General features: G+C 36.9%; 1 pseudogene; it reads left to right on the forward strand.

The window, feature by feature from the left end:
- The first annotated feature begins 41510 nt into the window (after positions 1 to 41510).
- On the forward strand, positions 41511 to 42698 carry LOC110201842 (olfactory receptor 10J1-like; annotated as a pseudogene).
- The last annotated feature ends 27497 nt before the right edge of the window (positions 42699 to 70195 follow it).

Genomic DNA, 70195 nt, shown 5'->3' on the forward strand with positions numbered 1-70195 from the left:
CAACTTTTAATAAGTCTCTTATGATTTCTCTTTCTTCTTTACCTCTTCATGTTCCACTTGAGTCTTGCATTTTGAATTCAAATTTTCTATTCAGCTCTGGTCTTTTCATCAAGAATGCTTGAAAGTCCTCTACTTCACTGAATATCCATTTTTTTTCCTCTGAAGGATTATGCTGAGTTTTGCTGGGTGGGTGATTCTTGGTTTAAGTCCTATCTCCTTTGCCCTCCAGAATACCATGTTCTAAGCCCTCTGATCCCTTAATGTAGAAGTTGCTAAATCTTGTGTTATCCTGATTGTGTTTCCACAATACTTGAATTGTTTCTTTTTAGCTGCTTGTAATATTTTCTCCTTGCTGGGAACTCTGGAATTTGGCTACAATATTCCTAGGAATTTTCCTTTTGGGATCTCTTTTAAGAGGTGATTGGTAGATTCTTTCAATGTCTATTCTAGAATATCAGGGCAATTTTCCTTGATAATTTCTTGAGAGATGATGTATCTGCTCTTTTTTTGATCATGGCTTTCAGGTAGTCCAATAATTCTTAAATTATCTCTCCTGGATCTATTTTCCAGGTCAGTTGTTTTTCCAGTTAGATATTTCACATTGTCTTCTATTTTTTTCATTCTTTTTGGTTTTGTTTTATAATTTCTTGATTTCTCATAGAGTCATTAGGTTCCATTTGCTCCATTCTAATTTTTAAGGAATTATTTTCTTCAATGATCTTTTGGACCACCTTTTCCATTTTGCCAATATTGCTTTTTGAGGCATTCTTGTCCTCATTGGCTTTTTGGACCTCTTTTGCCATTTGGGTTAGGCTACTTTTTTTTTTTTAGGCAATTGGGGTTAAGTGATTTGCCCAGGGTCACATAGCTAGTAAGTGTCAAGTGCTTGTTCTGAGGCCGGATTTGAACTCAGGTCCTCCTGACTTCAGGGCCAGTGCACTATCCACTGCATCACTTAGCTGCCCCTCAGCTACTTTTTAAGGTGTTATTTTCTTCAGTATTTTTGGGGGGGTCTACTTTAGCAAGCTGCTGACTCATTTTTCATGATTTTCTTGCATCACTCTCATTTCTCTTCCCAGTTTTTACTCTACTTCTCTTACTTGCTTTTCAAAATCCTTTTTGAGTTCTTCCATGGCATGAGACCAATTCATATTTTTCTTGGAGGCTTTGGATGTAGGAGTTTTGACTTTGTTGTCTTCTTCTGGTTGTATGTTTTGATCTTCTTTGTCACCAAAGTAAGATTCTATCATCTGAGTTTTTTTCCTCTGTTTGCTCATATTCCCAGCCAATTACTTGAGTTATAAACTCTTTGTTAAGGTAGAGCTCTGCTTCCAGTGTGGAGGGTGTACTATCCCAAGCTTCAGGAGTTTTGTGCAGCTTTTTTCAGAGATATTTCTAGGGACCTGTAAATTTTCCGTTCTTCCCAGGTGGTATGATCAAAGGAGAGGTGTTTGCTTCTTTCCTGGCTCGTGCTCTATGAGTCTATGAGTGACCACAAGCACTCTTTTCTGCCTCAGAACTGTGAGGAGAATTCTCTCTCCAGTGCTGCCACAAGCTCCACCTTGCCGGTTCTCTTCCTCACCCCGGTACCACCACCCAGGACTATGACTCAAATCCACAAGCAAAGCAAGAGAATCCTGCCTTAGCACCAGCAAAGAGATCCCTGCAGTCTCCCTCTGATTGGCTACTCGATCCCCACCACCATCAGTGGGCTAAGAGTTCTGGAAGCAGCCACTGCTACTGTGGCTGCCACCCCAGGAGTGTTCTAGGGCCAGGACTGGATTGCATTCCCCTCTCACCCAGCTCTGACAGACCTTTCCCACTGACCTTCTAAGGTGTCTTTGACATTTGTGAGTTGAGAAATCTGGAAACTACCACAGCCACCCATGATTCAGTCCCCTGAGGCCCTCTCTAGGTTCTCTGTGCCTTTGCCTGTGCAGCCCATGCTGGACTGTGCTCCTCTCCCAGCCCAGTGCAACAGATCTTTCCTATCAACCATTCAGGTTGTCTTGGACTGGAAATTTGTTTTACGTTGTCTTTTTGTGGCTTCTGCTGCTCTAGAATTTGTTTTGAGTCATTTTTTACAGGTATTTGGAGGGATTTGGGGGAGAGCTCAAGCAAGTCACTGCTTTTACTCCACCATCTTGGCTCTGCCCCCAGTGCTAGTCCTTCTTGAAACACTCTGTATACCTCAAAACAAAACACTGGGCTAAACCAGGTTAAGGGTAACTGATTGGCCTCAAACACATTGGTAAATTAAGTAGGTGTCTACCTCAAGCATGTGAAGACTTCCTCAGGTAGAACATGTGGATCAGAACAATTTGTTCCAATGACCATGAAGGAGGCTGAAGCAGGCACCGTGGAATACTTAGAGCTTGGTCAGACACTGAAATGGCCAAGGTCATCCATTGCGTCTTGGGCCATTATCACCAGTCATCTTGACTTTTGTCTTGCCACTGGACTGCAAGGACTGGAAAAGAGAGTGAGGATGACAACTTTGCACAACTCCACCTCACTTAAATCCATTCACATGTGAGTCAAGGTATCACTTTTTGATGGCCTTGGTCCTCTTAAAAAATGAAGGACAAACAACAACAACAACAATGAAGTTTTCTGATTGAATTGGAAGAGCAGCTAGGTATTGACTGGGAAAAGATTATACACGTCTCAGGATATGTATTTAAAAAAGGTAAGTCTGAAAAAAAAAAAAGGTAAGCCTGGCAGGTCCTGGAGAACTTAAAACAATTTGAGAGTCCAAACTAGCTCAAGAAAGGATCAGCTGTTTGGAATATACCCCTAGCATTTCTGTTAGGGACAGCTGGGGTTGTCTCCTTCCACATCTTGTAGTAGAGTTACTTGTCCAATAGGAAACATTATAAACAATAGAGTGCAGTTCAGAGTTCAGCAGTTTGAGGCCAGGATCAGAGATATACACTCTCTAGGCAGATAGAGAAACAGAGAAATAACATTCCCAGGAAGAAAGTAGATTTAAGAAAAGAGAACTTTGGCAGTAGAAAAGAGACCTAACCATGAATTCAAGAAAGAACTAGTCCTGGCTGTCAAGACTAGAGCTGTGGAGAGAAATAGACCTAAGGAGTTCAGCTGAGCACCCCAACCAGCAGAGACACTATTTGTAAGAGAAGAAGTATGATGACTCCATGAGAAAAGAAAGAAAGGATATCAAATTTCTGCAATACTGGAGGCCTGATTTGCCTTGACCACATGTATTCTCTTATATGTGTGCCTCTCTACCATTATACTATCAATTTGTGCCCACTTTTTTCCATAGGTGATGTACCTGTGGGAGACTGTGCCCCAGGTTTATGGTGCAAATGTTTTATGGCTGCTCTTATTACTACATCATCTTAGTAAATGTCTTTGCATTGGACTAATTGTGTGCATTGGACAACTAGTAACAATAAAATCACCAGAGGGGGCTTATAAGCAAAAGTTTTATAAGTATGGATCCACAGGATACCTTTAACATGTGAACACAACAGCTACTTTCTTACAATATGGAGAGGCTTTAGGGCATTGTTGTTATTTGTGCTTTTTTGAAGAGGACCAATGACATTACAGGGTGATGTCTTGACTTGAGCATAAATTAGATTTAAATAAAGCTAAGTTACAGAAAGTCATCGCTCTCCCTCTCTTCAACCGTCATCGAAGTCCAATGGCAAAACAAAAGTCAGGACGACTAGAGATGGTCTGGGGTGCAGTGGATGACCTTGGCATCTTCTACGTGTGATAAAGCTCTAAGTGATCCACAGCACCTGCTTCAGGCACCTTCATGACCATTGGAAAAACTGTTCTCATGCATTCTGCCCAGGGGGGAAGTCTTCAGGTGCTTGGGGTGAACATCTTCCTAACTCATTGATGGGTCTGAGGTTTGTTGATTACCCTCAATCTGGTTTAGCACATCTGCCAAGACAGTTTTACTGGGCTTTGGCTTCTGTGCATGCTACCGCTTCTTGGAGACACAGGTGAGGGTTGGGTGGCAAGTGAATATCATACCCAAACTAACTACAAAGGATATATGAAGGAAGGTACTATTTATATCCATAAAAAAATTGATAAATAGAAGGATGCATAGAATTATTTTGCATATATATGCATATTTGTGTCTAAGTGTAGCCATCTCTAGGGTGAGGAGAGGGAAGAAAAAAAGGAAAAAAATAAATTTACATGATAACAATTATACATTTAAAAAGAATAGCAAGTTGTACATTGTAGATTTGCAGTTTTATGTGTAATCTTTTTATTGTTATACTATGCTTGTTTTATTCCATATATTGAAAAATAAAATAAAAATTTTTAAAAAGCTGGACGAGCTCGAATTTAATAGAGGGATAAGAGAAGAGGGCCCAGAATAAAGGACACTCACAATTAGCAGGTACAGTAGCAAGCCCTCTGGACTCAGAGCCAGAAAGCCTGGGATTGGGTCCTGGCACTGCTACTCATCAATCATGTGATTATGTGAAGGTGGAGTCACTTTAACTTTCTCTTCCTTAGTTTCTTCATCTGTAGAATAGGAGATAATAAGAAACCATAATGTATTACATAGGATGGCATAGAAAGTGCTTTGTAAATTGTAGCTGTATGAACATATCTATGCATTAAAGTGAGCTACACAAATCAGTTTTGTGGTAATCTCTAGTCCACATTCCTAGATCTACTTTTTTGGCTTTTCCTGCAAAGCCAGTCCTCAAATTCTCTCAGATTTATTCATTACTGAGCTAGTAGAGTTGTTTCCATTCTTCACCATTACCACTCACCACCCCTGGGTTCTTGGGACTTAGGCTTAATCCTCAGTCTTGAACCAATGCTGCCCTTTCTATAGTTTCTGAATTCTGAGTTGATGAGTTCCTTGGTTCTGCCAACAGATTCTGCCTTTTTCCTGGAAACAAATCCAAGAAAAATGGACTCTTGTGTTCAATACACTCACTCTCTTCACTCTCCACCCCCCCCATACACACTGTCCTACCTTTAGGCTTCTTGGCCTCACTTTAAAAGTCCCAGGAGATTGCAACACATAGTAGATAGTACCTTGTATTTGGAGATAAAGCCCTGGCTCTGAATTGTATATTTCTATTTATTTCATGTATAGTGAATGATATTGGGCAGTTAGGTGGTGCAGTGATTGGAGCACTAGGCCTGGAGTTAGAAAGACTCATCTTCCTGAGTTCAAATCTAGTCTCAGACACTTACTAGCAATATTGCATGATGATCAATATGTTCAGAGAGTAGCCATTTGGATACATTTCTGAAGGGACCAAGCATTAAGATACCATGGACTACAGAGTTTGTTTCTGGCCACACTGATTTCCTAGGGCAGAACTGATGATTATAGTCAAGTCATTAGGTTGGATTCACTGGCATGTCCATCACAGGCCATGAATTCCATGAGCTTCTTCTCTAGTAGGGAACTTTTCTCCATCTCTAGATTCTTCTGTTGTTAATATAGTTTGGGCAACAGCACATAGATCCAAGAACATCTTCTCTGGTGTCCAAATTGAGTAGTATCCCAAGTAATCAATGATTAATCCAAAGCCTTTTCATTGCTACTATAAATGAAATGGACAGTTCTTGGGGGTCCCATTATAGAGGCAAATGCTTTCTATCAGCACCCCTGAAACAATTAAGGCAAAAGTAGGAAGAGGAATACTCATGGACTAATTGTCCTAACTGAATTTCCTCACCTCAACTTCTCCCCATATTACAGGAAACAGAGCTTATTAATTTATTATCCAAGGAAGTTCTAGCCCTACCTATAGTAGCTTTCCTTTCTTATATCACTTCTGAAGTAACCTGAAAAAAATTGAAAACTCTTGAGATTATTGGACTCATGGTGTTCTGGATTTCTCTATTTAATTCAATTCAATAAGAATTTGTTGAGTGTCAACTGTGTACCCATCAGAAATACTCTTGCAGGCTCCAAAATATTTATAACACTGAAGGTCTATCATCACTTTCAGTAAATGTGGTCTGCTTTTACTACCCTTACTTCCTTTCTACCCATTCAGTCCTTAACCCCTAGCAGACTCCTGTCTCCCACCATTGTACTGAAAGTGCTCTCTTGAAGCTCAATAATAGCTCCCTCACTCTCAAATTAAATGAGACTTTCTTACAATTCATCACGAAGTTAGGCAACCAAAAGCAGTTACATGTTCCGGTTTCCCCAAAGCACTTCTAATCCATCCATTCTATATAATAATATATACATACACATATACATACATACATATATACATATACATATATAATATAAGCTGTTTGAGAACAGAGACTTTTTAATTTTTTTTCCTCTATATTCTCAGTGCCTGGCACAGTGTCAAAAGTCTGTTTTAATTTGCCTTTCTCTAATCAATACTGATTTAGAGCATTTAAAAAATATGACTATAGATAGCTTTGATTTCTCCTCTGAAAACTGCTTCTTCACATTCCTTGACATATTATCAATTGAAGAATGGCTCTCATTTTTATAAATTTGCTTCAGTTCCCTATGTATTATAGAAAGAATGCCTTTATTAGAGAAACCTTCTATATTTTTAAAATATTTCTTCATTGTCTATCGTTCCTTTTAATCAAAGTATAGTTTCCCTGATTCTCTTTTAATTAGGTCTGTTTCTGCTTTTGCTTTGCCTGAGATTATGATTGCTGCCCCTGACTTTTTTACTTCAACTGAAGCACAATAGATTCTACTTCATCTCATTTTAACTCTGTGTGTGTGTGTCTTTCTGTTTTAAGTGTGTCTCTTGTAAACAATATATTGTTGGATTCTGGTTTCTAATCCATTCTGCTATCCTTTTCCATTTTATAGGTGAACTCATTTCATTTATATTCACAATGATGATTACTAATTATGCATTTGCCTCCATTGCATTTTCCTCTGTTTTTCCTTCTCTCTTATTTTATCTTGTAACTTGTCAAAAGTCTGTTTTCTTCTTACTACTGCATCCCTTAATTCTCCCTCCTTTTTATCAACACCCCTTTCTCTTATTCCCTTTAGCTCCTATTTCCCTGTTGGCTAAGATAAATTATTATACTCAATTGAGTATATGTATATGTATATATGTACATGTGTATGTGTGTGTATATACATATGTATGTATGCATTCTTCCCTTTTAGAAATAATTCTGATAAGAGTGAGGTTTAAGCATCACCTGCAAATGCATTTTTTCTCCCTCCACAGTTAAAGCTCTTTCTTGTGTGCCTCTTTTATGTTAAATAATTTCCCCATTCTCTCTCTCCCTTCCCTCTTCTCCCAGCACATCCCTCTTTCTCATACATTCATTATTTTTAGATCATCCCAACAAAAATGGCTCATACCTGGTATGCCCTTTCTCTATGTAGACTGTTTCTAACTATCTTAATGATAAAGTTCTTAGGAGTTACATGTATCATTTTCCCATATAGAAATGTAAACAATTTAACCTTATTGAGTATCTTATGTTTTTTCTTTCATGTTTACTTTTTTATGCTTCTATAGAGTCTAGTGTGGGAATGTCAGATTATCTATTCACCTCTGGTTTCTTCATCAGGAATGCTTAAAGTCCTCTATTTCATTAAATAGTCATTTTCTCCCTGAAGGATTGTACTTAGATTTTTTTGGGTAGAATATTCATGGTTGTAATCCTAGCTCCTTTGCCTTCCACAGTATCAAATTCCAAGCCCTCCAATCCTTTGTAGAAACTGCTAAATCTTGTGTTGTCTTGACTGTGGCTCCACAATATTTGAATTATTTCTTTTTGGCTGCTTGTAATATTTTCTCCTTGACCTGGAAGCTCTGGGATTTGGCTATAATATTACTAAGAGTTCTCATTTTGGGATCTCTTTCAGAGGTGATGAATGGATTCTTTCAATTTTTGTAGCTCCTTTTCCATTTTAGTCTATTCCACTTTTTAAGGAGTATTTTCCTTCAATGAATTTTTAAGCCCCTTTTACCATTAGATCAATTCTTGTTTTTAAGCTATTGCTTTCATTAGTATTTTTGTGCCTCTTTTATCAAGCTCAATTGTCTTTTGATATGGTTTTTGCCTCACTCTCATTTCTTTTCCCAATTTTTTCTCATTTTCCCAGCCTATTTCTTGACTTCGAACTTTATGTTAAAGTTTGGTTCTCTTCACCTAGACAATGTCCCAAGCTTCAGGATTTTTTGTTCTGCTGTTTTCAGAGCTAGTTCTGGGGACACACAATCTCTTGGTACTTCTAAGGTGAGATGGAGAGAGGTGTGATCACTGCTCTCCTAGTCTGCTCTCTAGTACTTATTCAGGAATGTGTCCTGCTCCCCTGCAGCCTCAAGCCCTAATGCTTCTCTTGGTCCTGGAACTGTGACTAGGTTTGCTACTCCCCTTTAGTTAAATGTGTTAGTGTTACTTTCTGCCTTAGAACTGAAATCAGGGCCCCTGCTCCCTTGTGACCAAAAACATGTGCTCTGCTCCCCCCTGAAACTGCAACCCAGAACTGAGTATATATAATAGATTTGCCAATTAGTACCAGCTGTACCCAATGCCAGACAAGGGTCCCATGTAATATATCTCTGACAAGTTGTCTGAACTCCTTACTGTCTCTGGGATGAAAGCTCCCAAAACTGTATCTGACACTATCACAGGTAATGCCAAGGCTTGGCACTGCTGCTGCCACTGTGTATGCTCTGGGCCACTCCCCGCCTAAGTGTCACAGATCTTTCCTGCTGACCTCCTGTCTTAGGTTGGAAACATATTTCCCCATTATCTTTTATGAGCTCTGTTGCTCCAAAATTCTATTTGAATCATTGTTTTAAAGTTGTTTGGAAGGGAATATGGGAAGAATTTGTTTGGGTTGCTGCTTCTAATCCACCATCTTATCTCCGCCTTCCACCCACCTCCAAGTGATTTTAAATGAATAAAATAAAATGCATATTTATTTTAAAATGTAAATTAAAATTATGATTATACATAGAAGTACAAAAAAACCCCAATTATGTTTGTGAATTGAAAGGTTTAGAGGGTGCCTCAGTATCCTAACATCACAGAATCTGTGTTTTTATTCAGCAAAGGATCCGTGCCCAAGAGCAATATTTTGAAATGATTTTGCTGGCTCAGGTCAGAAGAAGCTGAGAGAATTCCTCCAGTAGTCAGGCTGCATCTGGACATGAAGATGGTGGACCAATGCTATGCAAGAATATAACTTAATTTTGAGTCTACTCTCCTCCAGTGACTAAGGTGGTATAGGGGAGAGTACAAGCTCAGGAGGTTGGGAGGAGATGGCTTATTACTTAGCTCAGTTTCTGCATAGAATTGGTTCTATGAAGTTCATGTCCAGATGTAGCATGACCGCCAGAGGAATTGTCTTCTCAGCTTCCAGTAGCTTGGATCCACAAAGTCACTCTCCAAAGTCTCTTCTTACTCCTTGGGATATTAATAATTCACTAGCTGTAAATCTGGACTCTAGAAGGTCAAGATTCCAAATTGCCTTCTGGATCTTTTAAGCTCACAAGGCCACTTCTACTTAAAACAGAAAATAATAAACACAGAGGCCAAAAACCATGTCTTGTTCCTTAGTGCCACAAGATCTCAATGGGGAGAGGACCCCCAAGGTCTCTCCCTTTATAGTATTGTCTTCCTCATTGTCACAAGCATGAACAAAACAGTCAAAAGAACTGATACCAATGAAAATTGATAAGATATCTAAGACCTTTTAAATGCCTCTGCAGTCAATCAAAGAGCCTCCCATTTGCCATAAGATTAGACAACCAGAGCCATTTACACATGCTGCACATTCTCTCCAAAGCACTTCTATTCCACATAACTATGGCTCTTCCACAAACAGACTCCCTAGACTCCTCCACATGATGTCATGATGCTCATGTGCCAATCTTCCATTATACATTGAAATAAAGTTATTAAGATATGTATTTTTAAAAAATCACATTCAGGAACATGAGTTAAGAATCCCTGTTCTAAAAAAACAAAAACAAAACAAAATTTAAAAAAAAAGAATCTCTGTTTTATAGATACTTTCTGATTTCTTTGATTTGGATGCTCATTCTCACAATGAATGTGGTAACCCATCTCTACCTTCTCATCCTGTAAAACTCTTGTCCTAATCTTTTCATATGTTGTCTACAGAGCATCCACTCATCATTTCAGAAGACTTCCTTGTTTTCTCCTGACTGTAAGATGATACAAGAGATATTGTAAAACTGACTGCCTCTTATTCCTTGCCCTCATCAAGTGAAGAGCCCATCTTCTTTTTCTAGCAGGCATTTCTTCAATGACATGTATAACTCTCATTCCTCTTTGAAGTTCATAATTGATTATATATTTTAGCCTGCTCAAACCCATTTAGCTACTCTTGACTTCCATGTCACACAGCAATAAAAAAATAGAGTGTTACTTTCTAGCACCAGTAGAACATTAGTCTGTCTTCTGAGCTCCAGTCCAATATTACCAACTGATTATTGAACATTGCCCGCTGGATGTCTGGTAGGCCTATAAAACTCAGTATAACTAATACAGAATTCATTATCTTTCCTCCAAAACCCAGCCTTCTTCAGTACTTCTCTATTGCTGTGGATGACATTATTATTCTTTAATTATCTCAGGTTCACTGCTTCTCAATCATTCTCAATTCCTTATCCTCCCTCAACCCACTTATTCAATCAGTTGCAAAGTTTTATCAGTCCTGTGTTTGCATCTCTTACATCCTCCTTTCTCCTCACTTACATGGACATTACCCTAGTTCAGACCCTACTTTCTCACCTGGATGATTACAGTAGTGTTTTGATTAGTCTTCCTGCCTCAGATCTCTGCTTTCTCCAATATATCCTCCACACAGCTGCCAAAAATGCCTTTCATAATCACAGGTCTGAACATGTCTCCAGCTCAATGAACTCTAGTGCAGGGATGGGGAACCTAAGGCCTCATGTGGCCTGAAGTTGCAGACTCCCTACCCCTGCTCTAATGATTCCCTAAAATCTCTAGGACCAAATGTAAACCCTTTGGTAGGCATTGAAAGTCCTTTACCACCTTTCTCTTACCTACTTTTCTTACCTTATTTGCATTAATCCCGTTTACATACACTTCTAATTTTCATTGACTTGGTTCCAACTGCATATATACATTTACAGGGCATCCCAAAACCTTAATGCAGTTTTATACTATTAAAGATCAAAATTACATTAAGACTTTTGGGTTGTCCTGTATATTATCTTGATTCATTTTTGTAACAATAAAAGCCATCCTTCCAAGAAATAAATAACCAAAGGATATGAACAGGCCATTTTTCAAAGAAGAAATCTAAACTATCAACAACCATATGACAAAAATGTTACAAATAACTTTTAATGATAGAAATGCATATGTAAATGCTTCTGAGGTCCACCTCTCATAAATCATATTGACAAAGATATCTAAAAAAGGGAATTGATAATTGATGGAAGAGCTTTTGGAAGATAATCATACTAATGTACTGTTGGTAGAGCTATGAAATTAACCAATGATCATGGAAAGGAATTTGGAACTATACTCTCAAAGTCACAATATCGTGCATACCCTTTATCCTAGAAATGTCGCTTACTCACCTTTCCTCCCCCCACCCTTTTCCCTAAAAAAATCAAAGAAAGAATCTCCATACATAAAGATATGTAACAGTATTTTTTTCTTGCAGAAAAAACTGGAAATAAAGTAGATGTTTATGAAATATGGAATGGCTGAACAAAGTAAACCATATGAATGTGATGAAATATTATTATAGCTTAAGAAATGATATAAGGGACAGATTCATAGAAACTTGGATTTATTGAACTTTAATAGCTTAAAACTGCTCTCAGACCTTTGGAATACCCTGTAGAAGCTAAAGTAAAGTGAAGTGAGAAGACAATTTATACAATGATTATAACATTGTAAAGGAAAATATCTTTCAACTAAGAACACAGTGACCAATTACAACTTCAGAAAGTGATGCTGAGTCATGCTTCTCACCTCTTAGCCCAGAGTTGAACTAAAGGTTCAGAGACAGACATACATTTTCAGACCTGGTCAATGTATGATTGTTATGAGTGAAAGCTTTTTTGGAGGGAGGGGAAAATTGAGGGGGGATTATTGGAGTAGTGATAGTAATACCAAAACAAAAAGGAAAAAAAGGAAAGAGCATCAATAGATCATTTGAAATATACAGATAAGCCAGGCAGAATTGGAACTCCCATGTTAAATTTGAAATTCACTTTTAAAAATTGTATAGAACAGGAGATTTTCATTTTCTTTTGGTTTCTTTTGGATAGAAAAATGTTCAGGTTTTTTGATGTTCATAGAGTTCTTAATCATTAAAAACTAAAGTGTTTTACAGTCTTTTTGTTTTCCATATACATTTCTCTCACTTTCAAAAGTTCTTTTTTGTTACTTATTTTGTTCTGATTTGTTGCTTTTCTAGTTTTTAAACTAGAATATTTTCTAAAATTTTCAGTTAATCAATTTTCACTTTTTCTTAATAGATATTTTCAAACATATAATTTTTCCTTTGAGGAGTGTTTTAGCTTTATCTCAAAATTCTGGTGTACTATATCATTGTTGTCATTAATTAGTCCATTATTCAGCATTTATTAATCCTATACTAGGTGTAAAGTACTGTGATAGATTCTGGGGATTTGTTATTTTGTTGCTTTTCAGTTGTTTCAATTGTGTACAACTCTTTGTGATCCATTTTGGAGTTTTCTGGGAAAAGGTACTGGGTTGGCCATTCCTTTGTCCAGCTCATTTTGCAGATAAGGAAACTGAGGTAAACAGGGTTAAGTGACTTCCCAGGGTCACACAACTGGTAAGTGTCAAAGGCTTAATTTGAACTTGGGTCTTCCTGACTCTAGGTCCATTTTTCTATCTATAGTGCCATCTAGCTGCCCCTGATTCTGTGGATACAAAGACAAAAATGAAACATACCCTACCATTGAGGTTAAAGATAACAACATGCATGTATATAAGAAGGTATATGCAAATTACATACATGAGCACAAGATAATGGAATAGGGTAGACTAGCAGATGGGAATATGAATAAAGGACTCATGGAGAAGGTGGTACTTGAGCTAAACTTTGAAGTAAATTAGAGATTCTAAGAAGTGGAGCTAAGAAACACATTTTAGCTCATTCAGAGGCATGGAGAAAGGATAGAAGGAGGGTCTATGTGAGAAATAGGGAAGACATTTTGAGGCCAGACTCTAGAGTGTGTCAAGGGGAATAATGAAGAATAAGGCTATGATTCTACGGTTATGCGATTCTTAATTGTTTTTACGATTAATCTCCATTTCCTATCAGCAGCTCTGCTTGGTTTCAACTTTATTATTGAACACCATGCCTCTCCCAGGATAAGCTGACTACTATCAGAAATCTCATCTTTATGCAGATTGACTCAGTTTTGATATCCAACACTTTCTCAACACCCTCATTTGCTGTTCCCCTATAACTGGAGGGCTGGAGGATGGAGAAATAACTGCCTTTCCAAACTTTCATTTATACTGGGCTCAGATCAGAATTTTCCAGGTGACTCTCCATTTTCCATTACTACTTTTTTATTTTGATTCCATAGAAAATCATACCTTCTGGACCCTCCTTCTCTCCCCTCCCCCTGCTTTTAGCTTAATTTGTGTTTTGTCCCCCCCCATTAGATTGTAAACTCCTTGAAGGCAGAGCCTGTTTTTCTTTCTTTCTTTTTCTTCCTTCCTTTCTTCCTTCCTTCCTTCCTTCCTTCCTTCCTTCCTTCCTTCCTTCCTTCCTTTTTTTCTTTCTCTTTCTTTCTCTTTCTTTCTTTCTTTCTTTCTTTCTTTCTTTCTTTCTTTCTTTCTTTCTTTCTTTCTTTCTTTCTTTCATGTCTCTAGCACTTAGCAAAGTGCCTGCCACATAGTAGGTGTTTAATGCATGTTTATTGAATTGAATCAAATTTGGTTTTGATCCATTCATTGCTTACTTCATAATTACTTATTCTCCATTTAGCTTTAGACACTTTTCTTCTATTAATTACTATTTTATTGCGTTATGGTTTGAAAAAGATACTTAACATTTCTGTCTTTGTTATATCTATTTATAGTTTCTCTGCGTCTTGATGTAGGTCTAGCTTCAAAATGTAGATTGTAAGGCTGAGAAACTTGTATTCTTTGCCCAATAGTCTGTTAACATTTTCCTTTTTTTTAATCTTTCTCAGGTCAATTCAACAAGCATTTATTATTAAGTGCCTACTATATTCCAGGCATTAAGATAAATGCTGGGGATACAAAGAATTAAAAAAAAAAGTCCCTGCTTTCAAAGACCACACAGTTTAGTGGGGGAGACAGCATACAAATGATTATATATCTTTGTAAACAAGATAAATACAGGGAAATTTAAAGAAAATCTCAAATTGAAAACATTAAGGTTAAAGAGGACTGGGTAAAACCACTTGTAGAAAGTGGGCTTTTATTGTCATTTTTTAAAATTTTAAACAAAAACAAAATAAGAAAAGGAAAAAGAAACAAACTTGAACACTAAAACTAAAATAATACAAAATAAGGGGAAAAAGCATTGTCATGTGTGCAGCAGAATGTGAGAGAGGATTCAAAACATACAGCAATAAATTTCCAGTTTAAGAAAGCCTATATAATAAACACTACAATTGTGTTTTTTCTTTGCTTCCTTGTAAGTTTTCTTTTGTTTTGGCTGTGCACTTTTTAATTTGTTGTTTTTCCCCCTTTTTCCCTCTCCTCAGAATGCTACAATTAATGGTGGATATATGTATATGTATATATATATATATATATGTGTGTATATGTTATATGAATGCACACATACACACACAAACATGTACATATCTATATACATTCATATATACACACAAAGATTTAGATATATACATATTCATACATATACCCATACATACATACACTTACTTATTCATCTGCTTAGATATCTATAATCATTCCCATATATAGACATATACATTCATATGCATCTATGTAAGATTGTACTATACTTATTTGTCCTCTGTTTCTCTGAGGCTGGATAACCTCTTCCTTCATAAGTCCAAGTCTTTCCATATTTTTCCAAGCCCATGAACTCATCATTTCTTGCACCATAGCAATATTCCAATCTTATAACGTCTACTTGTTTAAATATTCCAAAACAACATGGATGAATATGGCTGACATACAGTGTAGTTTTCCTATTTTTATCTTTTGATTAAATCTATTTTACCCTTAACTTTGTCTGAGATTATGATTACCACCCCTGCCCCTTTTTCCCTAACAAATTCTACTCCTGATCTTTATTTTGTTTGCATATATTTCTAACTTCCTATCTCTCCTGACTCCTCTACTTCATATCTACCTGTTACCTTGCCCTCCTATTATTTAACCACCAAGGCTCCCTCCCTTATCCTGTCCTTCCCAGTAATCTCACACACTTCTATACCTTGCCTTTAAAATATTCACTCACCCTCCCCTACAAAGATCTCTCACTTATTCTCTCCCCCCTCCCTATCCCCTTGGTGTTTTATTTCTTCTGGATTTAGAAGACTTTCATACTCTTCTAGATATATATGTATTGTTCCCTCTTCAACCTAATTTTGATGAAAGTAGGTTTCCAGAACTACCAGTCCTCCTTCCCCATCTAATTCCTCTGTGTCAGTTCTTCCTCTTGCACCTTATTTGTATAAGATAATTACTCTTTTTAGCTGCTTCTAAATGGTTTAGGTTTTTGAAATCATATCATATTCAGGTCTGCCCCAAACTTTCTTATGAATTACCCAATTTCTAATAACAATCTTAGACATGTGTTTTACATTTCCTCATAAAAAAGGCAAGCAGTTTGTCTTTACTAAGTCCCTTGTAATTAGTCTTTGGTATGTATCTTATATTTCTCTTGGCTGTTGTATGTCAAATCTTCTATTAAGTTCAGGTTTTTCTGTTTTTTAAACAAAATCCTGAAAGTCTGACTATTCATTAAATGTCCATTTCTTTTTCATTCAGGATTTTGCTTAGTTTTGCTGGGTATGATATTTTTGGCCAGAACTCCAGTTCTTTTGCTCTCCAATGTGTAGTGTTCCAAGACCTGTGGTCTTTTAGAGTCATCACTGGTAGGTCTTATGTGATTCTAATTAGGGCACCACTATATTTATTTATTTTTTTCTTGTTGATTGTCAAGGATTTTCTCCTTGAGCTGGGGTTTCAGAACTTGAGTATAATATTCCTGTGGGTTTTCCTTGTAGGATCTCTTTAAGGTGGTATTCACTGGAATTTTTCTATTTCTACTTTCCCCTTTTGTTGTAATGCTTCAGGACAATTTTCTTTATTTCTTGTATTATTGTATCAAGATTTTTTTTTATTGTAGCTTTCAGGTAGTCTAATTATTCTTATGTTTCCTTTTCTTCATCTGTCCTCCAGATCAGTTGTTTTTCTTAAGAAATGTTTCAGATTCTCCTCTATTTTTTTCATTCTTTATATTTTGTTTTATTATTTCTTGGTCTTTTATGAATTTGCTGGCTTCCCCTTGCCTAACTGTGATTTTCAAAGAGTCATTTTCCTCCTTAAGATTTTGGATCTCTTTTTCTAGTTTGGATGACTTTCTTTTTATAATCTTCTTGGGTTGATTTTGGATTGTTCTTTTTTTTTTAAAGTTCTTCCTCAACCTCTCTCTCATTTGATTTTTAAAGACTTTTTAATTCTTCTATGAACTCTTGTTGGGCAGGTCACCATTTGATGTTATTCTTTGGAGTAGAAGAGGGTTTCTTTGCTTCAGTGGCCTCCTCTGAAGATGAACCCTGGACTTCTCTATTTTCATAGTAACTTTCAATGGTTGAATTCTTTGTCCTTTGCCTGCTCATTTTTAAATTTAAATTTTAAATTTGTAGCAACTTATTTTTTTGTAATCACTTCTAGCCCTGAGGCATGGGGAATGATGATTCTGACCTCAGACCCTCCTTCAGTTCTCACCTCTGGCCTGGAACTGAAAGGAAGACCTCCATTAAGTGCCCACAGCAAGCGGTGCCCCTGCCCCACTGCTGCACTCACTGGGTATGTGCTGGTTCTTTCTCACCCAGAGTCACATCTCTGCAGCACAGCTGGGTCTGGCATTCCTTGTCAACAGAGGTTTCCTCAATCTTCCCCAGCTCAGATACCCAATTTCCCTCACTGTTTCACAGATAAAAGTTCCTGTGGCTGGGACTGAGGAAGCCTCATAACCCGACTAACCCTAGGATTGGCAGCTTTTTAAGTGGAACCAGCCTGGAGGTTGGTTTATTCTTCACAGGACCAAATCTTATTCTGGGATTTTTCTTCAGATCTCTGATTGTTTCAGAAAGACCATTGTTCTACCCCTAATCTTACTTATTTTTACCACTTTGTGTTAACCTTGAGGTATTATTTTATCTCATTTGTGGGAGAAATATGGGAATCTTGGAATTTTCTGACCGACCCTGACATCTTCTCAGAAGCTTCTTCAGAAGGTGGATTTTTAATGAGATTTGAATGAATCTAGGGAAGCCAGCAGGCAGAAAATTAGAAAGGAGAGAGAGCTCCAGGCATGGAGGACAACCAGTGAAAATCCCAAAGTTGGAAAAAGTATATCATGGGAGGAACAGCAAGGAGTCCACTGTCACTGGATCAAAGAGTACATAGGAAGGAGTAAGATGTAAGAAGAATGGAAAGATAAGAAGGCACAAGGTTGTGAATAGTTTTAAATTTATCTAGTTCTCAGGAAGAAGTACTGAAATCTCCCATAATTGTGGTTATATTTAGCCTTTTTTGCAGTTTATTTTCTATTAGTAATTTAGATGCTATATCTATTATACATAAATTTAACCATGATAATGTTCCTGTGCCTATAGTATTTTTAAGCATAAAATAGTTACATTGGTTATTTCTCTTGACCAGATTTTTCTTTTTTTCCTATTTTATACTTATTTTTATTTTCTGATGATACCATTGCATCCTTTTTAAAAACAGTCCAATGCATAATAAATTTTATTTTTCTGTTTAACTTAATTTTCTTTATCTTAATTTTTAAAATGAGTATTTTGTAAACACCAAATTTTGGGGTTTTACTGTCTTACCCACTCTGTTTTCTTTATCTTATTGGAGAGTTTTCTTTTTATTATTTCTTGGTGTCTTATAACATTATAACCCTGTGCCCAATTCTGGTTTTCAAGGAAATCTTTTCATTCTTAAGTTTTTGATTCTTTACTTTCAGTCGGTTGACTTTCTTTTCATAATTTTCTTGGATTGCTTATTTTCCCCTTATTTTATTCAATCTTTCTTATTTGATTTTTAAAGTCCTTTTTAAGTTCTTCCGAGAACTCTTTTTGAGCTTGTAACCATTTGACTTTTTTAAAGCACTGCCTTCCTTTTCAAAGGACACTGGTAATGTGACTGATCTGTCAGCCAATGGAAAGATGCTTTCAGTTCCACCAAGCAGAAATTTTTCCTACTTTATAAAGTGGTAACAACATTAAAATGCTTCTTTGTACTTAGAATACCATTGTCTTGTCTCTGCTATCTTCCCCTTAGTTTGTGTGATCACATCAACTGGGCTTGGGAGAAATCTATTAATGAAGGGTCTCCCTCCCTATCCAACAACTATGTGTATTTCTTTTATTTTTTGTATAATGCAATAAATGCCATTCTGTACCAACTATATACATTGGTACCATGAGTCCTAGTAAGGGAGCTGGGAATTATTTTACCCACATCATGGAAACCTAGGTATCAGCTATATTTAAACTATATTCTGAAATTTCACAGAGGGAACATTGGGTGGGAGTAACACAAGTGAAAGAAAGAATGTCCTTGGAAGACAGTCCTCAAGATTAAACCCTGTTCACATAAATTGTATCCTTGGGGTTCTGAACTACAGACTACAAAGAAATAACTCACACTAATTTTAGTCAGGACATTCACAGTGATCATTGACAATCTCCCAGGCCCCCAGTGTAGGTGATAGGATCATCAGTTTAGAGCTGGAAGGGATTTTGGAGGCCATTGAGTCAAACCTTCTCATTTAACAGAGCAAGAAAATGAAAGAGATTAGGTGACTTCTCTATAGTCAAATAGCTACTAAGTGTATGAGGCAATATTCAAACTCAGATGAAGACTAAATCACCTCAGAAATGTCTGAACCGAAAGCATATGGGAAGGATTATGAAATAGTGTGTTTTTCCACCTCAGTTGTAGTAAAGAGGACCAGAATTTGGCTTTGACCTCCTTAATCCAAGATCCAGATGTTAAAGTATATTTCTGCAGGCCATGCTTAGCTCAGTCTGGGAGATGTATACATTCAGTCTGTAAAGAGAAGAAGGTATTCCACAAGTTTTTATTCGACTCAAGGTACCTGATCGTCCATTGGGGAACTCAGCAAAGCAATAGAAACACCAAAAGCCAGGATCATGCGTCAACACTTTTAATCTCATATGGTATAATGATTCAAGAGAATTCATTTTATTTTGTCTCGTTCACATTCTCTGGGGAAAGTGGGAATCAAACCCAAAGATGGGGATTAATAGACATGGAGCCATACTTCTCATATTTCAGCTTCTTCCAGCTTAAGACATTGTCACTATGACAATTGTCCTTCATCTCCTTGGGTGGAAGCACATAATCCCACATATACACATTCCCAATCTCCCCAACAAAGGACTGATTTATATCAAACCCATCCCCATAGGAATCCTGGTCTTGCCCCAAAATGATTGTGGCATTCCCATTCAAGGTGTATCCTACTTTCAAAACCTTCCTCACCAGGGGTTTCCCATTTATCCATATCTCAACAACCTGTGTGGCTGATTCCTAAGTGGCACAGATATCCACTGGGGTCAGAGGAGACTCAGTCACTTGGAAAGTAATCTCTTCTTGCCCAACTGTCAAACTGTACTGTCCAACTCTATCCCTGAAAAGGAGGATCTCATTGTCCAAAACTTGGGTGGCATAAGAGAACACAGAGTAGCCACGGGGCAGTTCTGAGTAGGTCCACAGGCACACAGTGAAGTTCTACAGCTGTTTGTTCAGCAGTGGAGTCAGAGTCACATAGGAATCAGCTGTTGGTATTGGGAAGAGAAATGTCTTACCCCAGAGGTCTGTGGATGAAGAATCATGGGAAGAATTAACCTATATTTTCCTCTATGTTGCTCTGCACATGAATAGTAGTGTTGGATTCAGAAAAATAGAACATAAACTCCTTGAGGGCAGGGACTTTTTCTAGAAATCTTTGTAGCTGTATTATCTAGGACATGGACTTATGGATAGTACTCAGTAAATGTTTAATCAACTTGGCTGAATGGAAAGTAGGCTGGGATACACACACACATATGTATTTCAGATGAAGAAACTGACTTAAAGAGAGGTCAAACGACTTGTCCAGGTTTTCTTAACTAGAAACTGTCTGAGGCAGGATTTGAACTCAGGTGATGACAGATTGATCTTCTCAAGAGTAATTGAATCAAAGGATTAGGGCAGGCTTCTGGGGCAAGTCTGAATTTTCAGCTCAGTTGCAGCAAATAGGATGAGAATTTTGGGTTTGAATACATATACATATATGTGAATATATATGTGTGTGTATATATATATATTCATACTCATTGACACATTCATATATACACACACATATATACACACACATACACATTCGTACATAATATATATTATGTATATATGTGTGTGTGTATATATATATATACATAGTATGTATGTATGTGTGTGTTTGTGTATGTATACCTATCTATTTATCTATATCTATATCTATCTATCTATCTATCTATATGTATATATTTTATGTTGGGTCAATGTCTATTACACAAGGAATAAATAATAATCTAACTCTCTAGCAGATTAATGAACAAAAGGTCCCAGGTTACTGTGAATGTGACACTGGGGTTTACTTTACCCGTGAATATATCCTTTACTAATTTCACAACTTAGGTGTGCAACCTGCCCCCTTCCACTTCCAATATAATTACACCCAAGATGGGAAATAACAGAACACTGTAGGTTCCCAAAATCACAGTAATAGAAGAAAGAATTCGGTAGTTATTGGAACAGTGCTATAGCAAGGAGAGATAGGGTAATGTGGAGGCCTAAAAAGGTTCTACTGCCAAGCTGTGAATGATGAACCAGATAAAGCCAACTACTTCCTTGTTGGTCAAGGTTGCCCACCAGTAAAACCAATAGAAACACCAATAAATAAAATAGAGAGGCAATGCTGATGATCTGCATAGCCAGAGAGAGATGGTTTGGAGGCAAGCACATTTGGAATTGGGTCAGTCAGTCAACAAGCATTCATTAAGTGCCTACTGTGTTCTAGGTACTCTGCTAAGTGCTGGGGATACAAAGAAAGGCAAAATAAATAAATCTCTGCCCTCAAGAAGACTAAGGGGGGAAGGCAACTTGCAAACAATTAAGCACAAGCAAGATATGTACAGGATAAGATGAAGATAAGCAACAGATGATACTGGGTGACAGGGCTAAATTGGATGACTATATAGAATTATTATGTAGAAATGAGTGGTCTCTCAGTAAATAAGGCTACTCTCCAAATCTGGATTCTAAGTCTCTTTTTGACCTGTCTTTCTAACATATAGCATGTAGTCCACATTCACACTTATAGTTATACTCAGCATCTGGCCAGAGAATCTGGTTTCTGTGAATAATTTAAGTCTTAGAGAAGAGGAGGAAAAAGAGAAGATTGTGCTCTAGAGCTTGTAGCTAGCCTAATGAAAGCCCCAGATTCTCAGCAACTGACAGCAGATGAACCAATGAAAACAGAGAGGGAGTCCCTTGTGAGATCACAGAGGAAAGATGTGATTGGGAGAGGATACTATAAAGACAGTCAGGATCCAATCACTTGCCCTCTGGAGAAGTACAGAACTCTATAGAATTATGGTGTACCTTCATGCATCAGGTAGGGATTGAATTAGATAAAGCCCTCCTAAAGCTAGGTGGCATAGGGATTACAATGCTGGGCCCAGAGTAAAGAACACTCATCTTCCTGAGGTCAAATCTGGCATCAAACACTTACTAGCTGTGTGACCCTGGATAAGTCACTTAACCCTGTTTGCCTCAGGTTCTTCATCTGTAAAATAGGCTGGAGAAGGAAATGGCAAACCACTCCAATACATTTCCCAAGAAAACCCAAAATTAACTCCCAAAGAGTCAGAAACAACTGAAAACAAGTGAAGAACAAATTGAGATTAAATGATTTTATGATAATTCCTTCTGGTAAAGGCCCTAAATTACTTTTCTTTCTGCCAAGATTGCCAACATCAAGCCTTCCAGCATTTGGGCCAGCTTTCTGTTTTTTCTAGCCTGGTGTTTTTCTGTTGTCATGCCCATCAGCCTCCCCTATCTTGTGCCTGTCTTAGCCCCTTTTCCCTGACCCGCTAAGGAGCTCTAAACCGAGCAAGCTCATTTCTACCTCTCTTGGCCATAGATCCTGAAAAGGTGGTGAGAAGTAGGGTCCCCAGTAGCTGGGTCTCCATCTCTTCCTCATGAGGTTTCCAAGGACAGTAACTGGTCTAAAATCAGAGGTGGAAGACAAGTCAATTGAAACATCTTTGGACTTTGATTTCCTCATGTGAAAATTGAATTGAATGAACTACTGCCATTGTCTTATTTGATCTTCAGAATACCCTACAGGTATAGCAGGACTTGAACTCAGGACTTTCCTGACAAAAGGTTTTTTCTTTTTGTTTTTGTCTTTTTTCCTTTCAAATTAACTGTGCTACCACTGTAAATTGGAACGACTGAAAAGATAAAATTACCAGACCTGGCACCAGTAGAGAACAGGTAAGTGTTGATCTTTAATTCAGAAACAGGAGAGAAAACTTGAATTGTAAGAGGCCACATGAAGGAGGTAGCATTTGGGATGGGTATTTGAGAATGAGTCAGATTTTAATAGGTGAAGACTAGGGAAAGGAGTTTCTAGGTCTGAGGGAACGTTATGAGCAAAGATGGAAGCAGGAAAGAGATTGCACAGGGGACACTGATGGGGTTGATTTAATTAGAACAAATAGAGGCTGGAGAGCAAATAAGGTTGTATGCATAGGGCAGGGCCAGATTGAAGAGGCCTTGGAGAGCCAAGCTGAGGGGTTTGAAATTCTGTAGAAGGAAATCATGAGCTATTGTGTGTTCTTAATTAGGAGAAACTTACGGTAAAATTATTTTAAGAATATTTGTTTGGGAGCTGATACAGGATGGTTTGGAGTGGGGAAGTGATGGAGGCAGTAAAACCACTAATCACCTTGTGAAGTGATGAAGGTTTTAGGGAGTATCACTGAGAATAGAGAGGAGTAGGAAATCTGAGAGATGTTTCCAAGAAGAAATGATTGCTTTATGAAAGATTAGATATAAGGGGGTGGGTATGGTAAATGATTGATTAGACCGTTATTTTATTCCAATCAGTATTAATCACTTTGATATCTTTCCATAGGGATAGTGATTATAAACTCTGTATATTAGGTCCAAGAGCTGTGACCTGCACATTGTAAGTCCACCTGCTTAATCATAGGAAGCTAACTAGAGGACTCCACCATTGTGTTCCCTTGGTATGGTGACCAAGCCCAGCATGATAGAGTGACTAATAACATGGAAAGTCCCCCAGTTATTTTTGTTCTCCCTATGTCCCTTATCATTCCACTATTTCCCAACATCTGGAGATGACCATGAGCATTTGGCCAATAAGCGACTTTGTTTGCTAGCCTGTGGCCTTCCTTTCCATCAGCCCATCAGCCCATATAAATGTTTTGACATCTAGTTTTCAGCCCAACCATGGGTCTGCTCCTCAGCTCAGTAGGACCTCCTGAAAGGTCAAGACAAGTCTGTTAAGGTCTGCTCATCAACTCATTTGTCAGCCAATTGGAATCTGTATTTTCTGTAGATCCCCCTGGAGGGTCAAGGGCAAGGTCTACCAAAAAATAAGATTCTGTATTTTTAGTTTACTTCATTTGTATTATCTGGGTGTCAAGCACATAAAACTAAGGCTCTGCAGGAAGGAGGCTTCTCAGATTGTGAGGAAGATCTGAAATCCACTTCATTAAAGGAAGCCATGGACCCTTTAATAAAGTGCTGTTGGCTCAGGGCTCTGCCTCAATTTCTTTTATTGTAGGTTAGACAGTTTTGAACCCCACATCATGGTGACCCAGTAGGACAGTGATGTGTCTCTGTCCACTCCACACACACACATATCTCTTTAGGCCAGCCCCTGCAAGGGACCCAAAAAGGAAATACACACCCAGAAGAATTTTTGCCAATGGCTCTCCCATGGAAACTGGCCCTGGCAGGTTGGACTGCCCTCGTTGTCCACACCTAAATTCTCTGAGCCTGAAGTAAGTCTTTTGAAGATGCATGAGCCTGCCTTAGTTTACCCTCTAAAATTATTTCCCTTAAAATAGGTCCCCAATTGAGCTAAGAGGAACTCATAGATAAATCTCCTGTTATAGGGACTTAGAGGTTTAATAAGTTCTGGAAGACTTGAATTACTTATAAAAATACATGGCCACAATTTTAACTTTTAAAGTATAAACTAATGTGTTTTTTCCTCTGTTTTCTTACTTACATTTTGTTAAAAAGGCAAGACTAGGGAGATTCAATCAGCAGTGAAACAGCCAGTTCCTCGTTATTAGCCAGCTAGCTAGCAAGTAGTAGAACTTCTTTTGTCAAAGACAAAAACAGGGTGTTGTTTTTTCCCCTTTAAGTCCTTTTAACAAGGAGCAATTAAATCATTTTTATCATTCTTAGAGCAATCTCTCAAACTGATTGAGCAGGTACTTCAGCAGTGGCTTAGAGTGGGGTGAGGAACCCATCTTACAGACCCCAACACCCATCCTTGGAAGGGTGGGGCTTGGCAGAGTGATTGCTCATTGGAGTCCTCTGACATCACCCTGAGGGAATAATAATTCAGGTCAGACTCAATAGCCTTAGGGTAGAGATTCCCCCCCCCAATGGCAAAATGTGATCACCCTGGAAATAATCCCTCTCTTCTGACCTGAAAAGAAGGTTCATTTTAGCTTTACAGATTATCAGAAAAGGAGAAGGCTCCCTTTCAGTTAATAAATAAGGTTTCTGAGAATAGAAAGCCATCATCTGATCTTTAGCCTTGTGACCCTGCTTTAGTTTATAGGAAAAGCTGATGTAATTTTGCTTAATATTCACTCATAAAGGATCTTATGGTTTTAGTTGGTCAGTCTTAGGATCCTAGAGGTTAAGGCCCCCAATTAAAATGGGAAGAATTGGAGAACTTGCCAAAACAGATCCCTGAATAGTGCCTGCATAGGAAAGAACTCCCATGAGAATAATCTCAGATAGTTTATAAATGGTTTTATACATGTCTTAAGTGAGGAACTTCTCAGAAAGTAGTAAAGAACCCATACCTTGGAAATCTAGTCCAATTCTATAAGGAGAAGTTCCTGAGAGAATTCCTACTACTGGGTGAGGATGCCCACATGTGAGATGAGGTCAGGAATAAGCATTCAGACAGGATTCCCACTGAGCAAGTTTTTGATACCCTAGGACAAGGATGATCTCCCTCCAGTATGGGGTGACCAAGGACAGAGGTGTCAAATTGTGTAAGATCTGGTTCAAGAATACAAAACATTCTGGGAATTGTTTTGGCCAAATGTGGAACTTCTGATTAATCCACTTTTAGAGAGTTATGGAATTTTATTGAACAGTCTCACAAAACCAATTTGGAACAAATGAACTATTGATATTGCTAAATTCTTCATCTTTACAATATTTGATACTTTTCAGTTTTACTCAGTGCCCATTTTTCTTCCTGTGAATATAATTTGGAAAAATATCTAAAGAAATGGGGCTTTTCTTTAGGTGGAAACTTGAGAGGAAAGTTTTGCTAAAGTGCACAAATTTCTGTATGGATTTTAAAACAGATTTTTTTGACTAAAAATTTCAAAGAAAAAATAAATTCCATAAAGGACAGATTAAGGACTGGAGAAAAATTTGTAACATTAGAAAGCAGGCCAGCTTGGAAGCTGTAATGTCTCTTTTTTCACTTTAGAGAAACTAAGGTGAATTAGGGGACATATCCACTGCTCCTTAAATGACCCATTTGTGTAAGTGTTTTGTCTGTGCTATGCTATCTGTGCTTTGTGCTAACTCATAGCCAATAGGTGTTGTACCTATGTCTTTTCTTTTGGTGTGATCAATCAAAAGAGACAGGCTACAGAAGTAAACTTTCAAAATATCACAAAAAGAAGACAAATTTCTCTTTTTTTCTCTGTTCCCAACTCTAAACACACTGGAGATGGCTGAGATGAAGGACAGATACAAAATTAAATTTGAAGCACAGAAACAAAAACTGATTGGAAACTTAATTTTTGAAAAAAGGAAGAATTCATTTCTTTCATTTTTAAAATTATAATTTGAATGTTTTATGAAGTATTTTGATGAGCCTTTGGGGCACCAGCCATGTAAAATCTGGTGAAACAAAAAATTCACAGATTAATTACTACATAAAAGGAGAATTTTAAAATGACTTCCCAGGTCATTAGAGACTTATATTAACAGTGACAAATTTTCCTCTGTCCTGTAGGAAATGAAGCAGATGCAAATCACTAGAGGAGACTCTGCCATCGAGTTACTAGTAGTCTTACCTTTGACATGGGTGACTATTTGGACCAACTGTAGTGGGAATGTAGAGAATCTCATAGTTCCATGATGATAATGATGGTAGTTTAACTTCTCATTTTAAAGAGAAACTTATTAACATAATTTTAACCATGAAAATACTCAAATATACAAAATAAGGAATAAATGTCATCTGAAATCTATAGCATTTTACAAAGGAAAACAACAGGGATTAACAGACAACTAAAAACAAATGTCTAATTACTATTTTATCTCAAATTAGAGACAGTGTATATCCTTGACTTAAAGCTATAGTTTAAATTTTAAGAACTGTTTAATTAATCATGAAATTTGTTCATGATTTCAGTGAAATAGAAATTCAATTATTATTATTTTTATTTTTAGGCAATTGGGGTTAAGTGACTTGCCCAGGGTCACACAGCTAGTTAGTGCCAAGTGTTTGGTCTGAGGCCGGATTTGGACTCAGGTCCTCCTGACTTCAGGGCCGTTGTTCTATCCACTTTGCCACCTACCTGTCCCTGAAATAGAAATTCAGAGAAGCATTTAGGAAAACAGTACAGGAGAAATCAAAATCCTGTGAGTTTAAATAATTCCATAACTCCAAATTTGTGTGTGTGTGTGTGTGTGTGTGTGGTGTGTGTATATATATGAACCCCTAAGCAGTTTTAGTTTGTTAGTCAATTTTAAGTCTGAAGTTTCAGAGTATCAACCTGTGAAATTAGTTTTAATTTTAGAGTAGAATAAAGGTATAGTTATAAATTGTACTTAAAATTGGGCTGTTTGTTACAGGGATGAATTTTTATTATTAGAAAGTAGATAAAGGGAATTTTAGGCCATCTTAATAAAAGAATAAAAGTGGTTAGAAGGGAGTTCATTTACCCTTCTGCTGTTTACTGCTTTTAAACAACCAACCTGAGGACACCACCTAAGTCCTGATTGGGACTCCCAGACTGAAGGTGAACCCCAAAGTGCTCCCAGAAAAGGAAAAGCTTGTTTTGAGATCAGGAAGCAACTGAAGGTAAGTGAAATTTTATAATACTGCTGTAGTTCAAATCGATTGTTCAGATAAATTAAAAAACAGTAAAACTTGTAGTGAACTCAATAGACATGAAAATAAAGTCCAATAAGTATTTTGGTAGAGCTATAATTTGTAAGGTATAATAAATTAGGGTAAGAAAGCAGAAGATATGCACTTAGCCTTTCTGTGTAATAAAAGCAGATACTCTAAATCAAGAAGTTGTTATGATACAAATCAAAGATACTTCTAATTGTTGACCATTTGATAGTGAGATAAATTTAATTATAAATCATAAAAATAATAATCTGCTTTACTATCAGTTAATGAAATTGATATAATAGTTTGTTTAAACATCAAGAATTTGCATAAATATACTAGTGTATGTCAGTCAAAAGTATTGTTGTTTAATTTATCAATTAAAACCATACGACACTCACAATTATACTTTAACAGTTTGTAGCATCACCATCACTTTTCACCATGGGCTGATTTTGAAGAATTAAAGCAGAAGCTAAATGATAACAGTGGACTCTAAAATTTTAAATCTTGGCAGTTACTAACCCTTGTGAAAGTTGAGATTTAATTACTACAATTTGCCATTATTAACATTTTCATGTAAGTGAGCTCAAAATTAAATTAGTGAAGTAAGGATTTTTGTTAATTTGAACCATGAGGAAATTAAAGTATATAGTAATAATAACTTTTTTGTTGTAAAACAGCTAGTAAAGACCCTTTAAGCTACTAATATGTGTGACACTCATAAGCCAATAGCTGGTCATTGCCAAGTGAACTCCTTTGTGAAATAGCTTGATGAATGTTTTTTCCAATGTTTCTTTGAAGAGATAGATGACTTCTTCACTGATGTCATCAATGAGGAACTAAGTGAGACCTTGTAAACTTTGCAGTTGTTCTCAGTAAATTGAACTTGGGTGTATTCAACTATTAGACTTTGAAGATATTGGAAATAACTATGCATTTATAAGTCTTTAAGAACCCAAAAAGATGGCAATATTGCAATTAATTGGGTTTGTGTAATAAAAACTTGGATTGAAGCATAAAGCAAAATTCATAGAGTAAATATTAAGTCTGCACAATTGGGAAATAAATATTTAAGCAAGTAAAAGAAGCTAAGAGAAATGTTGGCTAAGTAAATGAGAAAGGTTCAGTTTTGAAGGGTTTCATAAAATGACAGAAAATATTACAGTTCAGCAAATAACACTATAACCAAGTATGGGTGAGAGAAGAATGGATAGAACTTTTCAGGAAAGTTGGAATATGTTTTCACTGACCCAGTGTGAATGCAGGATTTGAAAGTACAGGGTTTGGTTTTGAAAAAGGAGATTTGATTCCACTGGAATGATTTAAAAAAAACAAACAAAAAAACCAAAAACAAAAAAAACCCCAGATTTGATGAATTTTTAAAGCAATGCATCTTCTGACAGTGGTCAAGTAGAAAATTTGACAAATGCATATTAAGTGACTGATTAATATGGAAAGGACTGTTTCTTCATTTTGGTTTAAACAGTTGTCATAAAGGATAATTAATTTAAAGGAATTGATTTGACTCTTTGAATGGCCCAAAGAAATATAGAAGTAGTAATGGGTGCTAGCAGGGTCACCATGGATTTTTAATATAAGTCAATTTAAAAATAATTAAAATAACTGCCACTAGTAATAGTACCTTAAAAATTCAATGGGCTGAATTTTTAGTTTTAAAGCTACATTGTAATTGTAGTATATTAGAAGTTTTAAGTAGTCTTCATATGTAAAAGGGGATAATAAATGTTTCCACAAGAGTTGTTGGGAAAAGGACATGATTGTGAAGTGCTCAGCTTCATGTGAAAATACCAGGGGTTCCCCAATTGGTAAGTGCTCAAAGGATATGAACAGCCAGTTTTCCAATGAAGAAATCAAAACAATTTATAGCTCATATGAAAAATGTTCTAAATCAGTATTAGAGAAATGCAAATGCAAATAATATGTCATTTTACATGTACTAGATTGGCTAAAATGATTGAAAGGGAAAGAGACAAATGTTGGAGGAGATATGGAAAAATTGGAACATAATTCATTATTGCTAGAATTGTGAACTGATCCAATCATTTTGGAGAACAATCTGGAATTATGCCCAAAGAGTTATTAAACAATCTATATCCTTTTACTCAGCAATAACATTACTAGATCTACTTTCAAAGATGATTAGGGGGAAAGGAAAATAACCTACACATTCTAAAATGTTTTTGGAAGCTCTCTTTGTGGTGACAAAGAAATTACAGAAATCCCCATCAAGTGGGGAATGGTAGAACAAGTTGTGACATATAATTGTGATTGGAAGAAATGATCAGCTCAATGATCTTAGAAAAACATGGAAAGACTTACACAAAATAATAAAGAGCAAAATGAGCAGAACCAACAGAACATTGTATATAGTAATAGCAATATTGTTTTAAGAATGACTTTGAGCAAATTTTATTTTGAGCATTACAAATATGTACATACATACACACATACATATATATATGTGTGTGTGTATACACACACACACACACACACACACACATATATATATATATTTATATATATATATATATTTGTGTCTAATGGTAGCCATCTCTGGAAGAGCAGGTTGTATGTAGTAGATTTGTAGTTTCACATGCAATCATCTTTTTCTTATACTATGTTATGGAAATGCTTGTTTTATTCCATAAATAAAAAATGAAATAAATATATATTTTTTAAAAAATGAAAAGCAAAAATATTATCATGGGTGATAAGATAAATGACTTCCATGAATTAATGGATTTGAAATGCATATTAAAATAAAATCACCTAGTGTATTTTGTTTTAATAAATCAGAAAATAATAATAACACTGTTGGGAGAAGAGAATGGCAGAGTCCTCTTCCAAGTTATTTGGTTGTAAACGAGGTTTATATAGCCCTGATGACAGAGTATTGTGAAACTCCACAGCACTGCCATTTGAGGAACTAAGATCTCTTAGAGAGAAATATACAGGAGAAGATGATTTGGAGGATCAAGAAGTTGTATCTTGAAGCCAACTATTTACTGTGTGTGAACTTGTGTTACTATATATGAAAATAATTCCTAATACATGCTAAGACAATAGCATCCTGTACCCTACAATGACACTGAGCTGAAGAAGTGGGAACAGCTTTACAAGGTTAAACAGGTCTCTTAGGTCTGACCAACTGAGGGAGATAAGTCCCTCCTCCCCAGACCTTCTATGACTAGGTATACTTTTTAGTTCATAAGGAGAGTCATTGTGGCACACAAGGAGTCAGTAGTTGATTCAATTAAGCAAGGGTAGATTACTCCAGGGAACAACCCAGTTGTAACTTGTATAACAGGCACGTGTCCAATTTGTGTGGTTTTAATTAGCTTATATTTCAAGTCATAACAGCTGGTGTACATCTGTAAGCTTCCACCACTTCTTGAACAATTACAGAGAGAAGTCCTTGACTTTTTTACACAGAAAGGCAGTCTTTGACCATGGATAAAGTATTTCTTAGTTCTACAGCCACAGTTCCCTCTAATTCCACAGTTTTGGCATGAAACCTGTGCACAGGTATAAGTCACTTGCCTGCATGGATTCTGATGCAGTGGAGGATTTCATCTCACTGTATTCTAGAGATAGCATTATGTTCTTCCTATGGTTTCATCTGAGAAGCAAAGGGGAAATGATGGTTGTTAATAGATGAAATTTTAGATAAAATGTCAAGGGTAATATATGAGAAAAATACTAGTAATCATCATTTTATAACAATCAGTATTAATCACTTTGATATTATTCCATAGGGGTAGAGATTATAAGTTCTGTATATTAGGCTCTAGAGTTGTGAAATGCAGATTGTAAATTCACTTACTTAATCATAGGAAACTAGTTAGAAAGCCTCCACCCTGACCAAGCCCAGTATGGTTGAAGAATTTTATACTATAAGCAAGTATAAGTACTGTAAGCAAATTAAAAGAACATGAAATAATTTATCTGTTAGATGGACAAGGGATGACTTTATTACCAAAGAAGATATAAAGAACATTACAAAATGTAAAATAAATAATTTTGATTATATTACATGAAAAGGGTTTTTTTTGGGGGGGAGGGGCTAGGCAATGGGTTAAGTGACTTGCCGAGGGTCACACAGCTAGTAAGTGTTATGTATCTGAGCAGGATTTGAACTCAGGTCCTCCTGAATCCAGGGCCAGTGCTCTATCTACTGCACCACAGAGCTGCCCCCTAAATTCAAAGTTTTTGTACTAACAAAATCAATGCAACCAAAATTATAAGAAATGCAGAAAATTAGGGGTGGGGTGGGATTTACAAGTATCTTTGATAAAGGCCTAATTTCTCAAATATATACAGAACAGAGTAAAATTTACAAAAACACAATTGATAAAAGGTCAAAGGATATATGAACAGGTAGTTTTCAGACAAAGAAATCAAAGGTATCCATAATCATATGAAAAAATGCTCTAAATCACTATTATTCAGAGAAAAAGAAAATAAAACAACTCCGAGGTGGGACTTCACAACTATCCCAGTGGCTAATATGACAGAAAAACAAAATGTTGGGGGTCAGCTAGGTGGCGCAGTGGATAGAGCACTGGCCCTGGATTCAGGAGGACCTGAGTTCAAATCCTGCCTCAGACACATAACACTTACTAGCTGTGTGACTCTGGGCAAGTCACTTAACCCCATTGCCTAAAAGAAAAAAAAGAAAAACAAAATGTTGGATGTTGAAGGGGCTGTGGCAAACTGGGAAACTAAAGCAGTGTTGGTGGAGTTATGAATTGATCCTCAAATGATGCTCATATCATCGTACGTGATCACTGTAGATCTAGATCTTCAAATCTAGAGGGCGATATGTGGCCTCAAGGCCATAGGTTCCCTACCCCTATCTTTGGGCATCGTTCCAAATTGCTCTGCAGAATCATTGAATCAGTTCATAACTCCACCAGCAATGTATTAATGTTCCAATTTTCCAACATCTTCTCCAACATTTATTATTTTCCTCTTTTGTCATGTTAGCCAACCTCATATATGTGATGTGGTACCTCAAAGTTGTTTTGATTTGCATTTCTCTAATTAATAGTAATTTAGAGCATTTTTTCATATAACTATCGATAGCTTTGATTTCTTTGTCTGAAAACTGTCTGTTCATATCCTTTGACCATTTATCAATTGGGGAATGACTTGTATTCTTATAAATTTGACTTAGTTCTCTACATATTTTTATAATGAGGCCTTTATCAGAGACACTGGTTGTTAAAAATCTTTCCCAGTTTTCTGATTCTTTCCTAAACTTGGTTGCATTGGCTTTGTTTGTGAAAAACCTTTCAATTTAACGTAATCAAAATTATCCATTTTGTATTTCATAATGTTCTCTATCTCTTGTTTGATCATAAATTCTTGTGTTTTCCATAATTCTGCTAGGTAAATTATTTCTTGCTCTCCCAATTTTCTTGAAGTATCTGCCTTTATATCTAAATCATGTACCCATTTTGACTTTATATTGGTGTATGGGGTAAGATTTTGGTCTATGCCTAGTTTCTGCCATACTCTTTTCCAGTTTCCCTAGCAGTTTTTCAAATATCCCAAAAGCTTGGGTCTTTGGGTTTATCAAACAGTAGATTACTATAATTATTGACTACTTTGTCTCTTGTACCTAACCTATTCTACTGATCCACTACTCAATTTCTTAGCTAGTACCAAGTAGTTTTGATAATTGCTGCTTTATAATACAATTTAAGGCCACCTTCCTTAGCATTTCTTTTCATTAGTTTTCTTGGCATTCTGGATCTTTTGTTCATCCAAATGAATCTTGTTATTATTTTTTCTAGTTCTATGAAATAATGCTTTGGTAATTTGATTAATATGGCACTGAATAAGTAAATTAATTTAGGTAGAATTACCATTTTTATTATATTAGCTCAGACTACCCATGAGCAACTGATGTTTTTCCAATTATTTAGATCTCACTTTATTTTTTTTGAAAAGTGTTTTGTAATTGTGTTCATATAGTTCCTGGGTTTGTTTAGGGAGGTAGACTTGTAAATATTTTATGATGTCTACAGTAAACTTTAAATAGGAATGTCTCTTTCTATCTCCTGCTGTTGGGCTTTGCTTGCAATATATAGAAATGCTAATGATTTATGTGGGTTTATTTTATATTCTGCAACTTTGCTAAAGTTGTTTATTATTTCAAGTAGTTTTTTTTTACCTGATTCTCTAGAATTCTCTAAACATATCATCATATCATCTCCAAAGAGTGGTAGCTTTGTTTCTTCTTTGCTTATTCTAATACCTTCAATTTCTTTTTCTTCTCTTATTGCTAAAGCTAACTTTTCTAGTACCATGTTGAAGAACAGTGGTAGTAATGGACATCCTTGTTTCACCCCTGATCCTGTTGGAAATGCTATTAGCTTATCCTCATTACATATGATGCTTGCTGAAGGTTTTAGGTAGATACTTCTTATCATTTTGAGGAAGACTCCATTTATTCCTTTGTTCTCTAGTGTTTTTAGTGGGAAAGGGTGTTGTAGTTTTTCAAAAGCTTTTTCTACATCTATAGAAATAATCACATGATTTCTGTTAGTTTTGTTATTGATATGATCAATCATGCTGATAATTTTCCTAATATTGAACCAGCCCTGCATTCCTGGTATAAATCCTACCCAGTCATAGTGTATTATTATCATAATAAACTGCTGTAATCTATTTGCTAATATTTTATTTAAAATTTTTGCATCTATATTCTTTAGGGAAATTGGTCCATAATTTTCTTCCCCTGTTTTAACTCTTCCTGGTTTAGATATCAGCAGTATATTTGTATCATAAAAAGAATGTGGTAAGACTTTTTCTTCACCTATTTTCCCAAATAGTCTACATAATATTGGAATTAATCATTCTATAAATGTTTGATAGAATTTGCTTGTAATTCCATTTGTCCCTGGAGATTTTTTCTTAGGGAGTTCATTGATAACTTGTTCAATTTCTTTTTTTCTGAAATGGAGTTATTTAAGTATTTTACTTCCTCTTCTGTTATTCTGGGCAATTTATATTTTTGTAAATATTCATCAATTTCACTAAGATTGTCAAATTTATTGACATAGATTTGGATAAAATATTTCCTAGTAATTGTTTTAATTTCCTCCTCATTTGTGGTGAACTTACCCTTTTCATTTTTGTGCTGGTAATTTAGTTTTCTTCTTTCTCTTTTTTTGAATTAAGTTACCTACAAATTTGTTCATTTTGTTGTTAGCTTCTTTTTTTCATAAAACTAGCTCCTAGTTTTATTTATTAGTTCAATTGTTTTCTTAATTTCAATTTTATTAATTTCTCCTTTGGTTTTCAGTATTTCTAATTTGGTATTTAATTGGGGATTTTTAATCTGTTCTTTTTCTAGGTTTTTTTAGTTTCATGCCTAATTCTTCGATTTCCTCTTTCTCCATTTTATTCATGTTATCATTTACAGATATAAAAAGTCCCTAAGAACTGATTTCATTGCATCCCATAAGTTTTGGTATGTTGTTTCATTATTGTCATTCTCTTGAATGAAGTTATCGATTGTTTCGATGATATATTGTTTGACCCTTTTCATTAGTTTCCAATTAATTTTTAATCTATCTTTCCATGGCCCTTTATTGCATATAATTTTTATTACATCATGATCTGAAAAGGATGCATTTAATATTTCTGCCTTTCAGCATGGATTGTGAGGTTATTTTTGCCCTAGTATATGGTCAATTTTTGTGTAAGTGCCATATATAGCTGAGAAAAAAAAGTATATTCCTTTCTATCCCGATTCAATTTTCTCCAGAGGTCTACCATATCTAACTTTTCTAAAATTCTATTTGCATCTTTAACTTTTTTCTTGTTTATGGTGCTTTTTATTTTATTTTATTTCAATGTTTTGGCTAGGCAGTTGGGGTTAAGTGACTTGCCCAGGGTCACACAGCTAGTAAGTATCAAGTGTCTGAAGCCAGATTTGAACTTAAGTCCTCCTGACTCCAGGACTGGTGCTCTATTCACTGCACCACCTAGCTACCCCTTTTATGATACCTTTTAGCAGGATGTAGTTTCCTTCCTTATCTCTTTTAATAAGATCTATTTTTGCTTTTGCTTTGTCTGAGATCAAGATTGCTATCCCTGCTTTTTTTTTTACTTCAGCTGAAGCATAATATATTCTACTCCAGCCTTTTACCTTTACTCTAAGTGTATCCCTCTGTTTCAAATGTGATTCTTGTAACATATTGTAGGATTATGTTTTTTTTTTCCATTCTGCTATCCATTTTTGTTTTATGGGAGAGCTCATCCCATTCACATTCACAGTTATTATTACTATCTGTAGCTTTCTCTCCATTCTATCCCCCTTTCCCATTTATGATTTTCTTTCTCCTTTCTCCCTTTCCCTCCTCACTAGAATTTTACTTTTGACCACACCCTCCCTTAATCTGCTCTCACTTCTATCAGCCTCCTCCCTTTTCTTTCCCTTTTCCTTTACTGCTTCTTCTGTCCCTTCTATCCTCTTTCCCTTTTCTTTCTCCCTTCCCCTCCTACTGCCTATGTGGCAAGTTAAATTTCTATACCTAACTGAGTATATTATTCCCTCCTTGAGTCACATCTGATGAGAGTAAAGTTCAAACAATGCTCATCTCCTTCCCTTTTTTCCCTCTACAGTAATGTTGTGCCTCTTCATGTGATGTAATTTATCCTTTTATGTTTTATGTTTCTTCCTTTCCTCTTCTCTCATAATTGTTCCTTTTCACCACTTTATTAGGTTTTTTATCATCACATCAAAGTCAGCTTAAACTCCTCTGTCTATAAAGATACAGTTCTCAAGAGTTATAAGTATCATCTTCCCATGTAGGGATGTAAACAGTTTACCCTCATTGAATAACATGTTTGTTTGTTTGTTTTCCCTTTATATTTCCTTTTTATGTCTTTCTCAAGTCTTGTATTTGAAGATCAAATTTTCCACTGAGCTTTAGTCTTTCATCAGGAAAGTCTGGAAGTATCCTATTTCATTTAATGCTCAATTTTGCTGAGTAGTTAATCCTTGGTTGTAATCCAAGCTCCTTTGCCTTATGGAATATCATATTCCAAGCCCTCTGATTTTTAATGTAGAAGCTGCAAGGTCCTGCATAATTCTGACTATAGTTCCACAATGTTTGAATTGTTGGGGTTTTTTCTTTTTTGGCTGCTTGCAGGATTTTCTCCTTGACCTGATAATTTTGGAATTTGGCTATAACAATTCTTTCAAGAGGTGGTGAGTGTATTCTTTTGATGACTATTTTACCCTCTGGTTCAGTGCCTCAGGGAAATTTTCCTTGATAATCTCCAGAAAGATGCTGTCCAGGCCTAATATATAGTCAATATATTGTCTATATTGACAAAATAGTCAATTTTGTTAATAGGTGTCCCAGATTGAGCTGTGTTATGTGTCAAAGTTTGCCTTGACCACTAGAAGTTATCATTCCCTCAAATAGTGAGCCCAAGGTCTTGATAGGCTAGCCTGTGGATCTTTCTATCAGAATAAAACCCAAATTACTAGTTACTACCAAATTTAAACATCAGAAACTTGAATTTAACAGTTCAAGGTCAACAACATCCTGGGGATCAGAAGAGAAAACATGGCAAATGAAAAGAGACTGCTTGTACCATATCTCACCTGCCTTTGCCTACAACCTTGCTGTATGTACAGTAAACTAACAATCCTATTGCACATGCAGTAAATTAGTTACTGCAAGAGGTAGTCAGAGGTCTCTATCAATAACAAGACACCAGATTCTCACTGTGTTTTATGTTCAATATTTCTTTTGTGAGCAGAACTAAATTGCCTATCCTATTCTTGATTCATATTGTATGTTGAAAATCTTTTTAACTTCCTCTTTTTGAGGAAACTATGAACATTAGCAGTTACCTAATGGATAAGTAAATTTGTCCCTAGGATGCCACAGAGTTGGATCAATGAACCAAAGAGCATGAGAAAAAAGGGGCTACATCTCTGTCATTAGAGGCCAAGCTCACCCACATACAACTGTATGTGTGGGCCCAGAGCAGAGGGTATCTCTACGGGAAAGGGGAGTTATATATACCCCACCCCTTATGGGGCCAGCAGCAACTCTTCATTGTTAGATTTATGTGGATAGTTATTGTCTCTCCTGAAATATTGTAAACTCTTTGAAGGGAAGGGAATTTTGTTTTTTTGTGTACCCAGTTTGTTGCACAATATCTGGTATATAGTAAGCCATTGGTAATCAACAGGAATTAAGTATATATCATGTGTCAGGCACTATGTTTAGCACTGGGGACAGAGAGGAAGCAGGGTAAATTACAGGGACTCTCCGGGCCAATCCTTTTTTTTTATTTAGAAAAAAAATCAGGCAGTGCTACCCATAGTTAAATGTGCTGTGAGGGATTTGCTTGTAACCCTCTTCTCTAGTTCCTGTTGTGCCAAGTAAGCAGTAGCTGGCTAGCAGAATGCTACAGAGGCCTTTAACAAATCTGTCAACTGGACTTTCAGGGCCTGGTAATTTTTGATGAACCTCTTCAGGTAGGTTCATAAGCCTCAGAAATCATTGCAGGCTGTTTATCATATTGGGAGCCTCACCTCAACTCTAATAGGACTATTTCCACTTTAAAGGAATTTAATCTGACTTTCTGCTAACCCAAGAGAAATTCAATTTCCTCTCTGATGAACTGATATTTTTCTAATCAGGTAAAAGCAATATTCCCAAAGATGGGTCAGAATTGCATGTACTAAGTGAGTATGGGTTTCGATACCTTTTGAGTAGATTAAAGGCAAGTAGGACAATTTGACTAGAACATAGAGTATGTGAAAATGGTAATGTACCATAGCCTATAAACTTAAAGGGAAAAAGTCTGTTAAATACCAAGCAGAGTGCTTGACCCTAGCTGTAATAGGAAGACACTGGAATTTATCAACTACAGAAGTGATATTATCAGACTTGTGTTTTAATAATATCAATGTGGCAGGTGTGTGGAAGATGGAATGGAGATGGAACAGTGGGAAGCAGAGAGATAAATTAAGAGATTATTGCAATAATTTAAGTGAGAAGTGATGAGAACCTGAACTAGGATAGAGACTATAAGAATAATCATGAAGGGATGAATGTAAGAGAAGTTGTGGAGGTAGGATCAATAAGACTTGGCAACTTATTAGAAATGGGGAGATGAGAAAAAATGAAGACTTGAAGATGACTCTCAGATTGTGAACCTGGCTGACTGAAAGGATGATAGAAGGCCCCCCAAAATTAGAAATTTTGGAGAAGGGATAAGATATTTTGGGGAAAAACTAGTTTTATTTGAGCAATGCCTTTCCCCCAAAAAACAGAGCAGATTACACATTCCACAGAGGTCTATTTTAGAGAAAAGAGTGGCCCATTTCAATAATCTAGGGTCTTATCTATGAGGAAAAGTGGGTGCTAGTTTCTTTAAAAGAAACAAAATCCTTCTCATTAAAGGCCAGGTTTGTCTATGTCCAACTATATGCCCAAGCCCAGAGTAGACAATCTGTTTAGGAGAAAAGGGAGCAGCATAATATCCCATTGCCTGTGAGGCCAGCAACAACTCTTCAATATTAGATTTATATGGGTAGTTGTCTCTCCTGATTATATGTAAGCTCCTTGAGGGGAAGGACTACTTCATTTGGGGATTTTTGTACTGAGTTTGTAGCACAGTGTCTGGCACACAGTAAGCCAGTAAGTCAGTCAACAACAATTAATTATTATGTGATGATATAAAGCCTGGAATTCCTGGTAAGGTACAGGTGTTCAAATAATTGCAGTGCCTAGATGGCAGAGGTAAATGGCCATATGAACCCCCTTTTGATGTTGGTATATAAGACTTCTCACAAGGATCAGGGTTCAGGCCCTGAGAACATTCCCATTCTAGGAATGGGAATGTCTGGAATTAGAATAATTATGCAACATGTGCAGGGTGCTACAGGTGTTAAGAGCAGCTAGATCGTTAAGTGGATAGAGAAAGTTCTGGGCCTGAAGTCAGGAAGATCTGAGTTCAAATCCAACCTTAGAAACTTAGTAATTGTGTGACTCTGGGCAAGTCATTTAATCTCTGTTTGCCTTAATTCATTGGAGAAGAAAATAACAAACCACTGCAGTATCTTTGCCAAGAAAACTCCATGGGCAGTCCATAGGGATCACAAAGAGTTGGACTGAAAAACAAAACAACAGGTTGTTATTGCTAAAATAACTCTATTCATTTGTCCTTTCCTCCTTAGTCTTTCAACCTTGCCTAATGCTTCTTCTGACAGAAAATCCATTGTCGAGATTCATTTGCAGATGTGATATGCCAATATTCTCAGCAAAATGTCAGATTAAGACTTTGTTTGTTTGTTTTGCTATATTTTAACCCTTCAAAACAGCTCTCATTTCTGGAACTCTCTAAGGTTTACTATGCATCTTTTTAGCCACATTTTTTTTAAGTTGGTAGGGCAAATAATATCACTTGTGTTGCAAATGAGAGAACAGATGCCCAAAGAACTTGAATTGCTTTCCCATGATCAGGTAGTAAATTTCAGAGGTGGGATATAAACCCACATCTCTTAATTCGACATCTATTACTCTTTCCTTTTTAACCTACTATCATCCTTTCCTGCTTTTCATAGGGTGAGGTGCCTGTGATTGGGGAAAAGCCCTCATGGGCTCTGCCTCAATGGACTCTCTCCTAAAGCCAGAGCTCTGCTCCGGTTGACCAGCTTCCATATTTTCTGAATTTTATTTCCTTTCTAAGGTGGAAGGGAGCAAAGGATATGAAAAATAATGCCTCTGAAGTTGCTTTTCTTCTAGAGCTTTTTATTAATGTTGTGAGAGCATTAGTCCTGCAGAAAGATTATCATTTAATAAGAGAGATGAGAGATCTATAATTATATACATTAAGATACCATCCACATAAACCTGAAAAAAAAAGAGAGAAGCCATTACAGCCTATCACAGCAAGTTATCATAGAACCAAAGATTTAAAATGGAAAGAAGGCCAGAGGTTTTTTAACCCAATGCCCTCATTTTACAGATGATGAAACTGAGGACCAGGGAACCAGGGTGATTTGCCCAACATCCTATGGGTAGTACGAGTCAAGGGCAGGATTCGAACATGTATCATTTTGATGCCAGAGCAGGGACCCTTTCCAAGTACCATATTAACTCACTGTATAAATATTTTGTATAGGTTGGAGAATTGAAATGATGAGCAGGATTAGTCTGAAGAAGTAGAGAGCTAAGGCCACTTTTAAAAGAAGAGTGGGCCACGACTTGGTTAAAAGATTGCTATCTGGTAGTCTAAGGGTAGGGAATGAACTAGGTGATGTATTGCTCCATGGAAGGAGTGGATGAAAGTTGAGCAGAGAATGATGGGAAGTTTTGTGTGACTCAAGCAGAGAGTAAAGTCTGAATTATAATGAGAGATGAAGGCAGCTTGTTAAGCATGTATGTAACCTTTAGAAAGTCACCCTACCTTTCTGAACCTTTGTTTTATCATTTGAAAAAGAAGGCATTGGACTACATAACTTCTTTTGCCATTTCTGACTCTAAAATGATACCTTCCGAATTTGAAAAAAAAAAAAGGCAATGGAAGAAACAAAAGTAGAGACTGGCAAAAGTGCTTTTTCCAAGGAAAAATCCAAGCTATGGTTGCATCTATAACCATGATGAGGAACAGGTGGGACCAAGAAAAATTTGGCAAACTTTACTATTCACCGTCTTATCCTTCCATTTTTAAGACAAAAACGCACTGTATGTTGGTTATCCTTTCTTTGCAGGATACATTTCCTAATGCACCTCCTTTCTCCTGAGAGTACAGTTCCAAATAAGGTTCACTTACAGTTCTCATTACTATATTCATTCCCCAGCACAATTTTACAAAATTCCATATAACTATAAATTTCTTCCTGGTTATGCTGTTAACGTTTTGACATAGGTGTTCTGTTTCCCCAATTATACAAGGAGCAGCTTGGGACTCTCTCTATTTCACTTAGTACAAAGTTCTCTGCATAATGGGTGATCTTTTTATTACATAACTGACTGACTAAATCTATATTTCTTATTCTTCAGGCCCAATGAAGAGAGAAAACTATTCAGAGGTGAGTGAGTTTATTTTTCAAGGGTTCTCTAGCTTTCAGGAACACCAAATTATGTTTTTCCTGGTGTTCCTTGCTCTGTACATCTTAACCCTTGCAGGCAATCTTGTGACCATCATCAGCATGGACCGTCACCTCCATGCTCCAGTATACTTCTTCCTAAGTATGCTGTCCACTTCTGGGACCTTGTATACATTGGTAATTGTCCCAGAAATGCTGGCCAGTCTCACTGGTCTGAACCAGACCATCTCTTTAGCAGGTTGTGCTACTCAGATGCTTTTCTTTATCACTTCAGCTATCAACAACAGTTTCTTGCTCACAGTAATGGGATATGACTGTTATGTGGCCATTTGCAACTCCCTGCGGTAACCATGGACAAGAAAATGTGTACCAAGCTGATATGTGGTACATGTAGCATTGGTTCACTGTTGCAACAGTTCAGATTGCATCTGTGTTCAGGCTGCCCTTCTATGAAGCAAAAATACCCCATTATTTCTGTGATATTCTCCCAGTAATGAAACTTTCCAGTGTTGATGCCTCTATCCATGATATCATCAATTTTATCATTAGTTCACTAGTGACTGTGGTGCCCATGGGTTTGGTCTTCTCTTATGTTTTCATCATCTCCACCATCCTAAAGATTGCATCTGTTGAAGGGCGGCCGAAGGCCTTTGCTACATGTGCTTCTCATATCACTGTGGTCATTATTCATTATGGATGTGCTTCCATTGCCTACCTCAAACCCTAGTCAGAAAACAGCAGGGACCAGTATCAGCTGATCTCAGTGACTTTTCACTCCACTACAGAACCCTATTGTATACACTCTGAGGAATAAGGAGGACAAAGATTCCCAGGATCAGGCTGTGGGAAAGAAATCCCTAAGATCTCTTTGAGTTTGGAACAGGGTTAAAAGACAGTCTACTTGCTACAAGCTAGAGAATATCTTTTCTGACTGGCCCGCTGCAGCACCGCATGAACTTAAGCCATGTGAATAGTGGGGCAAGGCCAATAATGGCTACTATCTGAGAATAATGACTCTGAAAAGTTGTAGTAGAAAGAACAGAGGACTAGGAGTCAGACAACGTGAGTCTGAATCTTGGATTAAATATTTACTTGCTCTGTGATTATGGACAAGTCATTTAGCATCTAAACATCAATTCCCTAATCAATAAAATGGAGTAATAATACTTACATTATTTACCTTATAGGGTTGTTATGTTGAAAACATTTTGTAAACATTAAAGTGACATAATTGATTTCTTATTATTATCAATAATTACAGTAATAACAACAACAATATTTACATGCATTATATAATATTTTTATCCAGGGAGAATGAACTAAGGCTTTTTTATGAGCTTGATATTAAAGAGTCAACACACTCCTGAATCTTTGGTCTGATATTTTGTGTCCCATGGAGCTTGTTGTTTATGTCATATGACTGTTCAAGGCTTATTCAGTCACTTCCTATAAACTGTGAGGCTGAGAGCATGCTTATTTGGTGGATTGATTATCATAAACTTAATACAAGCAACCAGATAAGTAGTCAGCATATCTATGCTCAGAAAGGTGAGAGGAGGAGATGGAAGAACCTTAATACAGAAAAAATAAAAGATACAGCAACATGGTGATGAGTAAGACATAATCTAGAAAGCCTAACATAAGATTTGATACCTATGAGGGAATTGTTAAGGTTAGAAGTTACTAGACTGATATTTCCTTGAGGAAGGGATAATGTCCTAAACTTAATTTTAAACTTATTTAACTTTGATCCTTCCTTGGCAGCTTGCTCAGTGATTTGTAAAAAAATAAAAAATTTGGGGCAGCTAGGTGGTACGGTGGATACAGCATGAACCCTGAAGTCAGGACGACCTGAGTTCAAATCTGGCCTCAGACCAAACACTTGATACTTACTAGCTATATGACCCTGGGCAAGTCACTTAATCCCAATCGCCTAAAAATAAATAAATTAATTAAAAATTAAAAAATAAGATGTATGTTTGAATTGAGAAAACTAGCTTCTCATGACATTGTGAAATACATGCACACACACATATGCACACATGCATACACACATATACACATATATACATACCTCCAGGTCTGAAAGATAAAAGGCTTAGAATAAGTCAGTTTGTAAGACTGGTAGAATTATTTTCTCTTCTTTAAAAACATGTTTTTAGACCTGGAGGTCAACTAATGGAAGGAGGAGGGAGTGGGAAGGAAAGAAGGAGAGGGAGAGGGAAAGAAAGAAAGGAAGAGAGAAGGAAGGAGAAGAAGAAGAAAAGAGGGAGAGGGAAGTAGGAGAGTGAAAGAGGGAGAGAGACACAGACAGAGAAGGAAAAACACTACACTTTTCTGTGTTTATTCTTACTTTGAATGGGAAACTTTTTGTGAGAGTTGGCGTAACTTTAGCAAAGAGAAGGCCTAAGCACCCGTTACATCTCTGACATACATTGGTTGTTTGACCTTTGGGAAATCCCTCAACTTCTTGGGACACCATGCATTTAAGTTTCATGCCTATGTAAGACCATAAGTCAGAGCAAGTGGGACTCTACATTGGTAAAAGAAGTTTTCTGATGCAGAGTTCTCTAAACCAAAGAAATGACAGCTCTAGTCCAAAACAAAACAACAACAAAAAGAGCAAGAATTAGAAAAAAGTTAGTAGGCTGTCATTTTTCATCATTCTATGAAGAAGAGGCGACAAGGAAAGGCCCTCCCAGAAGTTGCATTGGAAGAAACTAGGTTGGAAAATTTTCCAGTTTGGCCACCAGTCTAGCTAAGAAAAAAGGCACATCACAAGTAGGGTGGCCGCATAGTGATGAAACTTCATTGACTGTAGCAACCTGTGAAACAAATAAAAATTTTGAATAGCTCTCAGTCCTGTTCAGCCTCCTTTTACTTCGGCAGTGATGGTAACAGAGTGGTGGGGTAAAGGGAAAAGAATGTTGAGAACTACAACATTTTTAAACTGGCAACAGACTTCAATTTGACTTGGTTTTCTATATATTAAATCCCTATCCAGTGAATAATGTAGTGGACAAAATGCTAGAGAGTCTGAATTATATCAATCTTGACATTTTGGCTAAAAATATAAATATCTGGTCATCGTGTATTTCTGTATTAATAATAAGTACTTACAAAAAGACCACCATGAGGTTTGAACTGGTTCAACTATTCTGTAGAGCAACTTGGAACGATGCCCAAAAGGCTGTAACACCATGCATGTCCTTTGACCCAACAATACCACTATCAGGTCTATATCCCAAAGAAACAAAAAAAGGAAAAAGAACCTATATGTAAAAAACATTTATAGCATCTCTTTTCTGGTGGCAAAGAATTGGAAATTGAGAAGATGCTCATCAACTGAGGAATGGCTGAACAAGTTGTGGCACATGATTGAGATGGAATACTACTGTGCCATAAAAATGATAAATATGATGCTCTCAGAAAAAATCTGAAAAGACTTGCACATACTGATGGAAAGTGAAATGAGCAAAACCAGGAGAACATTGTACATGGTAATGACAATATTGTACAATGATCAACTGTGAATGATTTAGCTATTTTCAGCAATACAATGATCCAAGACAACTCTGAATAACTTAAGCTAAAAAATGCTATCCATCCCCAAAGAAAGAATTGATGGAGTCTGAATGCAAATCAAAGCGTAGTATTTTTAAACTTTATTTTTCTTGGGTTTTTTTTTGGGGGGGGTGTCGAAGGTCTATGTGTTCTTTCACAAGATGACTAATATGGAAATAAGTTTTGAGTGACTACACAGGTATAACCTATATCAAATTACTTGCCTTATTAATAAGAGAGGGAGAGAAAGGAGAGAATTTAGAACTCAAATTTTTTTTAAAAAAATGAACATTAAAATTGTTTAATATTCAATTAAGAAAAAGTAAAATAATACATAAATATTTTTAAAAGACCACCATGAAAACAGTTGCAGCTTATGCACCAACATTTACCAAAGACAAAAATGGTAGAGAAATTTTGTGAAGGACTTAATAAGACTCTCTAAATCAAATGAAAATACACTCTGATACTTGGTGACATCAAGACAAGTGTGGGAAAAAGTGAGGATTGGAAAAATATAACAGAAAGTATGGTTCAAGAGAAAGAAATGAGACAGTCCAAAGACTTGTAGATTATATAGAAGCCTCATACTTCTAAATCATGAACACTATTTTTAAAAAAAGTCCTGGTAGGTGCTTGACTAAAGTATGAAATTGATTACATTTTGACAGACAGGAGAAGACATATTAAAGATGTGGGAGTTGTTCCTGAGTCAACACATAGTAAGATTCATCACAGCTAAGATCATAATTTATACTAAATAAGAAAAAAGAGTAGTAATGACAAAAATATGGAGTACAATTAAGATATCTTGAATCATTTTAAATAAGCTGTTGAAAATTTAAAATTGGGAAATAAACAACAAAAATGTCACAGGGAACAATTATAATAATTTCATCCAGTAATTAAACAAAGGTCTATTAGTTATTACAACAAGGAAGCCAAAAGAGCCCAAGAAATGTCTTAATATGGAAACATTTGGTTCACTTGTCAAACAGAGAGAGATGGCTGCTATTGGCAAAAGAAGTTTAGGACATAAATTTGCCTGTAAAAATCTATTGAAAGAGAATGGACAATGATGAGTAGTATCATCTCACAAAACAGAAAGAAGCTGTAGTGGGCAAGATCTGTCTAAACACTGGCAAGATCGTCAATTAAGCAGTCATTCTAAAGGCATTCAAGGATAAAAACAGAGAAAATTACAAATTAAATTGTAGCCCCTCTGGTCTCACTCTTAACTGGAACTAGGTTACATAAGTTCCCAGAGATCAATAACTACTTCTCCCCTCAGTGTTCCATCATTGGGTAACTCTGAGGTATATGGGTTAACACTGTGGCTCATGAGCCCCCATCCAGTGCACTCCCCCAAATATTTTTCTTTTTAATAGTATTTAATTTTTTCTCTAATTATATGTCAAGAAAAATTTTAGCATTAATTTTGGCAAGATTTTGAGTTGCAAATTTTTTCTCCCTCCCTTCCTTCCTCCTCTCCCCTCTTCTGAAAACGGTAGGCAATTCGATATAGGTTATATACATGCAATTATGTAAAACCTATTTCCATATTAGTCACAGTAATGAAAGAAGAAACAGATCAAAAGGGAAAAAAACACACAAAAAAATAGAAAGTAAGTGAAAAAAATATGCTTTTGTGGCAGCTAGGTGGCGCAGTGGATAGAGCACCAGCCCTGGATTCAGGAGGACCTGAGTTCAAATCCAGCCTCAGGCACATAACACTTACTAGCTGTGTGACCCCGGGCAAATCACTTAACCCCATTGCCCAGTCAAAAAAAAAAAGATAAAAAGAAAAAAAATATGCTTTGATATGCATTCAGAGCCCAACAGTTCTTTATCTGGATATGGATTGTATCTTCCTTAGTGAGTCCTTTGTACTTGTCTTGGATCATTATGTTTCTGAGAACAGCCAAGTCATTCATAGTTGATCATCACACAATGTTGCTGATACTGTGTACAATGTTTTCCTGGTTCTGCTCATTTCACTTTGCATCAGTTTGTACAAGTATTTCCAGGCTTTTCTGAAATCTGCCTGTTTATCATTTCAATAGTATTACATTACATTCATGTGCTACAAGTTGTTCAGCCATTCCCCAATTGATGGGTATCCTTTCAATTTTCAATATTTTGCCATCACAAAAAGAACTGCTGTAAATATTTTTGCACGTGGAGGTCCTTCTCCCTTTTTATGGCCTTTTTGGGCTACAGACATAATAGTGGTATTGCTGGACAAAAGGGTATACACAGTTTGGTTGCCATTTCAGCATACTTCCAAAGTGTTCTCCTGCACTCCCCAATATTAATAAACCAATTGACAATAATTAATTTTTACAAAGAGATAATCACTAAGAAGGTATAGGAAGACTAGTGATTATAAAGCAACTATCTCAAACCAGCAGATGCCCTCTCCTCTCTGCACATATTTGGTCTCTGGGGATAGCAAGCAAAAACTTAAAGTACAAAGGTACAGATTTATAAGGCACACATCTAAGGAAACCTGTGGGTTAGAGGAATATCCCACACATCCTTATCCTAGGAGTCTTTTTATCTTTTCATAGAGTCTCTACCCAGCTTGCTTGCAGGCATAGATTTGGCATTGGAGAAATTGACTCCTTTCCCTATAGGGCTGGCTTTTCACTGGACTCAGCTAGTGCTGCCCTAGGATCTGGTTGTTGAGAAGACCTCTGATGGCTCTTCTGACCTTTCAAAGCAGTCTGGTTCATTCCATCTATGCACGCTCATTCCCTGTGATCAAGAAGGAATAAAAACAAAGGAAACAACATACACTCAGGGACATATAGTGACCTGGTGGGGAAATTAGGCAGGCATTGCCCCTCTGTCCACTTTAAAACTAACAGAAGTCCTCCTCTCTTGAAAACTACTATGGAAGATACAGAGATCATCCACTTAAATCTTCTATATGCACACTCAATTATGGCTCATTCTCTACTAAGTCATCAGTCCTTCTAGCTCCTCAAACACCAAAAGACTTTGTCATCACTGAGTCATCATGTCCAGAATCAGCTTCTAAAACTCCATGCACTGAATTAACAGAAGAAAGAAGACATTTTGTATGCGCTAAATAGCATGTGTTAAGACTGAGCACTCATTGGCCAGTTCTCCCATTATAGAAAGTAAATGGATATGTTTTGTGAAAATGATGCAACAAACTGTTTTCTCTGTTAAAGAGGGTAGAATTACTACATTTGGTCCCTAACATGACAGCTTTTGCAGTGTTTTCAGAAGTAAAAAATAGCACTGGAGAGAATATGGGGAAGGTGTCCAGATTAGATCAAGTACATACAGGAAAGATCCATGTTGGAGACACAGCAATTTTGAGGACATTGAGGGACCTCTTACAAAGATATTTAAAGGAGAAGAAGACAAAAAGAATATTGGGGGAAAACTTCAGACCTTATTGATACCAAAAAAATTGGTCATCTAGAGAATATTAACAACCACATATATATGCCTACTTTCTCATGTATACAAAATCTTAATGAATGCCATTAATACACAAATTGAGCAACTCTTCAATAAAGGTATTATTAGTAGGGAGCAAGGAAGTTTTCAAAATGTTATTCAGCAGTGTTATTCAGCATCTTTATATTCTCACAATTAACTAAGAGAAATGGAGAATTCTATTGATTCTGTTCTGATTATTGTTTATTGATCATGGAAAATATGTACCAACTAGATAAAATAGAACAAAACGTGAATGTCAAGGCTCTTTTACAATATATATCAATATCTCCAGAAATCCTTGGAAAATGTAGCCACAAAAACAATATTATTCAATGACCTTTTGATGATAAATATTAGATTGAACATAAAACAGAGATATGGTCTCAAAAAATATTTAATACTACAATAGGGAAAATCTAGTACCAAATCCAGGTAGAATGAAAATTTCCTGCAAATACTGAAGTCTTTCAGATGCTCTTTTTCTTTCTTTTTTCTTTTTTTTAACATGTAATGTTATATTGGCTCCATCAAATTCCAAGGCATTGAATAGCTCCTTGTACTATCCATCCAAACAGAATAGACCAAATGAATGAAGGATGTCTATTACCCGTCTTTAAACTTATATATATATTTTTGGGCACTATAGATTTTCTCCAGAGCATGTATTTCTGCATAGACAATACTGATGGAAAACTAACTGGGCCCAGAATTAAAAATGAGAAAAGCAGGCTAGATTGACTTTGGAAAACTGAAAATCACTCTTACTGACCCCAAACTTCCCACAACAGAGAAAATTCATCTTTTCATATAGACATTTTAGCCATCTTTTTATACATCACTGAGATCTGGAACACTTCTACCTCTGCAGTACTAAAAATGCACATTACATAAAGAGAAATGGAAAGCGCATGGTGTATGTGCTGTGTATGAGCATCTCAAAACATATGATCAATGAGAAACTCCAGGGAAGAAAAGGGGTGAAGAATGTCATTAAGGAATTATATGATAAAAATGGAACACAGGTTGCTTATATGGTAAGGGCAAGAATGTCAGGTGTACAACCAAAGTTTTCCACTAGCACTCTATAATGTCAGGAGAAAGCTAGGAAAACTTCTCACATGTTGGATAGACCCCTATGGAAAACTTTGGGGAAGAGATGAATGAGAGTAACACTGCATGGGTAGGCACGGATGGGTTATGATCTATATTACTAGTAAGAATCAATAATTGATGAGATCACAGATTCTCCTGTGTATTTAAAAGATTAAAAAAAATTGATAAACAAGGGAGGGAAACTGTATAGTGATAGCCAGAGCCTAGAAATGTGACCTTGAGTCTCACAAAGAACATAAACTACCTTGAGTAAGTATAAACAGCAAAAGAAGCTCCAACTATCTCATGGGAACACTGTCATGTGACTTTGGTCTATCTCTGGCATTATGTCTTCTTTGTTCTGTTTCTATATAATATCTGACCTGTCCAGGGGTTGGTGCAAGAATCCATTAAATCATTCTCTCTTTCTGCCACCAAGGACTGGTTCTCATGAGCAAACTTCCCTGAACAATCCAATTAACCCTAATAAAATTTATTAATAACCAAGCTGACAGGGGCCCCTCTTTCTTTGGTATTTCAGGATTGTCTCAGAGGGTCTGCATCCCTACAATTGGCATATAAGTGTAGAAGAGATCAGCCCTCTTACATTTGGCTTTACAATTGGCAGAGCTGGCAGGATAGTCTGTCCCTCTACAAATCTTGTGTTCTCATAAGACCATCAACAATTAGGGGGCTTCCAGGAGGAGGTAGCACTTGAGTTGAACTTTGAAGAAAGCTAGGGATTTTATGAGCTAGAGATTAAAGAATTCATTCCAGTCATAGGGCACAGCCTGTCCAAAGACAAATTAGTGAGAGATGGAATGTAGTATATTGGGGATAGCAAATACATAAGTTTGCTAGAACATAGATTGCAGGAAGAAGATGGTTAATAAGGCTATTATGAATAATAAGGCTATAATAAGACTAGAATCACAGATTGTGCAAGGATATAAATTTCAAACAAAGGATCTTGTATTTTATCTTCAAGGGAAGGGGGAGACACCATAGCTGCTTGAACAAGAAGGTTACATGGTACCAGCAAGCATTACATTAGAAACACAAATTTGGCAGTGTGAGGAGGATAGATTGGAGGGGGGAGAAAACAGAACCAGGCAGCACAATTAGGATTTTTTTTTTTACGATAAACTAGACAAGAGGTAATGGCTACTAGGGTAGAAATCATGTAACTATGGAGAAGGGAACACAGGAAAGATACATTTTAGAGGCAGAATTCTCTAGATTGGTGACTAACTGGATATGTAGGGTGAATGAGAGATGGGTATTAAGAATAATTCCAATGTTACAAACTTAGTTAACTGTGTTACATTTCAAAATTAAGATAAACTGAAGCAAAAAAGTTTTACATTTGTTTTATTGGTAAGACTAGCAGTCAATAACAAAATAGGTCTTGAACTCCTCAGCAAGCCAAGACCATGAGATAGAGCTTATAGCCTTCATATTTTCTGGGGAAGTATAAGAGAACAAAAAACAGGAAGCATCATGGATGGAAAAGAATATGATTGGTTACAAAGTCCGAAGTATCATAGGCATCAAAACTAACATAATTGGGGGCAGCTAGGTGGCTCATTGAATACAGCACCGGCCCTGGATTCAGGAGGAACTGAGTTCAAGTCCGGCCTCAGACATATAACACTCACCAGCTGTGTGACCCTGGGCAAGTCACTTAACCCCATTGCCTAGCCAAAAAAACAAAAAATAAAAACAAAAAAACCTAATATGATTGGCTGGACATTTGGGTCTAGCAACAGCATTTCCTTCCATCTTGCTGTCAGAAAAGGTTGATTGATAGAGTCCATCTGTTCATTGCTGAACAGAGATAACAGACTTCTTAGAGCTCATCTGCATTTTATAAGGTTTGTTAATAAGATAACAGATCTCCCTGACTTGCACATGGGTATGCAAAGCTGTATAGAGATAACAATTAGAGTGATTTATAGGGAAACAACTTTTATTATTTTTAGTTTTCAACATTCACTTCCACAAGATTTTGAGTTCCAAATGTTTCCACATCTCTCCCTTCCTCTCACCCCAAGACAGCATGCATTCTGAATAACCCCTTCCCCTAATCTGTCGTCTCTTCTATCACACCCCTCTCTTATCTCTTTCCCCTTCTATTTTCCTGTAGGGCAGGATAGATTTCTATACCCCATTGCCTGTATATCTCACTTACCAGTTGCATGCAAAAACAATTTTAACATTTGTTTTTAAAGCTTTGGGTTCCAAATTCTCTCCCCTTCCTACCTCCACAGCAGCCTTCATTGGGAAGGCAAGCAACTTGATATAGGTTATCCATGTGGATTCATCAAAAACTTCCTTAATAGTCATGTTGTGGGAAAATAACTGTATTTCCCTCCATCCTATTCCACCCCCTGTTCATTCTATTCTCTCCTTTGACCCTCTCCCTCCTCAAAAGTGTTTGCTTCTGAATACCTCCTCCCCCAATCTGCCCTCCCTTCTATCATTCCCTCTCTCTTATCACTTTCTCCCCTATTTTCCTGTAGGGTAAGATAGATTTCCATACCCAATGGAGTGTGTATGTTAATCCCTCCTTAAGACAAATCTGATGAGGGTAAGATTCATTCATTACTTCTCACCTCCCTCCCTTCCCCTCCACTGTAAAAGCTTGTTCTTGTCTCTTTTATGTGAGATAATTTACTCCATTCTATCTCTCCCTTTCTCCTTCTCCCAGTATAATCCTCTCTCATCTCTTAATTTTATTTTTTAGGTATCATCCCTTCATATTCAACTCATCCCGTGCTCTGTGTGTGTGTGTTTTTATACACACATATATGTATACGTATATGTGTGTGTGTGTGTGTGTATATATATATGTATATATATATATATATGTATATATATATATATATATATATATATATGTATGAATGTATGTATGTATGTATGTATATGTATATTCCCTCCAACTACCCTAACGCTGAGGAATGTATCATGAGTTACAAATATTTTTCCATGTAGGAATGTAAACAGTTCAACTTTAATAAGTCCCTTATGATTTCTCTTTCCTGTTTACCTTTTCATGCTTCTCTGGAGTCTTGTATTAGAAAGTCAAATTTTCTATTCAGCTCTGGTCTTTTCATCAAGAATGGTCGAAAATCTTCTATTTCATCGAATGTATATTTTTCCTCTGAAGGATTATACTCAGTTTTTCTGGGTAGGTGATTTTTAATCCTAGCTCCTTTGACTCTGGAATATCATAATCCAAGCCCTCTGATCCCTTAATGTAGAAGCTGCTAAATCTTGTATTATCCTGATTGTATTTCCACAATACTTAAATTGTTTCTTTCTTGTAATATTTTTTCCTAGACCTGAGAACTCTGGAATTTGGCTATAATATTCCTAGAAGTTTTCCTTTTGGGATCTCTTGCAGGAGGTGATTGGTGGATTCTTTCAAGTTCTATTTTACTTTCTGGTTCTAGAATATCAGGGCAGTTTTCCTTGATAATTTCTTGAAAGATGATTTTTAGGCTCTTTTTTTGATCATGGCCTTCAAGTAATCCAATAATTTTTTGTAAGGTACCATTTTATTTTCCTCTGATCAGTTCAGGAATGTTGATGGGCAGATAGCTCTTTACATGGGCTTTGGAGGGGGCCTGGGGGTAGCATCCAGCAGGTCTATAGTGGGGTGGGGGTCTCTGATCCTTTCATGCCTCATGGGACCAATTCCTCACTACCTTGCTGTGGATCGCATAGCTCACACAGTAATGGAGTTTCACCTACAGTTTGGGCATCAAGTACGAGTCAAAGATGCTGGCCTCACTGTGGCTTCCACGATGTTGCAGATGATGAACTTCTTGATTGCCTCATCCTTGGGCATACAGCCGGTACAGTTGGTGCAGTGGATGGGCTGCATGTGGCTACAGCCCTTCTTGGCACGCCTGCTGTTGTTCTCCTTCTTGGTCATCTTGGAAGCCATGAACTGAAAAAGTAGTCCAATAATTTTTAAATTATCTCTCCTGGATCTATTTTCCAGGTCAATTTTTTTTTAATGAGATATTTCACACTGTCTTCTATTTTTTCATTCTTTTGGTTTTGTTTTATAATTTCTTGATTTCTCATAGAGTCATTAGCTTCCATTTGCTCCATTCTAATTTTCAAGGAATTATTTTCTTCAGTAAGCATTTGGACCTCCTTTTCCATTTGGCCAATTCTGCCTTTTTAAGGCATTCTTCTCCTCATTGGCTTTTTGCCATTTGGGTTAGTCAATTTTTTAAGGTACTATTTTCTGCCATTTGGGTTAGTCTATTTTTTTAAGGTATTATTTTCTGCAGCATTTTTTTGGTCTCCTTTAGCAAGCTGTTGACTTTTTTTTTCATAATTTTCTTGCCTCTATCTCATTTCTCTTCCCGGTTTTTCCTCTACTTCTCTTACTTGCTTCTCAAAATCCTTTTTGAGCTCTTCCATGGCCTGAGACCAATTCATATTTTTCTTGGAGGCTTTGGATGCAGGCGCTTTGACTTTGTTATCTTCTTTTGGTTGTATGTTTTGATCTTCTTTGTCACCAAAGTAAGATTCTGTAGTCTGAGGGGGTTTTTTTATGCTGCTTTCTCATGTTCCCAGCCAATTACTTGATTGTTAAACTCTTTGTTAAGGTAGGGCTCTGCTTCCAGTGTGGAGGGTGTACAGTCCCAAGCTTCATGGGTTTTGTGCAGTTGTTTTCAGAGATACTTCTAGGGACCTGTAAATTTTCAGTTCTTCCAAAGTGGTATGATCAAAGGAGAGGTATTTACACCTCTCCTGGCCTGTGCTCTGGTCTTTGATTGACCAGGAGCACTCTTTTCTGCCCTACAACTATGAGGAGGGTTTTCCTCTCCACTGCTTCTACAAGTTCTGCTATGCCAGTGCTTCTCCTCACCCCAGGACCACCACCTAGGACTAGAACCTAGATACAAGCAGGGGCAAAGCAAGGGAACCCTGCCTCAGTGCCAGCAAAGAGATCCCTGCAATCTCCCTCTGTCAGCCTCTCGATCCACCCACCATTTGTGGGCTGAGGGCTCTGGAAGCAACTGCTGCCTTCGTGGCCACTGCCCCAGGGCTGAACCAGGACTGGGGCTGGACCACCTTCCTCTCTCACCCAGGTCCTACAGACCTTTCCCACTGATCTTCTAAGTTGTCTTTGGTGTTTGTGGATTGAAAAGTCTGGAAACTACCACAGCTCCCCATGATTCAGTCACCTGAGTCCTGCTCCAGTTTTGCTGAGGCTCTGTCTTTGCCTGTGCAGCCCATGCTGAACCGTGCTCCTCTCCCAGCCTGGGGCAACAGATTTCCCATCAACCATCCAAGTTGTTTTGAGCTATAATTTGTTTCACTGTGTCTTTTCATGGGTTCTGATGTTCTAGAATTCGTTTAGAGACATTTTTTACAAGTATTTAGTGGAGTTTGTGGGAGAGCTCAAGCAAGTCACTGCTCTTACTCTGCCATCTTGGCTCTGCCCTAGGTAAACAACTTTTTAACTTAACTTAGAGAGGAAAACTGAACTTTCGGATCTATGAACTTCTGGGCTTAACTCAGAGACAAAGAAACATGGCTCATGCAGTTACAAAATAGAATCAATTACAAAATGGAGTCAAGTAGAAAATAGAAAATCAATATATGATTTTCTCAATTGGAAGGATGATGTTATCCTCACTGGGAATAGAAAAGAATGTAAGAGGGGAGGGCTTCATGGAAAAGATAGTTCTATTTTGAATATGTTGTATTTGAGATGTTTTTGGCTTTGTAGGGAACAGATTTGATGAGTGATAAGATAATTAAGACTGGTTACTTATAATTGTCTTTATAACGTTCATGACACAGAAATGTATTCCTGGTGAATCAAATTATAATTTTAAAATATTTGGAGAAACTCATAGCCCACTGGGTCTTAGACCCAAAATTTGCCCTGGTTATAATGTTCCAAGATCTGAGATAAATAGAGCTGGCCAGGTTAAGGCCCTAGTAAAGATAACTAGGTGGAATAGAGTATGCACTTGGAGTAAGGAATTTAAATCCTTCCACAGACGCTTATTAGTCCTGTGATCCAGGTCAAGTCACTTAATCTCTGTCAGCCTTAGTTTCCTTATTTTTAAGATGAGGATAATGATAGCACCTACCCCACAAGATTGTTGTGATGAGCAAACAGGATAACACAGGTGTTTCATAAACTTTAAAGACCTATATAAATGCTGGTAGAAACCAAGTGCTGAATGGAACCACAGTCTTGGTGCTGTCTTTGTTGCTCCCTTTTCCTTGCTCCTTGGTACTCCTTAACAGACAAATTCATGATCAAATACCTAGATTAACCACAATATAGGTGAAGCCCTTGGCCAAAAGGTGGAAACATCCTGTACCGATCAGTCAGTGTCAAGCCCACATCCTTCTATAGCAGGTTCTCCAGTATCTATGGTTAGGGTGTTTATTAACTATTCATAGCTCATACAAGGGCTCATTATTTCCCTATATAGAATTTCAAACCCCTCAGCTTGGCTCTCCAAGTCCACTTCAATCTGGTCCTGACCTATGCATATAACCCTATTTTCTCTCCAACCCCTACTTGTAATTAAATCAATCCCATCAGTGTCCCCAATCTTATTCCTGCTTCCATCTTTGCTCATAGAGTTTTCTCATACTGAGAAACCCCGTTTCCCTCATTTTCACCTATTCTCTAATACTCATCTCAAGTGTTACCTCCTTCAAGTAGTCATCAATTTCAGTCCAAGTTTTTCTCTCCTGTATGTGAACTTCTAATGCCATAATAATCAATAACACAAAGTTCAGCGCTTAACTGTTCTCTACTGGTGTCATGTCTGGTAATTTTCTCTCCCTCATCATTCTATTTTAGAATTGGAAGTTAATTTAGAAGGGTGGCATATTTAATTGGAAACAGCAAAAAACAAAACAAACCAACAAAAAACAACTTTGAGTCAAGAAAGACCTGAATTGAAGTCCTGGAATTTTCTGAGTATCAGATAAGGCAATGATAGTGGAGGCATCTAGGTGTCACAGTGGATAGAACACCAGCCTGAAGTCAGGAGGACCTAAGTTCAAATCTGGTTTCAGACCAAATACTTGACACTTACTAGTTGTGTGACCTTGGACAAGTCCCTTAATCCCAATTGCCAAAAAAAAAAAAGACAATGGCAGTGGTTCAACAAGTTTCATTTGCAAATGAGGAAACCAAAGCCCAGAGATGTTTCAATTGACTTGTATGATAATACACAGTTTGAACAGGGACTATATATATTTTATTCTTTTTCATTCCTCCCCCCATCATTTCAATTTAATTTCATAAGAATTTATTAAGCCCTGGATGTGTATAGCAAGAGCCTCTTTGTTGTGGTAGACAGAGAGAAAGCCTCAGGATCAGGAAGACCAAGATCCAAATCTTGCCTCTGACATGTTTTTAATTTCTTGTCATTAATTTCTGAGAGCCTCTTTGGTTCCTATAAGTCCATAAACTGCCAAGCAGCTGTCAATCTGCATTGGTAGAGGGAGTTTCCTCATTGGGGGTTCCCTGTACTTATTTTTAATGGTATTGTATTTTTTCCAATTCCATGACAAGACAATTTGTAGAACTCACTTTTACTATATTTTGAGTTCCAAAGTATGTTTCTTGTAGGATTCTGTTTTTTGATCCACTCTGCTATCCACTTCCATTTTAGGGGAGAGGTCATCCCATTCACATTCACATTTATGATTACTAACTGGGTATTTCTCTCCATCCTATTTTTCCTCCTGTGTGTCCTCTCCTTTTACTCTTTCTCTCTTGGACAGACCATCCTATCTACCACCTCCCCTGATCCACCCTCTCTTCTGTCAGTCACCACCCCTGCCTTTACTTAATCTTCACCCCTCCTACTTTCCTGTTAGGGAATCCAGATTTCTGCATTCAGCTGATTGTATATATTGTTCCCTCTTTGAGCCAATACTGATGAGAGTAAGGTTCAAGTGATGCACATCACCCAGACTCCCAACCTTCCTTCCACAGTAATAGGTTTTTCTTACCGCTTCATGTGAAATAATTTAACCCATTCTACCCTTCCCTTTTTTCTGTACCCAGTGTACTACTCTTTCTCATCCTTCAATTATCTTTTATGTAATTCCCTCAAATTCACCTTATACTCATTCCCTCTATGTCTTCTAGCTGTATTATCAGTGGTACAATTTTTAAGGATTAAAAGTATTATCTTCCCATGTAATGATGTAAACAGTTAAGCTCCATTGAATCCTTTATGTTTTCTTTTCCCTTTTTTCACTTTTTAGGCTTCTCTTGGGTCTTGATATTGTAGATCAATTTTTTTTTGTTCAGTTCTGGTCTTCTCCTTGTGGAAGCTTAAGTCCTTTTATTTCATTGAATGTCCATTTTCCCTTGAAGTATTATGTTTAATTTCACCAGGCAGATGACTCCTGGTTGTAATCCTAACTCCTTTGCTTTCCAATATATCATGTTCCACTACCTCTGATCCTTTAATGTTGCAGCTGCTAAGTCTTAGATAATCCTGATTGTGGCTCTCTGATATTTGAATCTCTTCTTTCTGGCCACTTGCATACTTTTTCCTTGACCTGATAGTTCTGAAATTTGAAATGTTCCTTGGAATTTTTATTTTGAGATCTCTTTTCCTGAGATGATGGGTGTATTTTTTCAATATCTATTTTGCCCTCTGCTTTCAGGATATCAGGGCAGTTTTTCTTAATAATTTCTTGAAAGATGCTGTCCAGGTCCTCCTTTTGATTATGGCATTCAGGTAGTCCAATGATTCTGATATTGTCTTTCCTGGATTATTTTCCAGGTCCAGAATCTATTTCTCATGAGGTATTTTACATTTTCTTCCATTTTTTTCATTCGTTTGGATTCATTTGATCAATTCTTGATATCTCATAGAGTCATTAGTTTCTACTTGCTTAATTCTAACTTTTAAGAGTTGTTTTTTTCAGTTAGCTTTTGTACTTCCTTTTCCATTCTGCCAATTGTGCCTTATAGGGAATTGTTTTCTTTGGTGGGTTTTTGTATCTCCTTTTCCATTATGCCAATTCTACTTTTTAAGAAGTTGTTTTCTTTTTCCAAGCTGTTGACTCTTTTTTTCATAATTCTCTCATATCACTCTCATTTCTTTTCCCAATTTTTCTTCTACCTGTATTGTATGATTTTTAAACTCCCTTTTGAGCTCTTCCATGAGTCCTTTTGAACTTGAGACCATTTCCTTTTTTTGTTTGGGATTTTGCTTATAGGTGTTTTGACATTATTGTCTTCTGCTGAGTCTGTGCCTTGATCTTCCCTGTCACCATAATAACTTTGCATGGTAAAATTTTTTTTGGTTGGTTTTTGCTAGTCTTTTTTTTTTGGCCTTTTTCCTTTCTTTTAAATTTGAACTCTGCTCCCAGGGTGGAAGGGGCATTGTCTCAGGCTTCTTACGCTGGCAGCTGCAGGTACTGGCTGTTTATGTGGTGCTGCGCTGATGTTGCCCTGAAACCCATGGGAAATATTCATGTCTGGTGCTGCCCTGAGGGAATGGGGTTGGGGGTGGCTGGTGCCATTGGAGGCCATAGCAGTCTGGCAGCTTACCTAGTGCTTACCTGGGGTCCTAGTGGTGATGTCTGGTGTGTGCTGAGGCCAGTGGGGTGTTTTTGCATTTCCCAGGAGCTACATTGAAATTCCTGGCCATCTGGCCACTGGAGGCTACCAGTTTGTCTGGGGCTATGCTGAAGCACTCAGCAGTTCTAGGAGCTGGAGTCTGCCCATTCTCCTGGCTATACTGAAGCACATGGGGGGAGGGCTGGTGTTGGCATTTGTCTGCTTCACCACACTGGGGCTCAGCATCACCTGCTGATTTACTGAGATGGGGCTTGCTGTTGGCTTGAGGGGATGTTTCCTTTCCTGGACTGTGTTCCTTTTTTACCCCAGTGTGACAGATTTTTCTTGCCTATCTTCCAAATTTCTTGGGCTAGAAGATTGTTTCACCCCAACTTTTTGCTGCTTCTGATGTTCCAGGATTTATTTTAGGGAACTATTTTATGCCTATTTGGAGGTGAATATCCCTACACTTATAAAATCATGGGTCTGGAGTGTCTCTTCTCTCCCTCTCTCCAAATGTATAATGAGGTCTCTTTTAACTTCTGGGGCTGCAAAGAGAAACACAGAGCAGTATCTACCCTCAAGTAATGTCTAATTCTTCAGACAAAGCATTGGGCATAGAGTTGGCTCTCAATTAACAAATATTGTATGCTTGAATAAATAAAAATGGACTCCTTCCTTCAAACCTATTCACTTCACACCACTGGACAAAATATTCAGCTTAGGTTTACTGTTACCATTTTTTTTTCTCTCTCTCTCTTGATTCAAGGGTTATTGAGTCACAGACTTAGAATTGGAAAGGACCAGAGAGGTTGATGAGTTCAACCACCTTATCTGAGACAGGTACAAGACAGGGGAGGTTGATGAGCATGACAACAGAAAGAAACCAGGTTAGAAAAACAAGAAGGTGGCTCTAAAGCTTGGAAGCTTGATATTGCCAATCTTGGTGGAAAGAGAAGTAACTTAGAAGGAGATATCATAAAATCAACTAGCTGAGATGCAGATAGGTTAAGTGATTTTCCCTAGGTCACTCAACTATTAAATATCTGAGGTAGGATTGGAACTCCCTTCTTATTCCATACTTAGCACTCTATCTACTGTGCCACTTGACTTCCAGTTAGTCAGTTCACACACTGTTGTATGAAAGTAGTTTTACAGGTCTGTGAGGTACCTTGAGAGGCTAGCTGAGGAAGATGGGAAACAACATATGAAAGGCTCATAGAAAATTAGTAAGTTTTTAGGCAAGTATATTTTTTTAAAAAATCTGTACTACAGTACTGTCTCTCCTGGAGGGAGGAGAGGGACATGATCTGAACAAAAGGAGTCTGAACAGGTTTCCTTGAAGTGAATTTTGACTGAATTTGGAAAGAATTACTGTGGGGACAGCTGGACTACAAGGAGCTTGCCTTTCAACTTTTGGCAGTCTTTTGTAATGACTTAGAGTCAGGAGAGGGTGAGGTATGGTGAGTGAAAGAGGAAAATGGGGAGGAGGAAACAAAGACTGGTTTTATCTGGTGATGAAGTGAAGGATAATTGGGATAGATTAATATCAAATTGACATTTACAAAGCTCTTTAAAGGTGATGAAACACTTTTCTCTCCACTATCTTGTGAGATAAGGAATGCAAATATCCTCATCAGCGATTGGCCCAAGATTACACGACTACTAGATATTAGAGAAATTTATGAGCAAAGGATTGATCAGGGCAAAATAGGACAGGTAGAAAATGTGCTATGGTAAGAATGAGGGGCCAAAACATTTCTGTCTCATTTCCTTGTCAAGTTAATATTTACCAATCCATAACACAAAATCTGCTGGCATAAATATTCATCCTTGACTGGGCCATAGTCACTGCCCTTGAAGGGTCAAGCAAGAGGCCCAGCACTACTACTTCTGCTTTTGGATCAGTTCATGTCCTTGGAAATCTCAGGAAGAAGAGATGGAGACACAGTTATTGTGGACCCTGATCCGCATCATTCTCTCAGGATCTATGGCCTAGACAGGTAGAAAATGAACTTGTGGGTTGGGAGCTCACTTAGTGGGCCAGAAAAATAAGGCTGAGACAGGCACAAGACAGGGGAGGTTGATGTCATGAAAACAGAAAGAAACAAGACTAGAAAAAAGAGGAAGCTAGCCCGAAAGCTGGGAGGCTTGATATTGCCAATCTTGATGGAAAGAGAAGTAATTTAGGCTTTACCAGAAGGAGATATCATACAATCATAAAATTATTTAATCTGAACTTTTTGTTCTTGTTCAATTGTTTTCAGTTGTATCTGACTCATTGTGACCCCATTTGGAGTTTTCTTAGCAAAAATGCTGGAGTGGTTTGCCATTTCCTTCTCCAGCTCCATTTTACAGATGAGTGACCTGGGGCAAACAGGGTTAAGTAACTTACCCAGGGTCACACAGCTAGTAAGTGTCTGATGCCAGATTTAAACTCAGGAAGATAAGTAGTTTTTTTTTGTTGTTGTTGTTGTTGTTGTTTTTACTTCAGGACCAGCATTGTATCCACTGTGCCACCTAGCTGCCCTAATCCTAGCTTTAAGAGGGTCTATCTAAGTTAATCACTATCTGCTGTATAAAGGTATCTTATAGTTCTGTAGAGTTCTATAGTTCTCCTGAGGGTAAGAGCAATTGGCTCCTAACTATCCTTTAGACTGTCCCAGTCACCTCTTCCCATGGAAGAGCTTTAATGCCCCTCTTCTGTCTTTCCCACTGTGATCTCACAAGGGGCTCCTTCCATGCCTTCATTGTCTCTTCTACTGTCAACTGCTGAAGATCTGGGGCTCTTTATCAGGCTAACTGCAAGCTATAGAGCATAATTGTCTTTTTCTCCTTCTCTTCTTTCTCTAAAAAGTAAATTGTTCACAGAAACCAGATTCTCTGGTCAGATGCTGAGTGTAACTAAAGTTAATTTACTATAAGTGTAAATGTGGAGTACAAGCTACATGTTGGAAGGACAGGTCAAGAAGGGACTTAGAATCCAGATTTGGAGAGTAGCCTTACGAGAGACTATTCATTTCTGGATAATAACTGTATATAGTCACCCAATTTACCTCTGTCACGCAATATCATCTGTTGATTACTTTCATTTATATCTCATTTGTGCATAATTGTTTACATGTTGCCTCCCCCACTAGAACTCTTGAGAGCAGATATTTGTTTGTTTTGCCTTTCATTGCATCCTTAGCACTTAGCAGAGTACCTAGATAGAATATAGTAGGCACTTAATGAATGCTTGTTGGTTGACCCAATTCCAAATGTACCTGCCTCCAAACCATCTCTCTCTGGTTATGCAGATCATCAGCATTGCCCTTCTAGTCCCACATATCTTTTGTTCCTGGATCCAAGGAGATACTTCTGTGAGCAACCTTGACCAATGAGGAAGTAGTAGGCTTTATGTGGTTCCTCAATCACAGCCAAGCAGTAGGACCTTTCTAGGCCCCCACCTCAGTCTACTTCTCTTTGCTATAGCACTGTCTCAGTAACTACCAACCTCTTTCTTCTATTACTGTGATTTTGAGAACCTACTGTGTTCTATTATCTCCCATTTTGGGTGGAATTACACTAGGGAGCGGGGAAGGTGGTAGGCCATAAATCATAAAAATAGTAAAGTAGATTCATAAGCAAAGTAGACCCCAATGTCACATTCATAGTAACCTGAGTACTTTCATTCATTACTTAGCTAGTGAGTTAGATTCTTATTTCTTCCGTTGCTAATAGCCATTGCTGCAAGACTTTGCATATACGTACATGAGTGTGCACATTTATATGAATATACATATTCATATGGATACATACATATATATACACACATATATACATATATAAATACATATACGTGTGTGTGTGTGTGAGTAAAGCAGACTAGTACCAGAAGCCTGCCCCTAACTCTTGGGTTCAATCACTTTGGAGGAGACCAATCTGTCTTCACCTGAGTTCAAATATTGCCTCAGATAGTTACTAGATATATAACCCTAGACAAATCACTTAACCCCTTCAGCTTACTCTCTTCACTTGCAATACATATGTGTGTGTTTATGTGTATCCAAATTTAGTTTCCATTCATCTGAATTAATTAAACATTTATTGAGTACTATTCATAAGTCAGTGTCCTAAATACTGGATATGCAAAGATTAAAAAAAAAAAGTCCCTGCCCTCAAGGAATTTATCTTTTATTGTTCTGAATCCAACATCTTTATCCATATGGAGAGCAGCATAGAAGAAAATATAGGGCAACTTTTTCTTCACATAATTCTTCATCCATAGACTTCAAGAGGAATATGTTCCTGTTCCCAAAACTATCAGCTGATTCCTATGTGACTCTGATACCATTGCTAGATACACAGCTATGGAACTCCACTGTGTGCCTGTGGACCTACACAGAACTGCTCTGCGTTCTCCTATATCACTCAAGCTTCAGACAATCAGATTCTCCTCAGAAACAGATTTGGACAGTATAGGTTGACTGTTGGGGGAAAAGATGTTACTTTCCAGGTGTTACAGCATCCTCTTAAGCCAATGGATATCTGCGCCACTTGGGAATCAGCCTCAGGGGTTGCTGAGCTATGGGTGGATGTAAAACCACTGAGGGGGAAGGTTTTGAAAGTAGGATAGACCTTGAATGTGCCAAGATCATTCTGGGGCAAGACCAGGATTCCTATGGGGGTGGGTTTGATATAAATCAGTCATTTGTTGGGGAGATTGGGAATGTGCGTATGTGGGATTATGTGCTTCCACCTGAGGAGATGAAGGCCAATTGTCATTGTGGCAAGGTTTTAAACCGGAAGAGCCTAAAATATGAGAAGCATGGTTATGCGTTTACTGCTCCCCATCTTTGGGTTTGATTCCCACTTTTCTCAGAGAATGTGAACAACACAATCAAGATGAATTCTCTGGAGTTATTACACCCTTTGAGATAAGAAGCACTGATCTTTGGTATTGGCTTTGGTTATTTATATTGCTTTGCTGACCTGCCCCACCTCAAGGGATACCCAGGTACTCTGGATCGAATCAGAACTTGAGGAATAGCTTCTTCTCTTTACAGACTAAGTCCATAATTTTCCCAGACTGAATTGAGCATGATCTGTGAAAATATACTGTAGTATCTGGGTCTTGGCCAGGCTGCTTTAAGGAGGTCAAAGCCAAATTCTGGTCCTTTCTACTACAACTGAGGTGAGAAAGCACACTAATCTCAGAATCCTTCCCCTATGTCTTGGGTTCAGTCATTCTTGAGGAGATGATTTAGACCTCATCTGAGTTTAAATCTTGCTTCATAACATTTCCTAGCTCTTTGACCCTAGAGGAAGTCATTCACACTTTAATTTTCTTGATCTGTAAAATGAGAAGGTTTTTTTTCCCCTTCCAGTTCTAAATTGATGATATCACTTTCACTGGGGGCTTGGGAGATTGTCAATGATCATCATGAGGGTGCTGACTAAAATAAATGTGAGTACATATTTCTTATGTATACAGTCTGTGATTCAGAACCCCAAGGATACAATTTGTGTGAGCAAGGTATAATCTTGAGGATGTCCTCCTAAGATATTCTTTCTTTTGCTTATGTTACTCCCACCCAATGTTCCCTCTGTGAAATATCAGAATATAGTTAAAATATGGCTTGTATCTAGGTCTCCATGATGTGGGGAAAAGAATTTCATGTTCCATTAGTAGCACTCAGGGTACCAATGCATATAGCTGATATATGTCAGGGTTTATTCCACTCCATAAAAAATGAAGAAAATACATATAGTTGTTGGAAGTTCAGTGGAGGGGGAGGAGGTTGGAAGACCCCTTACTAATAGATTTCTTCCCAGCCTAGTTGATGTGAACACAGAAACTAAGGGGAAGATGGCAAAGACAACAAGACAATAATGTCCTAAGTACAAAGATGTATTTTCATTCTGTTACCACTTTATGAAGTGGAAAGGAGTTCTATTTGGTGGAGTTGAAAGGCCTAACAGAATCAGCCACATTACCAGTGTCCTTTGAAAAAAAAGTCAGTAGAAGTTGTTAAGTCAGTGGAAGAATGAGAGTTTTGAAGATTTGGAGTCTTGGTAACAAAAAAGAGAAGAAGCTATGGCAGAGAGGACCCCTGTGACCATGTTGCTTGTGAGTGGGTGTGTCAGAGGAAATTTCTTTCTCCTCTCCTTTTCGCTACTGGCCATGGTACTTTTCAGTGAAGTCACTCACCCAGTAGGAGCCCAGCACTACTCTTTTAATCAATGTTCTTTTGTTAGATATTCTTATCTGTTTAATGTTTCATTATAGAATTTTCCAAGGAATTTAAGTCTAGCACAATCTGTTCTCTTCCTTCTTTGAAAATAGGTATAACATTTGCTTTACTTCAGCCCTTTCCAATTTTCCATGCATTTTCAAATATCACTGGCAATGGCATAGTAATCACAGCTTCCACTTCTTTGAGTACTTTAGGATCTATTTCATCTTGGAGGGGTGATTTGAATTCATGAAAAATAGATATTCTCTTGCAATCACCTTATTTATCTTGAGTGTCAACTCTCTTTTAGCTGTTTTTGTTCTGTCATTTCCTTTGCAAATTCTCTTTGGAAGAGAAGCAAAATAAAAATTGAGCAACTATGCATTTTCTCTGTTATCATTTATCATTTTACCATTTACCTGAAGCAGCCATCTCATCCCTTCTTTTATTCTACTCACTGCAATATAGCTAAAAATAATCTTCTGGTTGTCTTTAACTCCCTTTGCAGCTTGAACTCATTCTGAGCTTGAATATACTTGACTTTAATTTTTATAGACTCCTGCCTTTTGTAGACTCATGACTTTTCATTTATTCTCTGTTACCTACTATTCATTTCATCTTCTGTACATATATTTTAAAATAAACAATAAAAAGATGCAATGAGGTCCTTGATCATCCATATTAGTCTTGTGTGTGTGTGTGTGTGTGTGTGTGTGTGTGAGAGAGAGAGAGAGAGAGAGAGAGAGAGAGAGAGAGAAAATAAAGAACAGGTAAGCATATGGCCCATGATTGAGAGAATATATTTTGCAATAATCCAGATTAGGAATAGAAATAAGGATGTATACAAAATAAATGAATGTTTTTGGAAAACAGTATCATCAATAAATGTCACAAATGCATTTTTGTCCATGTTCTCAGGATCAGGGGCAGCTAGATGGCACAGTGATTACAATGCCAGACCCAGAGTCAGGAAAACCTGAGTTCAAATTCGGCCTCAGACACTCACCAGCTGTGTGACTCTGGGCAAGTCACTTAACCCTTTTTACCTCAGTTTCCTCATCAGCAAAATGAGCTAAAGCAAATAGGAAATCCATTATCTTTTCCAAGAAAATTCCAAAATGAGTCACAAAGAGGTGGAACCAACTGAAACTGAACAATAACACAAAAAAATCCCCAGAATCTATCACGGTGGTTTGCATCTAGTGTAGGATTCATAAATGCTTGTCAATGGATTGATTAATGATAACTATTATGTAATATACCAGAATTTGGGGATAAAGCTAAAATACTCCTCAAAGGAAAGACTGTATCACTGAAAACATGTACTAACAAAACAAAAAAAGAGAAAATTAGCCTAAAATGTGATTTAAAAACTAGAAAAGCAACAAATTAAGAAAACCAAAATAAGGACAAAAAAAGGAATTTTTGAAAACAAAAGTAGAAATGTATATGGAAAACAAAAACACTATTGACTTGTCTGATTTTAATGTATTGCTATAATAATAATAATAATAAAGAAATATATAAACATTTGTGGCTTTATTGTTTCTTTTTATTATTTTTATACAATTTATTTATTAATTTTTAGTTTTCAACATTCACTTCCATAAGATTCTGAGTTTTAAATTTTCTCCATCTTCTTCTCCTCCCCCCTCCCCAAGACAATGTGCAATCTGATATAGACTTTACTTATACCCTCATAATAAGCAAATTTTTACATTAGTCATGATGTAAACAAGAATTAGAACCAATGGGAGGAACTACAAAAAAAGAAGAATCAAAACAAAACAACAAAATAAAAGGAGAGCAAATAGTATGCTTCCATCTGCATTCAGATTCCATAGTTCTTTCTCTGGATGTGGATAGCTTTTCCCATTGTGAGTTTTTTGGAGTTATCTTAGATCCTTCGTTTGTGGCTTTCTAAGTCAATATGTAGTCACAGGGATCCTTATGTACAGATTAATTGTTCCTGTTAGTTTTTTTTAATTACTTTATATTTACATATTCACTTCCCTGTATCACCATAGTTATCCCAACCATTCCCTTACCCTCCCAGAGAGCCATTCCATATGACAAATAGTATTTTTGTCATTTAATTTTAATTTTATTTTTTTACAATTACATGGAAACAATTTTTGACATTGTCATTTTAAAATTTTGAGTTCCAAATTCTCTCCTTCCCTTCTTTCCCAAGCCCTCCTTGAGAAGGCTAGGAATTTAATATAGATTATGTATGTGTAGCCATGTAAAAACATTTCCATATTGACCTTGTTGCAAAAGAAAACACAGGCCAAAAAAAAGAAGAATAAAGCAAAAAGCATGCTTCAATTTGCATTCATATGCCATTAGTTCTTTCTCTGGAAGTGGATAGCATATTTCATCATAAATCCTTTGAAAATGTCTTAGATTATTGTATTGCTGAGAATAGCTAAGTCTTTCACAGTTGATCATCATATAATATTATTGTTACTGTGTACAATGTTCTCCCGGTTCTGCTCATTTCACTTTGCATCAGTTCATGTAAATCTTTCCAGGTTTTTCTGAAAGCATCCCATTTGTCTTTTCTTATAGCACAACAGTATTTCATCAGAATCATATACTACAACTTGTTCAGCCATTCCCCAACTGATGGCTATCACTTCAATTTCCAATTCTTTGCCCCCAGAAAAGAGCTGCTATAAATATTTTTTGTATATATAAGTCCTTTTCATTTTTTTAATCTCTTTGGGATATAGACCAAGAAGTGGCATTGATTGGTCAAAAGTTATGCACATTTGTATAGCCCTCTGGGCATAGCTCCAAATTGCTCTACAGATTGGTTGGATCAATTCACAACTCCACCAACAGTGAATTAGTGCCCCAATTTTTTTTCCATATTCCCTCCAGCATTTGTCATTTTCCTTTTCTGTCATATTAACCTATCTGGTAGGTATGAGGTAGTACCTCAGAGTTGTTTTAATTTGCATTTCTGTAATCAATGGTGATTTAGAGCATTTTTATATGACTATAGATAACTTTGATTTCTTCTGAAAAATGGCCAATCATTATCAATTGTTATTATTATCAATCAATCAACTCTTATTCTTACAAATTTGACTCAGGTCTCTATATATTTGAGAGATGAGGCCTTTATCAGATATACTTGCTGTAAAAAATTCCCCCAGTTTCTTGCTTCTCTTCTTATATTGGCTGCATTGGTTTTGTTTGTGCAAAACCTTCTTAATTTTATCCATTTTATATCCTATAATGCTCTCTGCCTCTTCTTTGGTCACAAATTCTTCCCTTATCCACAAATCTGACAAATAAAATGTTCCATGCTCCCCTAACTTGCTTATAATATCAACCTTTTTGTCTAAATCACATACCCACTTTGATCTTATCTCAGTATATAATGTGAGATGTTAGCCTAGTCCTAGTTTCTGCCAAACTGCTTTCAAATTTTCTCAGTAAATTTTGTCAAATAGTGATTTCTTGTCCCAAAATCTTGGATCTTTGGATTTATCAAACACTAGGTCACCATGTTCTTTTACTTCTGTGTATTGTGTATGATCTATTCCATTGATCCATCACAATATTTCTTAGTAACAGATTGTTCTCATGATTATTGCTTTGTAATATAGTTGGTCATCTGATATTGCTAGACTGCCTTTCTTCACTTTTTTTGTTGTTGAGATGGATTTTGTTACTATTATTTTAGCTCCATATATTAAGTTTTTGGTAATTTGAATGACATGGTACTAAGTAAATAAATTAATTTAGGTCGATTCATCAGTTTTATTATATTGGCTTGGCCTACCCATAAGCAATTAATGTTTCTCTGATTGTTTAGATCTGATTTTATTTGTGTAAAAAGTATTTTGTAATTGTTTTCATATAGTTCCTGGGTTTGTCTTGGTAGGTAGATTAAAAACTATCTTTTATTGTCTGCAGTTATTTGACAAAAAAAGATTTATAGAGAGAAAAAAGTCATCACAACTTACTGAAAGCATGCATAACGTATAACATTTGTGGACTTTGCATTTCCACAAAGGGGTATATTGGAGTTGTCTTCTCAAAGCTCTTCATTCATGTTTATATGAATATAAATACTTCATATTTATAATTCTGTTTCATTTACCATTAATATTCTGGCATTTTGCTGTTTCTTCTATTTATATTTTTGCAGTTACTGTGTGTATTGTTTTCTTGGTTTGGCCTACTTCACTCTACATCTGTTTGTATAGATCTTTCCAAATTTCTCATTACTTACTGCACACATCATTTCTTATAACACAGTAATGCATTCATGCTAACAATTTATTTAGACACTCCTTTATTGATGGGCATCTACTCTGTTTCTAATTTTTAGCCGCTTCTATAAGTATTTTAAAGCATATTTTTTTTCCTTGTTGATGGCTTCCTTGGGGTATCAGCCCATTAATGGAGTCTTATTCAAAGGCTATGGCAATTTTAGGCACTTTATTTGCACAATTCCAAAGTGTTCCCAATGAGCAATG

Source organism: Phascolarctos cinereus, unplaced genomic scaffold (genome assembly GCF_003287225.1).
Source record: "Phascolarctos cinereus isolate Bilbo 61053 unplaced genomic scaffold, phaCin_HiC Scaffold_5;HRSCAF=322, whole genome shotgun sequence".
NCBI classification, from domain to species: domain Eukaryota; kingdom Metazoa; phylum Chordata; class Mammalia; order Diprotodontia; family Phascolarctidae; genus Phascolarctos; species Phascolarctos cinereus.